This window comes from Notamacropus eugenii, chromosome 3 (assembly GCF_028372415.1).
Source record: "Notamacropus eugenii isolate mMacEug1 chromosome 3, mMacEug1.pri_v2, whole genome shotgun sequence".
Classification (NCBI taxonomy): Eukaryota; Metazoa; Chordata; class Mammalia; order Diprotodontia; family Macropodidae; genus Notamacropus; species Notamacropus eugenii.
Window position 1 is genome coordinate 385,966,251 of NC_092874.1, and position 72,089 is coordinate 386,038,339.

The window sequence follows — 72,089 nt, forward strand, 5'->3', positions numbered from 1 at the left end:
CTCTCTTCTCTATCTCTCTGTGTCTCTCTCTGTCTTTGCTTCTATCTGTCTTAATCTGTCTTCCTAATTGTGTCTCTATCTCTCAGCCCTTCTCTCTGTCTCTGTGTGTCTTTCTCTGTCTCTGTTTCTGTCTGTCTGTGTGTCCCTCTCTCTCTCGGTCTCTCTTTGTTTCAATTTGTCTCAGTTTCTCTCTGTGTCTCTTGTCTATATTTCTCTCTGTGTGTCTCTATCTCTGTCCATCTCTGTCTCAATCTGTCTCTCCATCTCTGTCTCTGTATATCTCTGTCTCTTTGCCTCACTCTGTCTCTATCAGTCTATTTTTTTCTCTCTTTTTCCCTTCTTCCAGCCCACTCTGTTTGACTTTTCATGGGAATTTGAGTGTGTGGGTGTGTTTGCTGCAGGGAGATGTTTGATTCTCTCTGTGGCTCAAACATGGGGTGGGGGTGGCCTTCTCCACAAGTAATAGGAAGTGGGAAAAACTCAGAGGTCAAAGGAAGGGAACAGGGTCAGTCGGAAGGGAACAGGGTTAGTGGAAAGTTTTAATTACGACATCTTCTAGAAGCAATTTAGAGTTTTTGTCCTTTTGTCTGACAGAGTTTTTATTCTGAGTGTTCTGAGTGAGATGATGATGACATGTGATTTTTATTTATATGAATGCTTCCTTTCCATCTTGATCTGAATGATGAAGTGTCAGAGAAGGAAGGGACCTTAGAGATCTCCTAGAGACCATCCCTTTTATTTGACAGGAGAGGAAACTGAGGTCTGGAATGGGGAGATCACTCACCAAGTCACAGAGCTAGTAAGTGGCACAGGAAAGACTTGAACCCAGCCCTCTGGACCCAAAGCTCTTTCAACTGTTCTTGCCCCTCCAGGGTCTCTGTCAAGCCCTAGAAGGAAATGCACCAGTTTCCCAGTAGCATCAACTCAGTGAAACCCCCTTTTTTTCAAATTGAACACTTAACCAAAATCAGAGGCGAACTGTCTTATTTTTAAAACAGATATCTTCCTGAAGCAGGCCTCTTAAATCCAACTATTCAAACTGCGTATCTGTGGTATTGAGATTTACCCAAATGTAGAGAAAGAAGCCCTCAGGGCCTGGGCAGGGCATTTGTGTGGAAGGTTTGAAAATTGTTCTCTCTTATTCATCTTTTTCTTTTCTTTGCAAAAGTGGCCAACTAGAGTTGTTGAAGTTTGCATATACTGTCTGACTTTGTTGACCTGTTGGTCTTCTTTGACTCTTTCCCTTCTCTTTTTCTCCCCACTTTCTGTCTCTCCCTCCCTCTCTCTGCCTCTCCCTCTCTGTCTCTCTGTCTCTCTGTGTCTCTGTCTCTCTGTGTCTCTGTCTGTCTGTCTCTGTCTGTCTCTCTGTCTCTGTCTGTCTGTCTCTGTCTGTCTCTCTGTCTCTGTCTGTCTGTCTCTGTCTGTCTGTCTGTCTCTGTCTCTCTCTCTGTCTCTGTCTCTCTCTGTGTCTCTGTCTCTCTCTCTGTGTCTCTGTCTCTCTCTGTCTGTCTCTGTCTCTCTCCTTCTCTCCTTCCCCACTCCCCTTGTCTGCCTCTGATATAAAGAATGGCCCTCTGGGTAGGAAAGCGGAGGGATATCCCTTCATTAGGAAACAAAAATAACATAAAACCAAAAGATAGCAATAGTTTTTTAAAAGAAAAAAAAAGAAAAGTGTGGTCTCTTATGTGTTTATATCAGAAAGAAGTTTGGAGCCCTCATTAGGGTTAATCCTTTAAATTTTCAGAGCCTCAGTTTCCTTACCTGTAAGGTGGGGTTTGTAATATTCTCACTGCTTGTTAGACACTTTCTAAAACCCCAAAGGGTTTTAAATAGAAGCGGAAATGTTTGTGCTTGATTCTAGAAGCAATAGGGAGACACAGGAGATGATGGAATAGGGAATGACATGATCAGAATTGTGCTTTAGAAAGAATCATTTTGGCAGCTGAGTGGAAGATGGATTGGAGAGGGGAAAGATTTTTGACAGAGAGAACAATGAAGAGGCTATTTTAACAGTCCAGTCAAGAAGTGACAATGGCCCAGTAACCGAAGATTGCTGTGGCATCGATAAGAAGAGGAAGGAGAAAGGCGGGAGGTAAAATCACCAAGACTTAGCAAGTGAGGGAGAGAAGAGTGAAGAAAGAATCAAAGAGGACTGTGAGATCTCAAAACCTGGTGACTAGAAAAATGGTCATGCTCTCTACAAAAATGGGGAAGTTCAAAAGGAGGATGGGGAGGGGCAAGGAGGAGAAGGGGGAGAAGAGAATGAGTTCTGTATTGGTCAAGTTGAGTTTGAGATGCTTACTTTTCCAGAAAGGACATCCAGTTTAAAATATCCAATATACAACCCAACAGAACCAGAATTCAAGAGATGGTGGATACATAGATCTGGGAGTCATCTGTTTAGAGATCAGTCCAAAGTAGGTATTAAATACTTACATGTGCCAGGCACTGTGCTGAGCAACAGAATGATAAGGGATCTGGTGAGGTGACCATTAACCTTTACCATACAGTTCTCTCATCAAGGTAGGCAGACAGAAAGAATGGCTGAGTGTGCGTGTGAACATTCAGAAATGGTTTCTACAGAGGTTCCTAGAGATCTACCTTGATAAAGAAGGAAATATCATGGAATCCCCAAATTTCACACCTGGAAGCCTTAGGTTATTTAGTCCAGACCTTTATTTTCTAAAAAAAAGAAACTGAGGCCAAACAGGTAAAATTGCTTGCCCCAGATGACATAGTTCCTTACTGGCAGTGATAGGGTATGAGATCTGGACCCCCCGCCCCTTGAACTTTCCCAAGAATTCCAGGAACCCAGCCTTTGAATTCAGAACCCTGGAATTCTCCTGAGGCATCAGGCTCATGCCAGTATGATCCTTTCAACTGTCCTTTCATTATGGCCCCTGGCCCAGGTCAACCCTACATTCTCTGTTACCTCCAGATCATCTCAGGCTATCTGCCACTCCTACATCCCATCCAAATTTTCCCACAATCTTTTACCCTATAAAAGTACCAGTCTTGTCCTTATCAAATGCCCAGACTCACTAGAAGTCCGTTCGCTTGCATTGGCTTTACAAATAGACTTGCTCTTTAGATTGGAAAGCTTGAGTGGTCAAATTCTTTCAAGGCAGACCCATGCTCTACACCATTGCATTTTGGGGTTCCCAGAATCCCTAGACTACAATAGCAGAACCAGGCCTAGAATTCAGGGTTTCTGATTCCTCAGGGAGACAGTCTTTCCAGGACTTAGCCTGATGTGTAATTACCATATCCATGAATTTTCTGAAAACCAGGCTGCCCCTAGGTCTAAACCAGTGTTTCCTCTTAACTTTTTCTTGATAAGTTTCTCCATATTTCTAATTACTAAAAAGAAAGGTTTGCCTAATCAAAGGTAAACTTCAGTCCAGTAAGTTTTCACAAACCCTAAATTGGTGGTTTTATTTCAATCTCAGGTTTGCCATGTCGATGATCTTTAACCTCCTGGAAATAAAATTAGCTGACAGTCAACCCAATTCCTCTGGGGTCAGAGGGGAGGATGGAATGGATGGATAGATTTATCGGTCTTTGGTGGTGATAACTGAGGATTTCTCAGGACCTCTAAAGAGAAACAACCCCTTTCCTACTCAACTAGCTGGTGTGAGACCAGTCTTAGCTCACAGTCTTCCCTTATATCTTCCCAGGTGACTCTAGATTATAGGTTTTCCTTCATCTTCACTTCTCTTAAAATTCTAGCTTCCTTCAAAATTAAGCTCAGTTGCTGCCTTATATGCAAGATCTTTCCTAATTCCCTCTCCCATTCTCCATTATTACTCTACATCTCAAGAATCTGCTTATCTTTCTATTGCCTGGCACAGTACCTGGCACATGTAAATACTTAATACATCCAGTATATTTTCTATTACCTCATCTCTGTACATGCTACCATGCCTTCTCTTCCAGCTTCCCACCTAGCTTTTTACCTCCTTTTTATAAGTTATTTTAGCCCCTTAAGAAAGTGAGAGCAGTAGCTCTTTGTTTGTTTTTGTATTTGTAGCCTCAGGCTCTTAGTAAACTAAATGCTTTCTGCCTCTTGTCTGGAGCCTGTAGACGAAGGTCTCTTCATTGTCACTTTTTTTCCCCTAGGGAAATTGTAAACCTCTTGCAGGCAGGGAAAATTATTTGCTTATGTATGTTATCTCCCTGTGGCACTCAGTTCAGAGCTCTTTGAAAGGTACTTACTGCTTTGAACCTGGAAGGGAAAGAACCTTTTTAATCTAGCTAAAGAGAGGTTCCTTATTAGAAAGGTAGCCTTTAGCTGGTGAATTTGTAGCAACTCACAATTGTGAAGAGGGTTCATTGATCTTCTTGGCTGGGAGGAAAATCAATACAATACCAAAGTGAGCATTTTCAAACACTTTCAACTCAGCTATCAAGGATGTGTGACCTTGGGCAAATTGAACATCATCCTTTTGGGGTTACAGTTCTCTGCTCTGTAAAATGAGTGGATTGGAACAGTGCAGGGGTTTTTAACCACATCAGTGCGAGTGTGTGTGTGTGTGTGTGTGTGTGTGTGTGTGTGATTACTCCTTTGCCAGTCTGAGGAAGCTCCATTCTCAGAGGAATGTTTTTATATGCATAAAATAAAATATACAGTATTACCAAAGATGCCAATCATATTGAAATACATTTATCAAAATATTTTTTTAAAAAAGACTTTTTAAAAAAGTTCACAGATCCCAGGTTCAAATGCCCTGGAACGACATTTTAAAACAACCATTTCATCCCCTAACTGTAATAGTCCTACTCTGCACACAGATGTGCCAAGTATATGATGATTCTTATCTATTTATTATAACAGATCCCCGAGGATTCTTCCTTGGCAAGTGTTCAACTAGTTTTATTAAATGTTTATACTTGAAAGTAAAATGATCTTACTTTTAAAACTACTGTAATCTAGCTTTTTTTTTTTTTAAGCGTAGAGAACAGAAGGCAGGATAGAAGAAATCACAGACCATCAGGATAGCTTTGAAAGTTGCAGCTTTAAAAGTTGATATACTTAAAAAAATAAACCCTACACAATAGATTTCATTGTTTCATGGGTCCATGTGCAATCCTCTTTTTCTGTTCTACTGTGCAAATGGAAACGGTCATTTTATTTGCTATTAAGTTCAGAATAAAAATTATTAAATTTTTTAAAAGAAAAAAATTCTAGCTTATAGTTATACTTCTGACTTTTCACCCATCTAGCCTGATCTTCCCTTCCAATGAATCCAGACCAATGAAGTTTGACTGCACTGAAATTTCCCAGGACATTTTCTTATAGTTTCACCTCATTATATTTTGATATTAATTTTGAGTTCATTGAAAAGAGTGGACACACCTATAGGGTAGTTGTATTAAAAGATATTCAATAATCAGGGTTGTTGCTTCTCATAACATTGAGTTGGCTTCCAACCTTCCCAAGTGAGGATGATACAGCCCACAGTTTAGAAAAATTAGCTCTAAAGAATGCTGTCTCTCATATTTTTTCTTGATCTGTTCTTTTCATGTCTCTGTACAAGGATGGTTCCTCAACGTATCTTTTCCCTGGAGGATCATGATAAAATTGTTTTCTTCATCCTCCTTCTTATGAAAATGGCACTTGGTGGAAATCATCCTTGTTTTAAGCCTCGAAAAGAGAAGAAGTTAGGAACCATGGAAAAAGGGCTGTATTTGAAGTCAGAGGATGTGGATTTAAATAGACCCTCTGTGGTCTTGTGCAAGCCACTTAACATCTCTGGGCCTGTTTCCCCAACTGGTTGTACTAGATGTCCATAAGGTTCTTTTTTTTACCTCTAGATCTATGATCTCAAATTGCATTTTGTATTTAAAGGGGTCACTCCATCAGGGGCCTCTTCCAATTTCTTTTCTCAGTGTTTTCTTAGATAACAACTCAGCTTATAGAACCTTCATAATGAGAGACCTTAGAAGCAGCCAAAGGAGAAGAGGTGGGGTGCATAAGAAATGCAGAGAAGTCAGAGATCTGCGTGTCAGCAGACAGGTGATTTGCCCTTTCTGTGGTCCTACGGAGCTGAGGGAAACAAGTTCTCCCCAGGTTCCAGGAATGTGGTAAGAATCCCTCAGCTAAGTTAAATCAGGGCTAGTCAGGCTCTGAGGTAGAAATAAAAAAAAGAGAGAGAGAGAAATGCTCAGTTATGTTTTTATGGTTTCTTTTTTTGTAATTAAAATTTTTTTTTGGTGTTACTGTAAATTTGACAAAGAAATGGACATTTCCACGTGCCCAGAACAGAAAAAGATTGCAAATGAAACCAGTAAATGAAACCACAAATCCATTATGTACAGTTTGCAGTTTTAAAAATTTGCTGGTTTTAAATCTGTCCTACTTGTCTGTGTCTCCTATTTTGTACATTTAAAAAAGTGCTATGATGACCCTCTTTTTCTTTTTTCTTTTGAGCATCACCGTCAATAGCTCTCTTCCTCCAGACACCTTTCCCCCCACCCCAATTAAAACAGAGAAAACATACCCCACTCACATTTTTAAACCACTCTTCCAGATCAACAACAAAGCAAAGGGAAACAGTTGAGGCATCCAGGCATCTGGAGTTCCCTCATATGAGGACGGGGGTGGACGACATTATCTCCAAGGCCCATTCTGGAAAGTCTTTTTCAATTGTAGCTGCAAGCTAACTCAACTCAAGTATCTCCAGTTTTGCAGGTTGTCTACCCCTTAGTGTATGACTGCTATTAGTAGTCGGGGGGGGGGGGGGGGGGGGGGAAGGCGGGGCGGGGAAAAGTAGCGGCTGAGTGTGTTGTCTCAGAAGATAGAACAGGGGAGTTTTGGAGTTTAGGGCTCAGAGCAGAACCAGGGAATTCTAGCATCTAGGGACACATTTGGTTAAGTGGTGGTGGAGTGTTAGAGGAGACAGAGAACCTGAGACATGGATCACCCTGAAGTTGGTAGCTCCTGCCATAACCATTGATCCCTGGGGTGGAACACAGGTACCCAGACCCCTCTGCCAGGGAATATGTGGAGACAGGGGGAGGGGTAAAAGTAGCATCTACCTCCTCCTTCCCTATCCTGTGCCTCTGGAGCCTCAACTATGGGGTTTGGGGGTAGAGCCTAAGATTGCTTTCAAGAATTTTCTTTGTATAGCACCCAAGTCTTGTCTTCCAAATTGATGATAAGCACTCCCCTAGGGCAAGAATTTGCATTTCCATTGATTTCTATACCCGCTACCTCTTCTCGCTCCAATCCCTTACTCAACTGAGACATGTTCTACTTTCTCCAATGTTGTTCTCAGAAAAGAATGAAAACATTTAAGAAATCTTCAAATCACACACCCAGCCCCACCCACCTCCACCATGCTGCCTGATTAGAGTGCCTCTCCCTTTTTCAAACTTCAGTTCTTTCCCTGTTCTTCTCTCCCTTCCTTTATCCTCTGCAGATGCAAGTCCGTAACTCCTATGTCACAATGCCTCAGCATCGAAACAGACAAGGTAACAAATGGTTAGTTGCATGATGACGCCATGTTTTTCTCATCCCTGTTGTGTGCAATGAGAAGTCAAGCTCACATGTGCATTAATGTAATCCAGTTCAGCACTCCGCTTTCCATGGGATTCTCCTGAACCAAGAGATGCTTAATTTATCCCAATGACAGAATTTAGCATTGCAGGATTTCTCCATGCAATCATCCTTTACTGTGATCAGGTCACAGGCAAGATTTGCTACTTCCCAGCTCAGAGATGAAGTGGCTTGCTTATACGGTAAGTACATGCAATCTAAACAGTGGGTGCTCAGTTTTAAGGATAATCCCCTATATATCATATGGAGATCATTGAAGGTAAAAGGTATGCTTAGCTTAAAGCGAAGACTCAAAGTGGACGTAGTATCTACGTTCAAGTATTTGGAAGGTTGTCAACATATAAGGGGCGTTAGACTTGTTCGGTTTGGTTTCAGAAGGTGGAACTTTATGGTGTGTTTGGATGTATGTTTGGACCCCCATTCCAAGATCACATTTCTTCCAAGCTTCAGAACACTATCCCTGACAGTTTTCTCCCCAATCCAAGGACACTATATCTAGCAAAAACTCATGAGTAGGGCCCAGTAAAACAAGCTGTCTCTCCCCATCACAAGAACAAGCTGAAGAAATTCTCTTGCAAAAAACAGGACTATTGTAACCACAGAATTATCATGTATTGATTCCCAAAGTTATTGTATACAATCCAGAGGTCAAGCTATAGTCATCAACTCTCAAAGCTACAGAAGTTAACAGACCAAAAATACACCTCTCAGCAAAATGCCTTCCACATCCACAGAAAGAACTATGGAATTGGACTGCAGAATGAAACAGAATATTTTCTCTTGTGTCATGTTTTTTTCTCATGGTTTCTCTCATTCATTTTAATTCTTCTGTGCAACATGACTAAGGTGAAAATGTATTTAATAAGAATGTATGTGTAGAACCCATGTAAGATTACACACTGTCTCGGGGAGGGAGGGAGAAAAAATTTGAGACTTATGTTAATGATTGTAGAAAATTGAAAACAAATAATAATTAAAAATACACTCCTGAGAAACCCCTTCCCCTGGTTTCTAGTAGTGAACAATGCCTGTAACCAAGGTTGTAAGTTATCACCTAATTACTATATCTCAGATAATCCATTACTTTTCCTATATAAGCTTTAGCATCATTCCTGTTAAGTTGCAAGTTCCCTAAGAAGCACTGCCAGTCATATTGGCATTAAAATAAACCTTTGCCACCTTGACTTAAAGAATGCTTGAGTCTATGAATTCATTCCAGTACTCTGTTCATAGGCAGGGGGAGGGTCCCTGAACCCCTTAAACTGCATCAGAACCAAGAGCAATGGGTAAAAATTGCAAACAAGGCCAGTTTTGGCTTGGGGGTGGGGAGAGACTTTCCTGTCAACCAAAGGTATTCAAAAGCACAATGTCCGACTGGGTTCTCCATCCTTGAAGGTCTTCCAGTAGAGCCCAGATGACCACCTGTCAGGTTTTCTTATAGAAGAGCTTTTCCTTCTGGATGATAGTTAGACTTATATGGCTACTGAGGTCCCTTCAACTCAGATTTTATTGTTGTGTCAAAACTAAGATGAGAACTCTGAATAGTACAAAGCCTCAGCTGCATATGTAGATGAAGGACCAGTCTAGTGTGTATATGATACATCAGCAGATTGGGGTCCAAGCCTCAGGTGTACCATTTATTAGCTAAAGGACCTGCAACAAATCACAGTGTTCATGAGCCTCAAATATTCTAATCTGTATAAAGGGAATGACAGTACCTGCACAAACTTCTTCAAAGATTGATTGTGAAGAAAGCTTTAGAAATATGAATAAGTGAGTAAACGTCAGCATGTAAGACAATATCACATATCTGTTATCAGCAAATAAAGCTGCTTTATTGAAAGCAAAGAATTCTGGGTACCACAGGGTGACCATGGTAGTAACAATAAGGTTTAATTCCCTGAGAACTTTTTTTTCCCTTTTTTTCCTATGTTTTTGTAAAAAAAAATAAACAACAACAATGATAATCCAACAAAACCAATACATACGTACAAACAGAAAAGGGACTAAGTAGGAAAAAGAACAGATAGATTCCAGATACTGGAACATATAAATAAGTAGAGAGTTATATGATATTCCAATTTCATTTTAAAAACAAGATTATCAGAAGTTTGGTTTTTGTTTTTTTCCGATCCACAGAAAAGGTAAAATACACACAACAACAACAAAACCTACTTTTCTTTTTTTTTTCTCTATTAAAAGATAACAGTAAAAAAAATACTGTTCAAGTACAATATTTACAGACGCACCCAGTATGGGCCAATTCAGTCAACCTCAGATAGGGAATGTTCAGCTCTGACTCTGCCCAGTTATTGGCAGGAGGCAAAGCAAAGATTCTGGGCTTGGCCAACCCAGGAACACTCAGACATTAACCTGAGGACCCCAAATGCAGGGTCAAAAATGGCAGTCCCCATCCTAGGAGTTACATTGGAAGTAGCAAGATCCAGCTTACTCCCAAGCCCCAGGATGTGGTCAAGTGTCCTGGAAGAGTGGAGGGCCCCAGTGGTTCCTCACAGCTTGGGATGGTGGCAAGGACTGAATCCACAGCCAAGAGGGCTCTCATTCTGGACAGCTGATATCATCCTTTCCCTGGACCTAAGCACTGCTCAGCTCACTTTGAAATGTGAATTCAAAGGCCATTTGCTGTTTGATAGAAGCGACAGGGAAGTCACAGGGCATTTCTAGCCCTTTCCCATTAAGAAAAGTTTCCCAAAGGTATAATTGGGCAGATGCCTGGTCCTGAAGGGAGACACTTAACCCCAAGACAGAATGACATGCATCCTGGCATATGCCCATCTGTCTCTCCACCCTGATCCTAACATCCCTTCGAACAATAACAAAATACCATTATACATTTCTCTATTTCTCTTCAATTAACCGCTGATGGTTAATTGCATATAAATACTGCATAGCTATCTGGGACTGAAAATAGTTCAGTCAATAATAGTAAGCCCCAATGGATGGAGCAAATGATTCTGGGCCGCCTTCTTCCTCCGCCCCTCTGCTCCACGTCTTGTCTCCCTTCAGCGAACTGGGGGTCCTGAGAAGAGGACATGGTTCTCACATGCATGCACACACACACAAACACAACACACACACACACACACACACACACACGCTCAATCACACTCTTTCTCTCTCTTCTATTCCAGAATATGCCACTTCCCAGGAGATTGAGGGTCTCAGGTAAAAGGGATCTGCTTCTCCTCTCACTTTCAGCAGCACCTAGCAACGTACCCCATCCTCCCAAATCAGAACAGACATTCAGAAATCTTTTCAATCTCCCTTGCCCACCCCTCTTCCTCCCTCATCTTCTAGCACCCTCATCTCCCTCCCACCCCAATTGACCTCTTACAAATAAGAACCTTCATCTGGATAGGATCCGGAGCCTGGAATATAACATGACAAGAAGAGATGATTCAGATGGTTGCGGGAATGGTGGTCAAGGGTTAGGAAAGTCACCAAGAGTGACTTAAAGACAGCAACACCAGAGAAAACTTGGTCCCATTGGAGAGAAAGCAGCTGACACAGGAGACAGACAATACAGCTCCAGGACCATCTTGGGACAACCTTCAGTACTGCCACTGGGAAGCATGTCAGGTTCATGGATGGCAATACTGCCTCTGCCTGACTCTTCTTTGTTTTCTTCCAGGCTTTAGAGTCTCCTCTTCCTCCAGGAGGAGAAGACAGTGGTGGAGGCAGGGTCCAGAGAAACAATCCTTGTTTTTCCCTGCCTCCTTCCCCACCCTAGCTCAGTAACCATGGGCCACACAGCAGCCTATTACACAAACACACACACCCACATACTGTGCATGACGGGCACAGCAAGGACAAGAAGACGACGCAGGTCCCATGAGCCCTTTGGATACCAGGGGAACTCAGGGACGAGGGTTAAAGGACAGACGTGAAGTCTCCTAGTAGACCACATTACGAGGACACCACGGAGTGTCCGGGTACAGCAAGCAGTGGATAGAGCGGAACCTGTGGAATGAGAGGAGAGGGCAAAGCAAGGGTCACTTTTGAGAATATGGATCTTGAGCATAATGTAGCCACCAAGAAGGGGCTGCTGAGATACCATTTTCTGTTTCTCCACCATCAAAAAGAACATAAGAACATAGGCCTGGGATTTGGAAGCCGAGTGGCAAGGCTGTATGGCTTCATGGATGACAGCAGGTCTCTTAAGTCAGAAAAGGCTGAGTTCTAGGCCACCTCTGACATGATACTAGCAACATGGTCTTCCTCTCCACCAGTGCCTTTCTTATGGGATTACTCTGTACCTATTTTGTCTACGTAGCTGTTGACGTGTTGTCTCCTCCATTCCAATGGGAGCTCTTTGAAGGTAGAGATTTATGTTTTTGTCCTTCTTTGAAAATCTCTATGACTTAATCCAGTGCCTGATACCGAGTAAGTGCTTAATATGTGCTTGTTGACTGACAAGCTCTCAGCGCCCCAGGCAACTCTCTCCGACTTGGCATAAACATTTTTAAAAATTTAATTAAAATGTATTTTTCCAGTTAACAAGAACAACCACAAAAACCACCCCCTGGACTTATCTTGAAGAAACTGGAGGTCGCATAATGAAAAATTTGTGCTTGGAAGTCTTTGGGGGCAGAAGCTTTGGAGATGCTTCAGCGGCCCCTATCCTTTCTGTATGTAACCTAAAAGCATGGGCTCATCATGAAATCATTTCTAGATTAAGAAACATCTCTTCTCCCAGTGCCCTCTCTCTCCCTGGAGCAGAAGCAGGTGCTTTCAAAACCAGCAGCAAACAATATCAATATATATATTTTAAACCAAAAAGGGAGGTGCTGAGATTCTGGAAGTTGAATGGGGCCTCAGAGGCCATTTGGTGGCAACCTCTAAGCAAGAATTCCCTTTCCAGTCCTCTCTGTTCTCTAAAAGTAGCCATCCACCCAACCTTCACTTAAAAGACTTCCAGTGACAAGGAACTCGCCACTACATTTCTCCCTAGTCAGGTCATGATACTTTGGGGCAACAATAACTCTTGGGAAACTTTCCCTTATTTAGCCCAAAAAGTATGGTAAAGACTTGACCCATGTGGGTGTCTGGCAGGTGTGATGGCTGTCAAATGGAAGTCTGTATGACTTTGGGAGGACTGTACATTGTGTGTGGTCTCACAATCTGTGTTTCAGCACCTCAGAAGACCCTTCCTGGGCCTCCAGTGAGCGGTCAGGGGGAGGGCCCAGGTTGGGGACCTGAGTCTCACCTGGATGGATCAGCCTCCACGGAGAATGCCCCTTTCATATGGATGGAATTCCTCTTGTTTTCAAACATTCCATAACTCAGTGTCACCTAATTACCAGAATAAGAGGAACAATCAATAATTGAATCAGTGGTTTTAGGGCTAAGGATGATGCCCACAGGATGGAAGTAAGCTCCCTGAGGGTAGTGACTGTCTAGACAGTTTTGGTATTTGGATCCTTAGTGCCTAGCACATAACTGATTGTTCTGTAAAAAGGGCCTGGACTAGAATTTTATTCTTTTTGTGTGTGTGCCCTTTGCTTCTTTGGAGTCTGTGAATCCCTTCTCAGAATAGCATTTTAAGATACATAAAATGAAATCCACAGGACAACAAAGGATGCTCATTATATTGAAATATAGTCATCAAAAGATTTTTAAAAACCCAAGTTCATGGATTCAAGGACTAGATAATTTTTTTTTGGTGAGAACTGTTTCAGTTTATTTTTATTTATGTATTTAAAACAATTATTTCTTTTCAGTTTTCTATAATCACTTCCATATATCTTAGACTTTTTCTCCTCCTTCCTCCTCTTTCCCCCTCCTTCCCCCCTCCCTCCCCAAGATGGCTTGCAATCTTATATAGGTTCTACATATACATTCCTATTAAACACAATTTCACCATAGTCATGTTGAATAGAAGAATTAAAATGAATGGGAGAAACCATAAAACAAAACAAAACATAACACAAGGGAAAATGGTCTGCTTCATTCTGCGATCCAGTTCCATAATTCTTTCTCTGGATGTGGAAGGCATTTTGCCTCAAAAGCCCACTGGGAATTTTTTAGGTCCTTGCATTGCTATGAAGGAAGACTAGATAATTTTTAAGGTCCTTTCCACCTCTAAAAGTTCTGTTCTTTATGATAGCATTCATAATCGTGACTGTGACAGTCTGGCATAGTTGATATCAGGGGGATCTTGGGTTCAAGTCCTGCATGGGACACATACATACTGACTTTGTGGCCCTGGGTAAGTCACTTAATTTCTCAGCAATCCAGGTAACTCTCTAAGATTATAAAATGCAGAGGGCAAAGGCAGCTTTCTAATCTTGGGAGTTCCCTATACCAATGAAATCACGGGTCCAGCTCTTATGCCCTATTAATCATTAAATAGTCACTCACATTTAGGTTATGATCTCCTTAGTTTACAAAGCAAACAAGTAAGTATGTATTATGTGCCGAGCCTTATGACAGATGCCACGAGGGATTCAGGAGGAATATGGGAGAAATGTAGACTTTGTATTCATGGCTTTGCCTATCTGGGGCTACCATGCACTTCCTGTGTGAGTGCCTCTACCTCTCCCAGCCCCCATTTTTCTATTCTTTTTTTTATATTGCCTTCTCTAATTAGAATATAAGCTTCTTGAGGTCAAAGACTGATGTTGTTCTTTGCTTGTATTTGTATCCCAAAGCTTAGCATAGTGCCTGCCACAGGCTAAGCCCTTTGCCTGGGGCTGGTATAAGCTGTTGGGCCCTTGGGGTACCTGATGGTTCTACTTTCTACCTTTGTGATTTCAGACCCTTCTAGATCCCTCTACATTCTTCATGTGTAAAATGGAGGGGAAAGGGAGGCTCGGTTGGATTAGCTGTCCTAAAGCACCTTCCAGACATAAATCTATTAGCCTATGATCGGTGGGTTGATTTCTGATCCTCTCATGGCCATTAGGAATTAGTGGGTTAATTAAGAATGATGGCCCAAATACCTGTTTATGGAGCTCTGACTTGGGCACCTGTTGAAGATTCTCCAGGTGGGAATGGAAGAGGTTGCTTCGAATGAGCCTCACACCCAACACAGATTCAATGATGTAGCCAATGGTACAATCATCAGGCAGTCGGATCTTTTCCGCTGTATTCATGAAGTGGCCACCACTGAGGGAAGAAAAGATGAGATGAATGTGGAGGGTCATCTCCCTTGTTTCTCCCCTAGTCTGAATTCCCAGACAGTGAGGGAGCCTCAAAACAAGACAGAGAAAGAGGAATGTAACCATCCTACGTTGGCCTAATGAAACTGACAGTTCTTAGAAAGATGGAAAGAATATAATTGGCTGTTAAGTAAAACAAAAATCCAGATGCAGATGGGTCAGACTATCCATGGTAACCCACACTCTCCTTTGATGCACTAGTGACCAATAGCAAAGACTGGCTTTTTAGGATTTTGATCTGTGGCCAATCAATAATTTCTACAAAGCTAACTAGATCACAGGAGATAACTTCAGTTTACATAGTGTTTTAAAGATCTGAAAAATGTTCTACACATGTTATCTTATTTGATCCTCTTAGGAACCCTGTGAAGTAGGTAGTGTGATCATTATTATTACCATTTTATAGATAAGAAAACTGAGGTAGAGAGACTAAGTGCCTCATCCAGGGTCACACAGTGAGTAAGGGTGAAAGCTAGGATTTGAACCCAAGTTTTTCTTGGTTCCAGCTCTAAGGCTTTCTCCCCTATACCAAATAGCTTCTGAAAAAAATATTAAGATGCACTGGAAATTTATAAAAAATAAATTTACACTTTATGTGTTCATTAAAATGATTAATACTACCACCACCAAAACAGAGCTTCATGAGGATGCCTTCAGTTTCATCAGCATCTCTCAAATACACTGAAGTATACAAAATAAAGGCAAATAGAATTTTCCCAGCTTTGTTTTTGAGCCTCTTTCTACGATGAACTGCTCAGAAATATGTAACAAGAGTTTAAGACAGAAAGAGGGAGAAATGGAATCCACAGATGCTACATGAAGAAGGGCAAGACCCTCTCCCAAGTGTGCTAGAGAAAAATGAAATTTGCAGACATTGAATGAAACCCTCTTACCTTGCCCAGGGACTCATCTTCAAGGCCAGTCCACGGCTGATGCAGAAACCAGCCCCACCAGTTGCGAACCAGAAGTGAACAGGGCGCTTTAAGGAAGAAATACCAATGTCACTTCTGTGTGAGATACCTGAGAGTTGTCCTTCTAAGTTAGGGACAATGAAGACCCTTTCTCCTCCTACTATATCCTAGAAAGGGATGTACCAGACCTAGCATGATTTAAAAGAACAAACAAAAATTGGGCTCTAACCTATGGTTTGGCTATGTGACCTTGAGTAAGTCACCATATTTTTCACTTATCACATAACTTTTGGGCCTGGCCCTTCACCAACTGCACAAGGGGGTCAGACTAGATGATGGAATGGTCTAAGGTTTTCTATGATTCTGAACCTATGATCCCAGTTTCACCCCTAAGTCTCCATCTTGATGCTGGGCTTTCCTGGTCCCAAGTGCTTACCATCTTGTTCTCACTGATTCTCTCTGTGGCCTGGATGGGCCGGTCCAAACTGGGCTTGCCAATGTAGACATCTTGAGTATGAGGGTAGCTGGACAGCAGTTTGACAAGGGTTGGGACATTAACATAATTGTCATCATCTACATGGCAGAACCACCTTAAGGAAATACAGAAGGAGAAATATTTACAGAGATTCTGTTGCGTAGGTTGGGGGCCAAGGAAAGGGTCAATAAGGGAACCAAATATCCTTAGATCTGTCATCTCAGCCTTTAGGGCAACCTCAGAATCTCCTTTTTCTCTGCTATATAATATATGGGAAGACATCCTTCACCTCTCAGACATAGGAAGGGGATATTCCTAGGAATGTACTGTAGTGGTGGGGATGAATTGAACTAGGTCATCCACAACCTTGTGTTTGATGGCCCTTGTCATAAAGTGTCTACTCTTGAAGTCAGTGGACATGATAGAAGAGACCTAGATGCCAGTACAGATTTTTTTATTGACTAGTTTTATAATACTGAACAAATGGCTTTACTCATTGGGCCTCAATTTTCTCTTCTATAAAATGGGAATAATGATACTTTTGGGGGAGGGAGGAAAGAGAGGATAAGGTAACAAGGAGTTCTCAAATGTCACTTACTTCCTTCCTGACTCAATGAATTTGTCATATTCCACAGCCATCTTGCAGGATAAGGCCTGGCGACTGTGGGCTGCAGAACAGTTGGTATTGATGACATTGCCTGTGGAGAGAGGAGACATCCATGAATCATGATTCCTGATGCCTTTGAGGCACGCTTAATATATTTCAGAGCAATACGTGACTGAGATAGGGTAAGAATATCAATATCTTTGCCAAGAAAATCCCAAGTGGAGTAACAAAGAGCTGGGCATGACTGAAATGACTCAGCAACAACAAAAACAGCCAGTAGAATGGAGTGAACATTTTTAAAGTACCTACTATGGGCTAAGCATTATTTTAAGTGTTTTTTACAACTATAACCTCATTTGATCCTCCCAGCCACCCTAGGGGGTAGGTGCTATTCTGATTCCCATTTTACAATGAGAAAACAGGCCAATGGAGATTGTGAGTAGGCCAGGACTGCAAAGGTAGTTAAGTATCAGAGGCTGGATTTGAACTGTTAGCTAAGTGGTTCTGAGTGGTGGCAGGAAGGGACAGTCATAGCCTGAACAAAGTCATAGGTAGAAGACTGTACCTAGATCCCCTTTCTCATATGCCCTGTTCAAGTAGGTGTCCTTTGACTCAAAAGACAGATTGGATATTAAAAGGGAAAGGAGAGTCAGGGGACCCCAGCCCCAGGAAAGAGGGCGCTATGGAGGACTGTTCCCAGGCAAAGGGGAGAGTAAAGGGCCGGCAGGCTCCAGGAGGGCTGTGGGAGTTAGAGCCCAGCCCTCCCCTATTCAGTCTGCATTTTCCCAGCACTAGCCACCTGTTACTTGCTGGGCCCTCTCAAAGGGAATTAATTCAAGGCCTGAAAGGGAATCATTTACATGAGAAGAATGGGGAGACCTGACCCAGACTGGAGGGGCGGGGCTGCTGCATAAACACTCAATGAGTAAACCTCTTCCCATCAACCCAGTCACCCCCACCCCCTCTGGGAGAGAATCTATCTTCTTTGGGGGGAGGAAACCAGAAAGAACTTTAGACGGACCAGGGCAGGTTCTCGCAACAGGGAGACTAAGTAAAGGTGTAGGCTCCCCCCGGGACCAGTGGGTTACTTCCTCCTCTACGTAATGGGGACAGAATCTTCCCTCCTTCCCCAAACACCCCCACTCCTATCCTGGTTTCCTCTTTTGCTGGACTCCCAATCTGCAGAAATTCCTTTTCCCTACTCTTCCTTCTGAGGATGAGAAAAGATGGTTCCTTCCTCAAAGAAGGGCATTTGAAGTGAAAGGGCCAAGATTATCTTCCCCCAAAAGGGAAATAAATGCTCAGTGGCTGGGAGAGTTACCTGTGTGCTGCTTCAGTGCGTCATCCTCCCCATCTGTGAAAATGAAAGTCTGAAAGAGAGAAGGAAACATCTCCATGAGTCACATTCCTAGTCCCCAAAGCTCTGTTCTGGGAGCGACAGGTAGAGTTTTCAGCTACTGTGTGTTACTCTGAGCCCTGGATACGCCCCACTCGGACCTTCAGGTCTTCCTCTTAAGAGCTCTGAGGCATGAATGTGCTCAAAAGGAGAGGAACAGCTAGTTCTTTACCATCTTGGCAAAGTTAGGGGAAGCCCTGTTATGAGGGGCTCACAAAAACTCCTGCAGGGAAACAAGAATTAAAGCCTCTCACCTGTCGAAATCCTCGTTATCGTTCAGTTGCCTAGGACTCTATGTGACCTCATCAAAGTCCATAGGGTTTTCTTGGCAAAGATACTGGAGTGGTTTGACATTTCCTTCTCCAGCTTGCCTCCCTTCTGTAGATGGGGAACTGAGGCTAATAGGGGATAAGTGACTTGTCCAGAATCACAAAGCTACTAAGTGTCTGAGGCTGGATTTGCTTTCAGAGCTTCCTGACCTTTTAGGTTCAACCTCATCCAGGAGGGGGTCTTTCAGGGTCCAACATTGTATCCTGTGCCATCTCCAGTCGTCCTGATGAATATCAGGCCACTGGACCCAGATGGCTCAGGAGAAGAAAGTGAGGTTGGTGGCCTTGCTCAGCCCTCCCTCAAATCAAAATCAGCTGCAAGTCATGCCATCATCTTGATGTCATGGTCCTCTTGGAGAAGGAAGGACAAACACAACAGCTGGCATTAGTCTCCCCCTTCTCTGAAGGCTAGAATATTGACACTATAACCCATTTCGGGCTTATATATGTCTCACTTGGTTTTTGAACTGTTTCTTATCTCTCTAACTAGACTAGAAGCTTCTCTTCTGGGGGGCAGAAACTGGATCTCCATTATCTGGATGGGCACATTCAATTCAATTCAATAACCTACGATTGTATACCATAACAAAAGCTCACATTCAGCTTTAGATTTGAATAGAGGCCACTTGACTTAATGGATAGAGAGAAGACCTTAGAGCCTTAAAGATCTGGATTCAGATCCTATCTCTGACACACACACGGGCTGTGTAACCCCCCAGGCAAGCCAGTTAATAGGTCAATTCCCAAAAATCTTAAGTAGTAGCAAGGAAGTGAAATCACAGGTCCCTGTTCCCCTCCCTATCCTTATCCCACTCAAATTTGCAAAACACTTTACATAATTATCTCCCTAGATCCTAACCTCAATCCAGAGATAGGCAACCAAGTTTTAAAGAGGAGAAAACTCAGGTCTGAGTGGGGATTAGATCCCAAATCTTCTATCCATTACGATATCCTTTCTGCCTCCACTTAGTATATTGAGAGTACTAAATAAATATCTGTTGAAATAGGGGAAGCAAGGTAATTGAAAGAATCCTGAGGTTAAGTGTCAGAGGCTATTGGAGATCTAGCCTTGACTCAGTTTCTTGTGCCATAAAAACTGGGGAGGTGTTGTCTATGTTTGGACTAGAAGAGTTAAAGTATTTTCTGGTTGTCATGAGGGGCACGAGGGCCTGAAAGTGTTCAGAGAAACTGAATATTGGTTACTTCTACTAACTACCTTGAAAAAATGGATTTGGGCTCTCAACTTTTTGTCTGTATAAAAGATGCCACCTTTGTGCCCTCTCCTCCCTCAGAGATGAGGGGGATGCCTGACTCTTTCCTAGCGGGCAGCAACCAGGTCCAGCGCTCACCTGCTTCCCTCCCCAGGCAGAGAGGGCCTCAAAGCCACCTCCCCACACCCATCCAGGCCTCGCCCATCTGCTGAACAACCGAAGGTCATGCCTGGCAGCTGCTTCATCTCCGGCACGAGCCCAACCTGGCCGGCCCGCCTGCACCTGTGCACACACGCACAGACACACGGCCAGGTAACTCGCTGAGGCAGCTTGGAGCCCAGCCAAAGGCTCCTGCCTGCCCCCATTGGCTACCTGCGCCACCTGCCCTGCCAACACTCCCTTATTTACATAGCTAATTCCCAGCATCTGGTGCTTGTCCTGGGTGGGGCTCCCCTCCTCGATGGAGGAGAGGGGGACATGCTTTGAGGAGAGTTGGGGGGAGGAAGGGAGGCTTTGGTTGTGAGAAGAAAAAAAATCTCAATCAGAAACTGGACAAAGGCCCCGTGGAGAAGGAGAAAAGCGTCCCTGGTCAGCTGCCAAGCCCCAGCAAAAACCCCAACTTGGGACAATGGGGGCAGACAAAAAACCCAGACAAAGGAGAACGGGCAGCGCAGGATCCTTAGAGCCATGAATTACAAGGGAACTAACTGGAAGCGGGCTATTGTCCAGGGCTCTGCTTTGTCCGGAGGGGGAGGGGAGAGGGGCTGTAACAATGTACCAGGGTCCATCACACCCTCACCCCAACTTTAACTCAGTCCAGGAGAGTTAAGTAGCAATGGTTTGCTCCACCATTAGCATACAGCTGGGTTGGTTAACTGGAAGAAAGGGGGCCGAGAGAAAGGCTAAAATTGTTTGCTTAGGTCCCTGGGGAGGCCGCAAGAGGCTTTTCTGGGAGACAAATAGCCATCCTGGAGGGAGGAAGGGGAAGCCCGGCAGGCTGGAGGGGAGGGAGATGTGTGTTCAGCCACACCAAGGCTGGGGGCCTCCATGGTTTGGAAGGAAAACCGTGGGGGGGGGGGGGGGGGGGGGTAGGGGCGGGCAACCTGAGGGCTGGGAAGGAAAGAGGAGAGGAGCCATCTTCCAGGAGGGCAGAGGAGGGATGAAGAGGCCCCAGGGGCCCTGAAGCGCAGGGCACCCAGGAAGGGGCAGAGCCAAGATTAGGGGCAAGCAAGGCAGGCACATGCCTGTGCTGAAGCAGCACAAAGAAGAGAGCTTTTCAACAGAAATAAGTGTACACATTCTTAACGCCAGAAAATGACAATCACCAACGTGCCCACCTTGTTAACAACAGAACGACAGTTGGTGTCTATATGGCTTTAAGACTTACAAAGCACCCAGCTTAGTACGTGCCTGGCACGTTGCTGACAATGCTTAATAAATGTTTGTTGACTGATTACTTCAGTTGGAGTATTAGTGCGATGACAGCCAGCATCCCTGAGTGCTAGACATTGGGGAGGGGAGGGGGAAAGGGAGACCCAGAGATGATGTGGTGCGGACAATTTGCACATGGGCATTGGGGGGACATCCTAACAACTTTCAAACCATCTTCAGGCCACACAAATGCCATGTTTGACTTCCTCCCCAGAATGCAGTGGAAAGCCCTGGGTCCTTGGAGTCAGAAGTCCTGGGTTTGAATCCTGAAATTATTGGTTAATGTTGCTGTTCAGTCTTTTTTAAGTAGTGGCAGACTCTCTGTGACCCCATTTGGGTTTGTTTTTTTTTTAAATTTTTGTTCATTCCCTTCTCCAGTTCATTTTACGGATAAGGAAACTGAGGCTCAGCGTCACACACCTAGTAAGTGTCCAAATTTGTATTTTAACTCAGATCTTTCCAGATTGGAGAACAGGTGCTCTATCCCCGTTACTACCTTACATTTATTGCCTTACTACACTAATATTTACTAGGAAACACTTACTATAGTGCTTAGCACAGAGTAGGGGCTTAAATCAATGTTTATTGGCTGATGTTTATTTACCTGAATAATCTTGGGCAAGTCAATGCCTTATTCCCTGCCCCAGTTTTTTCATCTGCTAAAGGAGGAGATGACTAATAATAATAAGTGTTTTTAAAGCCCTTTAAGGTTTACTTATGTTGCCTCGTTGGATCTTCACAACAACCTTGGAAGATGGGTTCTATTATTTTACAGATGAGGAAACTGAGGCAGGCAGAAGTTAAGGGGCCTCTTAAGGGTGATACAGCTAGTGTCCAAGGCAGGATTTAAACTCAAATCCTCCTGATTCCCAGTCCAACACTATCCACAGCTACTAACTGTCTCAAAATTATTTAAGGTTTAAAAAATCCTAAAATCGAAGGCCCAAGGTAAAAGAATCAAGGCCCAGCTACTGATGATGTTCCTTCTCCCGGGGCTCCTCCCCAACACAGACAGGGTGGCAAGAAGGAACTTCACTGCAGGATCATTTTGTGTCAACAAAAACTGGGCTTCTGATGGAACCCCATTCTAGTCATGTAGAGATTAGGAGAAGCAAGTCTCCTGTAGGGTATGTATGGCTCATCAGAATGGAATGCTCCTTCTGCTTCTATGCAGTTCTTGTGCCCTTCAGAGGCCAAGAACTGGACTGGGGCATGTAAGTAAAACAGCAGCTGTCTACTCTTCTCTGCTCCCCATCCTTTCCCCCCAAATAGGTTAAGACCCGAGGGCTCCAGAAGTCAGCTTTCGAAAAATGCTTATTCTGTTGTTACCTGGAACTCTCCTGGAGCTCACTGCCCTCTCTCCATCATCAGACTCAGGCCAAAGTGGAGTGGGCTGTTGGGGCAGATGGGGTATTTGAGTCAAAAAATCTAGGTTGCTTCCTAGGAGTCTGGGAAATCCCCCCCCCCTCAACCCCCCTCTTTAAGAACAGGTAAGATGCAATCTTCTCCCCTCAAACTCCACCTCCTCAGTAGCCTGCCTTTCCCCAAGCATGAATGCACACTATCAAATCAGCTCTTACACACTGAGGAATTTGAGTGGGAGGGCAACCAAAGGGGATGAGTCCCATCCAGACACCCACTGGGGCTATAATGATAATAATAAAGGAAAATACTTTCTAATTATCTCAAGAGGTTCAGAGTGCTACTAAAGTCATTCCCCTAAAAAACTGATCCAGCTGGACAGGAGATTAAAATCACCTTTATTTTAACACACACACACACACACACACACACACACACACACACACACACACACACACACCCCACAATCACTCAGTCCAGTCACTGTGCCACTCACCAGCCACTCTGGGCCCCCACCACCACTCCCCCCTCCCCACCCCAACCTCCCAACAGGAAAGGGCCACACGACTGGCCTGAAAAGAAACTCCGGAAAGTTGTAGCCTGCCCGCCTGTCTCCTACAACTCGGGCAGGAAGGGTACCGTCGGTCCAGAGCCCTGGGTGTCACCTTTCTGGGCCTATCTTGGGCCTGCAGGTTCCTCATCAACCCCACTCACTCCCCTCCTCTCCACCCCCAGTTCTTTCCGGGCTCTGGGCAGTAGGAAGTCAGCCAAGAGAAGCAATTCAAATTCAAACCATTTAGGTCCTTCTCCTCTACTTTTGCTTCATTTTTTTTTTTTTAATGATTGGCTCACATTGTATAGCATCATAGGATTTAGAACTGAGGTGACCTAGTCCAGCTCAGGGTAATTAAATGCCTTTTAATTATGGGATGATGGGATCACATCAATAGGAGGGAAGGAAGGACTCAAACTCAGGTCTTTTGACTACTACGATAGGCGGCAGTGCTTCTGCTGGATGAATTCTTCTCAGCCTTCCCTAAACTTACCCTTTCAGTTTACGTACAGAGGGGAAGATGGGAAAGAACGGTAATGAGAGTCAGGATAATCCTGGCCACTATTTGAGACACTAGAATAAATATCCCTATGGGGTAGGAGGTAGGGGTAGCTAATTATGTTGTTTCAGTGGTGACTGAGTCTTCAGTAACCCCACTTGGGGTTTTCTTGGCAAAGAGAGTGGAATGGTTGGCCATTTCCTTCTCTAGTTCATTTGACAGATGAGGAAACTGAGGCAAAAAGGGTTAAGTGACTTGCCCAGAGTCACACAACTAGTAACTGTCTGAGACCAGATTTGAGCTCAGGAACCCCAAGCCCAGAATTCCATCCATTTCACCCCAAGCAGTCCAATCTGGGGTATAGGCTCCACCATTCACTAGTTGCATAACACTGGGCAAATCCCTTGATCTCTTCTTCCCCTTAAGTTTCCTTGTCTGCAAAATGGAGACAATACCTCTTCCACCCATCTCCTCCACCAGATATAACAGTGAGAACTGAATGAGATCATGGATACGGAAGAGTTTTGAAAACTGCAAAGCCCTCTAAAAATGTCTTTATTTTTAAATCAAATTTTAATTTTTTCAATGAATGAAAATCAGCTTTCTCCTCCTCCTACCTACTCTCACCTTCCCTTGTACCCACTGAGAAGGAAAGAACACTACAAAAATGCCTCAGCGCCTTGATGCGTCTCTCTGAACCTCAAGTTTTCTTCATCAGTAAAATGGGGGTGCAGGGGCAGAGATATTCCTTCAGCTCTAAAGTATATAATTTAGAAGGTTTCTCTTATCATTTCCATAAAGGTACACTATCGTGAGATATGTGAAGTACCCCACAGAGAACTTCTGGAAATCTTAAGGCCCTTACCTCTCAGCTCCCCTGAGCCCCAAAACCTATCAACACTCCCCTCTGCTTTCTCTAAGGAGGCTAATTTGGTCAGTATCAGCCACACCTTCCTCCATGATTCCATTCCAGAGATGCATCTTTCATCCACAGGAAAACTAGGCTTTATCTGACTTTGCTCCTTCACCTCCCTCCTCCTCACTCATAGAAAGCTATGACTCCTGCATTGGCAAGATTGGCATAGGGCCCCCTTGAGTTTACCTGTTACACTTCCTTCCCAGTCCACCTCTTTCATTCCACGCTTTTTGAATGGGCCACTGAGAAACCCGTCCCTGAAAAGAGACCCCAAGGGACTTCTGGCTGCCTTGCCTGGCTTGTATTGTCTGTTGGAGGGTGGGGGTGGGGGAGACACACAGGAAGCAGCATTGTTCGACAAACTGCAATTGAAAGAAACACAGGATGCCAAATTCTGGCTTGGAACAATTGTAGCCGCAGTGAAGGAGGCCCCCATGGTGGCAGGCTCCTTCTAGGTTTGGGGTTGCCAAAATGAGTTAGAGGAATGGGGAGGTGCGGGGCGGGGGAACACCAGCCAATGCTGTGGCCCTTGCATACGCTGGTTCAGGAAACAGAAACAGAGTTTTCTCCCCCAAATCCTGTGGCTAAGCCCTGGCCCCCTCTTATATTAACTTAGGAAGAATTGCCTTTATCATTGAAGGCTTGGGGGTGGGGAGGCAGGAGGAAAGGAAGGTGTTTGATACTTGATGGCTATAACTAATAGCACTTAACCTAAGCCTTTCTCAGGCTAAGGACAATCAAGTTATCTTGCCCTTTGGTACAAATAGGATTCTGTTGGAGAGCTAGAAGGGACATTCTTTGGATCAATTTAAAAAAATCTCCATTACCTAGCACACATATATATTAGGTATACTATGGTATATAGTAGGTGCTTAATAAATCCATGATGATTATCTAATCCCGCTTCTAACTCTTAAATTCTCATTCTGTGGGGCGGCTAGGTAGACGGAGTTCTGGCCTTGGAGTCAGGAAGACTTGAGATCAAAATTGTCTTAAGATACTAGCTGTGTGACCCTGGGCAAGTCATTTAACCACTCTGCCTCAGTTTCTTTATCTGTAAAATTCAGATAATAACAGTACCTACTTCCTAAGGATGAAATGAGATAACTGTAAAATGACAGCATAAGTGCTACATAAATGTTGTTATTATCCTATGACTTGCCATCAGCAGAATCAGGATTCGAACCCAGAAGTTCTGAAGTCAAATCCAACTTTGATTGTCTTCTTTGATATCAGTCTTAAAGTTGAGGGAATGTCCTCCTTGATCTTCCTCTCACTCCAGAGAGCAGCCCTAACAGGATACTCCCAAAACATCCATTCCAAGTAGATTTCCCCCACAAAGATATGGAATTTCAAAGACAGAAAGGATTATCTAAGGATTCATCTGGTTCAATGAGTCCCATTTAGTGGTTCTTGAACCCCGTGGACATTCTGATGGTGGTCCAAGGGATTTGTGCTAAAAATGAAGTAACATATAATTGTAAAGAATATTATGATCATTATATTAAATTACCTAAGGGGTTCACATCACATTTTTTCATTAAGGGAGTTGGAAGAAGAAAAAAACCTTGGGAACCACTGATCTAATTCAACCCCCTCATTTTACAAATGAGTTAACTGAGGCTAGAGCCATGTGGATCTGTTATGCAGAAATGTATCAAAATCTTCCCCCTCCTCCCCTCCAAACCCAATCTATGTCTATTCTGGGACTACTGAAGAGATCAGAATTTAAGGGACCTTAAAGAATGATTAGCCCAAACCCTTTTTTTTTTCACAAGACAGCCAAAGCAAAGAGAGAGAGAGAGAGAGACAGACAGACAGACAGACAGAGAGACAGAGAGATAGACAGACAGAGAGAGAGAGACAGATAGACAGAGAGAGAGATAGACAGACAGAGAGACAGACAGAGAGACAGAGAGAGAGAGAGACAGAGAGACAGAGAGATAGACAGACAGAGAGAGAGAGACAGATAGACAGAGAGAGAGAGAGAGAGAGAGACAGACAGAGAGAGAGACAGAAAGAGAGAGAAATGACTTGGTCAAGGTAACAGACAAATGCTAACTAGCTAACTAGCGAGTTAGGTCTCCCGATACCTTTTTACTGCCCACGCTGCTGTAAGAGTCTCTGCTGAATATTTGGTCCTTGAAGCTTCCAGGGGATAATTCAGATCAACCGAAATTTATTAATGGAGTCTATGCTCACCTAAGGGATTTGATGCTGTCTGTTCTCTCCCTATCAAAGTCTAATCTTTTCAGCCCATCTTTATGGCTCCACATCCAAAGAGATCACCCTTTGTCCCTAGATGCTGTTACATCCCACTTAAAGGAGGAACATTCAGTCTCCATCCAATCCTCACTCCCAAGCTAGTCTAAGGTGGAGACCACATGCTCTGTGGGACCCTAGCTGTCCCCCTTGGCCTCTGAGAATACAGCCAGTCTCAAAGGCTGCTAAATCTTTAGATTCTAACTTAGCTGGGTGGTTCTGAACACAGGAAAGGGAAGTCTGTCACTCGTTGTGGGTAGACAGGGGCTTACCCAGCTCTCTCTTCCCTGTCAAGATATCTTTAGCGCCTCTGTTTCAAGTACTAGTGAGGTCCAAGGGCAGGCGATATTGATGAATTAGCATGGCCTAACAGGAAGTTAGCTCCTTTCTCCTGCCCTCATTGATTTAATGTATATATGGGGAGGGAGTCTCTCTCCCATCATGCTCCTCAACTGCATTCCTGATGGGAAAAGTTGTAAAATGGAAAGAACAAGAGATTTTGTAGTCAGGACACCTGGGTTCAAAGCTCAGCTCTCCCATTTACTACCTGTGGGGCCATGAGTGAGTCATTTAACCTGCACAGGTCTCTGTGTCCTCATCTATAAAGGGAAAGGGTTGGTCTTGGCAAGCTCTGAGGTCTCATCTAATGATCAGTGAACAATGTATCCGGGGCCAAAAGACAGTTTGGGATTCTGACTGCTATCTGCTACTGTGACTTTGGACAAAGTACTTAACCTCTCTGCAGAGTGAGAGTGTGATGGCCTCCTTGATTTTCTCGATACAACATACTGCTTCCAAGCTGGCAAGAAGAGGTATGGGGACAAAGAACTAAAGTTAGGTTCTGTACTTGTCCTGAAGTGTGGGCATGTAACAACTCATATTTCTCTAACACTGTAAGGGTAAAGCAGTTTCCTTACAGCTATGAAGGAGATGCTACAAGTATTTTGGAAGGAAGGCTGGGGAAGAGAGTCTGGATCTGTGATTTCATTTGTGTGATGAGCTCCCAGTGTGGAAATTCCCTCCATGGATCCTTTGACTTGTCTGCAATTTATAATCTTACAGAATTGCTTGAGGGCACTGAGGAAGAAAATAACACAGAACCAATGCGTCTGAAGGAAAGTCAGTTCTTTCTAACTTCAAGGTCCTCATTATGAACATATTTCCCATTTTACAGGTGAAGTAACTGAGACGCAATACCTGTCAATGGTTATAAAAGTAGTTAAGTGGCAAGTGCCAGGGTTCAAAAGCCATATTTCCCCCCCAAGTCCAGATGGTGCTTTCCCTCTCCCCACCCAACCATGGAAAGGCTTTGGTCCTCCTGGCAGGACCATAGCATTGGACAAACCAGATATGTTTATTGTTCCTTTACTTTCTGAAACCCGAAGTTCTTCCCGACAACGCGCATAAATAGGTCTTACAAGCTTATTTTTTTTCTAGCTTTGCCCTCAGGAGAACAAACTTTCTGAATTCCTCTAGGTTTGAAGACCTACTCGTTCTTCCTTCAACTTTGTCTTAGCCCCTAGCTTCTCTGCACAGGGCACTTTTCCTTCAGTCCTTAACTTTGCTGTGTTACCTGTCTCTCACTTATACTACCCCCTACCATTCTTTTTGAGGGAAAAGTCTAACCAAATGTCAAATAGATTTCTCATCAGGAAACGATAGTATTCCCACCCACCCCCATCCCCCTCCAGCTTGGTCCCTGTAAAAGCCACTTATCAACATGTGGCTTCAGAGGGGGAGAGGAAACCTTTCTTCTCAGTTGCCAAGCACCTTTTTTCACTATATAGCATTCTGCCTGCCAGAGGCCAAGGTCAATGATCACCTCCCCCCACCCCCCAGATGGGTCCAACTATCTCCAGCTATGATATCTCCACCTGACCATCAGTCAGAAAAGCTAAGGTCCTTGGTAATTTTCTAACCCAATTATCTCTCTAGGGAGACTACCAGCAATTTTCTGAGCCCAAGAAGTATCTTTACTTCCTGTTGGCTGTATGCTAACTCTTATCACCATTTCTGCTGAGTTAGCCAATAACAACATCCCTGGGCTTCTGACTAAAGGTCCCATCAGCTGATATCCCCTAGGAGCAGTAAGGTGCTGGATTGTATAGAATATGTTAGATTTGGAGTTATACCTGGATTTGAATCTTGCCTTATTTAGTTCAGGGGTGGGGAACCTGCAGCCTCGAGGCCACATGTGGTTCTCCACCCCTGGTAGACACTGACTTAGGCAGCCCCTGGTGCTGGGTCTAAGCCCCCAACTTAGGAAGATCCAGAGCTTACAGGCCTTCCTCCAGTTTGCTGTGTACATAGCAGCTTAGTCTTACCGAGGAAGAGGCAGAGTCACTGCCAAGTGGGCACTGGGGGATTCTGACTAAACTAAGCTAAGTCATGCCAAGTTGTTAGCCCTCAGGATGAGGCCAAAGCACCAGGACAAACTCAAAGAGCTGCCAGGCTGGCTAGGGAAGTGAAGCGTGTGCTCCGGAAGGAAGGCCAGCCAGCCAGCAATGGTCCTTCCCCTCTAACCAGCAGGGAAAGTCATCTTCTCTTTCTATTCTGTGGAAGCCAATAAGGCTTTCATCTGATGATCTTCAAAGGCCAAAATCCTGACCTTCCCTGCAGGGAGATTTGGGGTGGGGTGGGGTAGGGAATAGGGTGTGACACAGAGAGGGTGATTGACTTCCCCATGCTAAATCAGTCAATTATTGGCCTCAGACAATTCTGGGATGCTGGCATCTTGCCTCTGGGTTCTCATCAGTAACCATAGAACACATTCTTTTTCTTACACATCTTTGTTCCCCCCTACCCTTGACCGTGTTCTTTCCCAAAGCAAGGATACAGCTGCTCTCAGTGTAGCTCTCCTCCCCAAGAAGTATCCACTGTTGATCCTGTAGTAACCTAAGCACTTAGGAGCTATTTTTTAAAAAAAATGTAGTTCATATACCTGGGCCAGCTAAAAATTCACCCTTTCTTCCTAGGGTTTATATTTCTCCTTGTTCTGCCACCAAAAATTCTTATGATATCCTTCCTTTTGTTTAAGCACCAAACCCAGAATATAGGAACTCTCTCTCCAAAGAGGAGATATAAGGAGATCTTATGCATTGTCCCCCTCCACTCCCTGTCTGTCTGAATGCTACATGAGGATCGGAGGCCACCTCCTTCAAGTAGGTCAGACAAACCCCACGGATATCAGGCCATTTGGTAGATTTCTCTGTGGGTGTGGGGTTTTGGGTGAGGTGAAGAAAGGGGAAGGTCACCACATCTCCCTAAAAATAATTCAGCTTACACACACACACACACACACACACACACACACACACACACACATGCACACACACGCACACACACAGATCATCAGGTCCCTTTGCCATCATGTATATGAGAGCCTGTTACCTTCAGCAGGGCCAAAGCTCTATGAGCAGAACAGGAAGAGGACAGATGGTGAGGGGGCTAACCTATGTTTCCGTGATAGAATCGTGCAGAAAGCAAAACTGATGATGCTTGCTTGGGTCTGCCCACTTCCTCTCCAGCTTGGATGCTTCGGTCCCTCTCAGAGCTACCCACATCACCCCTGTGAAAAGTCCTTTCCTCAAAATAATACTAGGATTGTTCCATCCTTCAGGTACTGGAGATGTGGCAAATAAGCTCTTGCGTGACTTTGGGCCAATATTCTTGGGTCTCAGTTTTCTCATCCAATGGGACGCTATCCATTAGTAAGCATTTAGGAAGTGCCTACCATGTACCAACAGACTGCAGTCACTATGTGGCAAGACACTGAGCTAGTCCATGGATTGTAAAGTTGGGTAAAATATAGACCTACTTTCAAAGAACTTACAGTAAAGGGACAGAAGGGAATCCAACATACATACAAAAAACTCTGCTATAAGGGAGACCTAGAAATACAAAGGAAAGACACTGGCAAAGTGCTAGAGAAATTTGGGGTAGGAGAGATCACTTTAGCTGGAACTAGGGTGGGAGGATAGGGATGGAAGCGACCATTAGGGAAAGCTTGACGAAGGAGGCTGAACCCCCAGTGTAGATGCGGTGTTTGTGCAAAGGAAGAATCCATTTTAGGCATGGAGTGAGACCAGGCACAGACAAAAGCAGGCAAGGCAAGAAGAAGGAACAGGTTAAGAGTAATGTCTCAAGTTTATATGGTGTTTTAAGCACTTACATCAGAAGTTTGTATTTTATTTAGCAGGCAATGGAGAACCATGGAAGATTCTAGAGTGAAGGGGTGATTTGATTAGAATATGTAACATTTGCCCAATTCACTGGATAGGGTAGGACTAAGTAAATACCTCCATATGCAGATCTGAAAAGGAGAGGCTATTGGGGACCTGTGTGAGGGCAGTGTGCACACATCTACAACCCAGCCCCTAGCCCTTTCCTTTGAGCTTGAGGGATCCCCATTTCCCAGGCTGAGAGAGGACGCCTGCTGTCCCTTCTTTCAGAAGCTAGGGGAACAAAGCAGCCTGTCAGCCTTTTCCTGGAACCCCTCCTTCCTCCCTAATCACCCCCCACTGCCATCATCCCCCCCCTCCCCAGGTCACTGTTCTTGGCTTGGAGGCCAGGTCAGTGTGGAGAGCCAGGATGATTCCCACCCTCTGGCCCACGCTCTCCTCTCAGGCCAGCCTGGGGGATTCTGACAGCTTCAACTCTCCCCCAAACGCCTGTCCCTCAAGTTCAAGTGGTCTCACAAGGGTTGTCACTCAGTGGGGCCCAGCGGGGATGCTGGGAACGCCAACAGCCCCCCTCCCAGGCCTGCCAGGCCCCCTTATCTCTAGGCAACCTGACCGGGACACTGGGGCTCGGAGCTCCCGGGTTCCCATGGCAAGCGGCACACAAGAAGGCAGGACGCCTTTTCTCTGCGCGCAGAGAAAGAGGCTTTGTTAACTTGCCCAGGGGGGACAGCGTGAGAGCTGAGCCTGGGGACTCTGGGAATCCAAACAGCCAGGACAGAGGAAACAAAAAAACTGCATTCTCTTGCCCCCCCACCCCATACCCACCCCTCAAGAAAACTTCAGCCCTTGAGAAAAGGGACCAAGGCATTCTGAGGATGACCAAAGACTAGGCACTAAGTGCCCACAGGCTTGAAGGCTGTGTTCATAAACCCTTCCCTCCTCCCCATCCTAAGGCCCATTTCAGAGGATGAAGCTATATGGGCTGAGGGATGGCTCAGAAATAAAATGCATGTTTAAAAATACACACACATACACACGCAAGCCAGGTTTAGAGTTAAGCCTTTCTCACCTCCTTCCACCTTCCTAGTATATGCTAGTTGACTCAGACTGTACTTTCTGAAAAGCCCTGTTCTGATGCCACTTTACCCATCTGTCAATTTATTTTAGTTTAGGAGAAGGGGGAAGGGAAGAGGTCGTAGTTTGTCTTCTCATGCGGAGAGCTGAGGGACTCCTGTCTCTGGACTAATCTACGTCATAAGAAAAGTTCTGTTGGGAAAATGACAGCCATAGGGCTGTGAGAAAGGATAACCATTCAAGATCTAGACCATTCAGGATCTGCCATCCCTGAAGTAGGGGGAAGGAGCGAATTCTCTCTTTTTGAGGTTCTCCAAGCAAGGGCTGGAAGACTACTTGGTTGTGTTTTAGGAGGTAAGACTAGATGAAATTCTGTGACTCTTTCCATTCATTACTCTCCTACTTCTTTAACTGATTTCTAAGATATATGTGGAATCAGAGGGCCTGGGTTCAAATGTTGGCACTGCAACCTACTCAAGTCACTTCCATTCTCTGGTCCTGATTTGCTCGTATAAAAATGAGTACCAAACTCTAACAAGATCACTGAATGCCCCCATTCCAACCCATGGTATGTCCAGAGTTTAGGAATTTCAACTTTGGAAGGGACTTGATTTTACTTAAAAATGACAAGGGTCACACACCTTAATTAATGGTCCTGTGGCTGCAGCAGTTAGGTGAATGTTATTTTGCCACCAGGGCCTGGTTCTACTTCCCACCCTGGTGAGCTGTCACAGGGGGCAAGGAGTCTGTCCTGCAGTCACCAGAAGCCTTAGATAGAGATGTTAGCCTTGTCCTCATCTACCAAGGAGAGATAGAGTCCCCTGGGGCCTTTTAGGACCTAATTCAAAATTCTCAAAAGCCAAGAAAGAGTACCAAGAGAAGCATAAACAATAGCTAACATTTACATAACACTAACATTTCGAAAGCCTTCACCAGCATCGCAGTATGTTCGTGAAAACACGCCAGTGCAGTAGAAATGCCAGGTATGAGTACCACCATTTATGGATGAGGAAACTGAGGCTTGGAGAAAGGTCAAGCGACTTAAACCTTGGTTACAAGCCAGGTAACCCAGCTCTTCCAGACTCCGGTCCTGTACTCCAACCTTGGCTTTTACTATGCTGCTCTCCTCCAGCCCCACCCCCCCAAACTCTGAAGTCAATCATGACCAACGCTGCCTGATTTCCAACCCTCTCCACAATTTACAAGCTTAGCCATGGGTTTGGGGCTTTACTTAAAGAGTAGGAAAAAAAGAGGGGGGGGGGTAGATCTTTAAGCTCAGGCAACACCCATTTCCCCAAAAAACAAAAAGAAAAACGTTAGGGAACACAAGCGCACTCCTAGGGGTGCGGAAGTCGAAGAAGAATCGAAGTCCGGCCTATAATCAGTTTGCCCAATCCAGACTCCTCACCCACCGCCGCTGAGGTGCCCCTAGGCAATCAAAGGGAAAGGGTTCGCTGGGGCGTTTTTTGTCTTGTCCTCCCTTACGCTTCCTCTGGGGGGGGGAGGGAGGGGGGAGGGTACTGAAGCCAGCTCCAAGGTGGCTGAGGTCTTCGGCTCTTCATTCATTCCGTTGCCTTGGCAGCCTGCCCGCAGTCTCCAAGTCTGGGGACTTAAGCTGACCTTCCTCAGGGAACTTGGGCCACCCTGAGGGTGAGGCAGAGTAGCGGGAAGGCTAAATAGGTGGGGTGGAGGAGGATCAGATTTTCCTCCAAGCCTATTAACGGGGTTCCTGGGAGAAGGACCCCTGCTTTTCCATCAGCGTTGGGGGGGGGGGGGTGGATTAGAAAGGGCATCTACAAAATCACCCGCGATAAAAGGTGAGATCCACCCCTCTGGGCCAACATCCCCCTCCACCAAGTGAAAAGCTGCTCCCTAGATTGTATTTCATTCAAATCCCTCAGCAGCATTAACTCCAAGACTCCCTCTCCACCCCCAGAGGCATTAGGGAGACACTAGACTGGTGCAGCCGCGGCGGGGGCGGGCGGGAGAGGCTTGAAGTGTGTCTGGCTGGAAGGGGGGGGCAGTGTCCGGGGGTGGAGAGGGGAAGGAGACGGGCCCGCGGGCGGGCGGGCCGCCACTCGCCGACAGGTCCCAGCACTTGACTCGGCGCATCCCTGGCATAGTTTGGCACGGAGGCCCGCTTACCTTTGCCAGGCGGAAGGCCGGGCCTTCTGCCTCTGGGGCCCCAGGTTGTCCCTCATGCCTAAGATAGGGGATGCTGAAGGGAGATTTGAGACATCAACCCCGGGCTACAAATTTTAAGAAGAAGGGAGAAAAACATCCCCTTCTAGGTTTGTTTTTGTTTTTGTTTTTGTTTTTTTGTGGGGGAAGGAGAGGGGAGAAAAGAAAAATAAGACTCTCGTAAGAAGAAAAATGGAAGCCAATAGCTTCCCTTGGATGTTTGGGTGTTTGGAAGAGGCAAGATTTCCTTTGCTTTGAACAAGGTGTTTCCCCGTTTCCTGTACTTTGATCAGTGAGAGCATGGTGCTCGTCTACCAGATGTTTCTTTTGGGGGGAGGGTGGTGATTGGAGGGTATGGTGCCCTCATTCAAACGTTTTGGGGTCCAAGGAAAAAGCCGGAATCTCTCCTGTCCAACTCACCATCTCTTTATTCCTGGAGATCCAGGTGTCCATCAGCAGGTCCAGTCGGGATCTGTGGAACTTCTTGGTGGTCTTGACTGCGATGAAGACGTCTCGAGGGAAGAGCTGCTCCATCTGGGGCCTGGGGACGCTCTCGCGCGCCGGGGCCGCGCCGGGCAGGGGTCCCACGTCTCTCCTGGCTCGGCTCAGCTGGCCAAAATACTCAGAGAAGCTGTGGACCTCCCCGGAGGGGCCAGACGCCCCGGCCAGAGAGGCGGCGGGCTCCTCCTGGGGCTGCGGCGGGGGCGGGGGTCCCTGCCCCTTGGGTTCGCCTGGACCAGCCAGGCTCTGCAGGGCTCGACGTCCTATTTCGCCCCCTGGGAGCTCCTCGTCCGCCGGCGGTGGTAACCGCTGCCGCAGCTGCTGCCTCTGATCCACCGTCAGCACCAGGAGGCAGGCGAGCAGGGCTCCGACCAAGGACAGGAGCAGGCGGCGGCCGCAGCCCTTGAGCATCTTCCAGCCGCCTCGGCTCAATGCGCAGCCGGCTCGATGTGCGCACACCACTGGAGGGGCGCCCCGAGGGCGATCCAGGTCCGGTCACCCCTGTAGCTTGGCAGAGTCAGCAGAAGGAGAGGATGGGGCGACGGCCACGCAGGACACCTCTCAAGAACTGCGGGAACGCCTGTCCTCCGGCTCAAGGATCCCTACCTTAGCTTCCCTGGCCCGCCCCTAGCCCTAGCTGCCTCTCCCCCTCTAGCTCCGTCTGCAGCAGCTCACTTAGCCGCCAGCCGCAGGCTGAACCCCCTTATTTAATACTTCCTTTCTTCTGACTCCGCCTCTGGGGGGAGAGGCTTATGGCTTGGGGCCCGCCTCTTTCCCAGTAAAGCCGGTTCTGCGTCTGCAGGAGCATTGCTGGGGCTCCGCCCCCAGGTTCGGCCCCTCCCTTGTCCCCCACCCCCCCAGTCCCACGTGGGTCCTCAGCAGGGGTCTGGGAGAAGTGGCTGGAGCAGCTGTGTGGCCTCCTGTGCCTCCCGCCCTCTTTGCACACCATATACACACGCACGCTTTTGCACACACACGCACACACACACACACACACACACGCACACTCTTTTTTTCTCCCCTTTTCTTCCCCTCCCACTGTTCCTCCTTCCCCTTTTCCTTCCCCCCGCCCCCCTTCCTACCTCTGTCTGTCTTCTGTCTCGGAATCTAAGAGCCTCCTTCTCTACTTGTTGCGGGAGACAGAATTGGGAAGTGGACAGAGTTGGTTTTTCTGCGCCATCGCCCTTTCCCCAGCTGGAACACACACAGCTTCTCCTTTCTGCCCCCTTTTACGTCCCTACTGGTGTAGAGGAGATTCCGGCTCAAGGTGGGCAAAACGTCCCAGCTTCGAGTTCCTTCCAACCTTGAGATTCTCAGATCCAATAGGAAAATGAGGACAAAGATCCACATTCACAGAGCGCTGGCTGTCCACATGGGATCTTATTTGATTCTCGGTTCACCCCATGTGAGGGTGACACGATATCAGAACTATTAATGTCACCATCTCACAGATGAGGAAATTGTGGCTCAGAAAGGTAACATAGTTGGAAAGGAGAGGCAGGACGTGGAACCCAGGGCTTCTGACTTCAGCTGTGGTACTCGTTCACATCGCAGCTGCCCCGAGCCGTTAGACACCTGGGTCTCAGACTAGAATAGGACTAGGAGGTGACCTTTGTACTCGGAGGCGAAACACCTTAGGTTGATAGACTTCCTGGGCTCTAAGAGACACTTTTATAAATTAACCAACGAGCCTTTCCATGTGCTTACTAAGTGCATGCAATAGCCTTGAACGGGCGTTGGCATACAACGACAACTAAAATGGAAATAATCCTTGCTTTCCGGGAGGTTGGATTCTATGGGGAAAACAGCATATACACATATAAGTAGATAGAAAATACAGAGACACGAGGAAGAGGAGACTCCCATGGGGGAAGTGATTGAGAACAAGCAGCGGCACAGGGAATAAAACCTCTGGTCTTCCATTCCAGATGAATTTTGCAGCTCTTTTCCCACTCCTTTCTTCTTAAAGTTGAACCCTCTCTCCTCCCTCAGCAGGAACTAGCCAACTATCCTTTAGATCCCCTCTTTTCACCCCTGCCTGGAACTCTGGACTCACAATTCCATGCCTGCTTAGCTGAATCTAGAGTCTTGAGAAATTGGAAGGCCCTATCCTAAAGAAAATAAAGTATACTTTTAATAGGGCTTTGCAACAGGAATATGTATTTGCCTTTTTTTTTTGTCAGACCATGTGGCCTGGCTTGCAAAATATGATTGCCTTAGACCTAGAGTGCTGAATGGCTAGAAAGAATCCAACCCTGGCGTCAGCCTTTGCTCATTTCCTAACCCTTTCCACCTGACTAAAAACATCAGTGATAATCACAACTTACATTTACATGACTCTTTCCTCACAGCTATCCTTTGAAGTTGGCAAGAAAAGGATTATTACCCCCATTTTACAGAAGAAGAAACTGAGGCACAGAGATATAAAATACCTCTTTCCCTTTTCGGTTTCTCTTCTCTCCAATCTATTCTCTACACAACTGTGCAAGTGAAATGCCTAAAGCATATCTCTGCCTATGTCACTCCTACTTCTAACTAGTTCTTCCATTTGATCTTAAGCAAGTCAATTTACTTCCTTGGGCCTCAGTTTCCTCATATGTAAAATGAAGGAGTTCTGAGGTCCTCTAGAGCTGTGGCATCAAATACATATACCCACCACATATTGACTTAGAAAACCACATATTGATTTTATCTGTGTTTTATTGTATTTTTATTTTGTCACATATCTCCCAATCACATTTTTACCTGGTTTGAGTTGTATTCAGGAGCGTTGCTATTGCCAGAGCTTTGATCCTATGGTTTCATGCTCAGAACTTGTCTCATTATTGCCTTTAGGATCAAATACAAACTTTTCTACTTGGCATTTAAGCCATTCACAACCTGGCTCCAGTCTACTTGCCCAGACTTATTGTACATTACTACCTTCATGAACTCTATAGTCCATTCAAACTGGACCATCTTCTATTTCCATGTCTGCACAGATTGTCTTCTATTCCTGCAACGTAATCTCCTTTCCCTTCTGCTTCTTAGACTCTTTAGCCTTCTTCATCTTTTTTCTTCCCTCCTTCTTTCTCCTTCTCCTTCTTCTTCTTCTCCTCTTCCTCCTCCTCCTCTTTCTCTTTCTCCATCAGCATCTTCTTCTCCACCATCATCTTCTTCTTCTCCTTCTCTTCCTTCTCTTTCTCCTCCTCCTCCTCCTCCTCCTTCTCCTCCTTTTTCTTCTTCTCTTTCTCCATCATCATCTTCTTCTCCTCCTCCTCTTTCTTCTGCTCCATCATCTTCTCCTCCTCCTCCTCTTTCTTTTCCTTCTCTTTCTCCTCCTCCTCCTCCTCCTTCCCCTTGCACCTGACTCAGTAAATTCTTGTTGAGCGATTGGTTGCCTTTTGTCTTAAAATTACACAATTACTAATTGGCAGCACCAGGACTGGAGCCCCGATTTGTACCCTTTCCACCAAATAATGAAACGCTGAGAATACAACTTTCTGTTCTCCCTTTTAGTTCCTGAAATTCTTGGGACCCACTTATTCTATCAGACAGAAGGCATTTGTATGCTATCATATCATTAACTGTTATTACAATAATCAATAATATCAATACTGACGATATAGTAATGTTAGTGGCTCTCAAGTTAAATGACCCTTCTCTCCTCCCCCCATTAGCTTCCCTCTTTTTCTTCCTGATGTGTGGCAGCTGTGGGGCCAGATGCTGAGGAACAGTAATCCTCAACCCCTCCTCTCAACTGGGTGTCAGAGCACAGAATGAGTTCCCCTGCTGTGAAGTGTGCCCCACCTCCCATCTTCCCTGTCCCACTTCTGGGTGTGGGGGACATTTGTCCTAGAGGGGGGCAGGGCAGGCAAAATGAAGCTTTGAAATAGGGCCTGAAAGACACTGGGGCTGAGGAGGGGGCTGGCCAGGGGTGGCTTAGGTGAGAAGTCTGACAGGCCAGCTCTCAGAGTGTGCCTCTGATAGGAATGTGTGGAAAACAGCTGGATGGGGGAGAAAGAGGGCAGGCATTTAGGGTTTGCCGTCTGCTCAGAGGGTGGGAAACAAAAGGGACCTTATTGAAACCAAACTTAGTAAAGCTCTTCAGGCTGCCCCCATACGGCCCAAGGATACGTGGGACCTTTGCCTCTTGGGGTTTCTCCCCTCTCTTGCCAGAGCCCATGAGCAGTGTCTTTTTCTCTTTTTTCTTCTTTTTTCTCTCAGCTCCACCTCTCAACGTGGGGAGGAAGAGAGATCCCCTTTTCAAGAAGAGCTCACAAGGTTTTGCTCATGGCTAGTCTGGTCCTCCACTGCTTATATGCTCCCTAAGTCTTGGAAATCACTGAGAGGTAGGTGGATGGAGAGAAGTAGCCAGCTGTGCAGAGAGGGCCAGTGTTAATCCAGATGTTGCCCACCTGGCATTCTCTTCCCTATACCAGGTCCTGCAGTGAATGTGGAATTCACAATGAATATCAAGGGGTGAGCAGATTTCTGGCCCCAGGACTCACCAGCCCAAGAAACCAGGGCTAGAATCCTAGGTTCTGTTACTGGAAGTCTTGGGACATGAGGTATGGGTGAACACCAAGAACAAGAATATAGCTGTGTGAGACAGAACTTCCCAGACCCAGGTCACTTAGCTAGTGCCAATGCAGCCTTAGCAGCATATACTTTGAAAAGTGTCCCCACCCTTCCAAGCCCAGCTGAAGTCCCTCCTCTTTCATAAAACCTTTTTGGACGACTCATGGCAGTGCACCCAGCTCTATAATAGACATCATAGGTGGAACAAGGCAAACATAAGACAGCCACTGCCCTTCAACATTTTATAGTCTATTTGGAGAGGCAAGAATAATGCAGAGGCAATAATTAGAGAAGAACAGAAGGCATAGCACAGGAACAAGAGTTAGATTGTATAGCGTAGACTTTATGGCAAGAATTTATGGGAAAGAGTGTGCTGGATATAGTGGACACAGCACTGGGCTGCGGAAGCAGAAGCGCCTCTAATTGTGGAAAGGGGCTGGCCTCAAATCCCAGTCCTGCTTCTTACCATTCACTTAAGTCTCTTAGAGAGAGTTTCCTCATCTATAAAATGAAGTGGTTTGAAGCTCTGAGGTCCCTTTCCAGTTGGAAATCTTTGATTCTAAAATTTGAATGAATGAATGAATGAAAAAAAAAAAACAAGCATTTATTGAGTGCTCTGCCTGGACAGAATACTGTGGGTACAAGCTCTCAAGGGGACTCATGTTCTAAGGAGGTGATAACATGTATGTATATTTCACCTGCAAGTCTGATGGAAAGATCTCACGGTCCTTAGGGTATAGCTGCAAAGCAGATGGTAACGTGTCTTTTTAAATGAAATTTCCGTTGACAAAACCATATCTGTTTCTGATGAAGACCCACTTGAGGGTGCCAAATATTTGATTAGCTAGAGGTTTATTTTCCATGTCTTCAGTAGCTGTGGCTGCTGAAAAGATGGGGGTGGGGGTGGGCTGCCACTGCAGCATCTAGAGAGGAAGTTGCTAGGTTACAGCTCTACAAAAATTGCTCCTTTGATTCGTGACTGTGGGGGAACGGACTGCTGTTCCTGGGGCTCTTGAGCTCAAGGTCCTAGGCTACTAGTTAGGTAGTCTTGGTGGTGGGAATAGTTTGACTTACCTTGCAAGTGCTGATTCCTGTTGCCTCCTTGGGGAGACTTGCTGTTTCAGCTAGGCTAGCTTGTCTGCTCAGTCAGTAACCCTTGGGACTCAGTTTTCTTACCTTTAAAACGAGGGGGTTGAAATAGATTGCCTTTAATATCCCTTGCAGTTCTGAATCCATGACCATGATATTTTTGTAGCATTTTCTCTACAGTAACAATGTGAATTAAGTCCTCCAAATATGACTTCCATTTTACGGTGAGGGAACAGACTCACAAAGGTGAAGCTGTTCATGACCACAAAGTTGGTTAAGCATCACACCCAGGATTTGAACTCAGTTGTTGTAACTCCAAGTTCAGGCCTCTCTATATTATATAATGGAGCCTCTTAGGTCACTTCCCCCATTTAGGCTTCAGTTTCCTCACCTGTAAAATGAGGGGGGTGGATGAGATGATTTCTTAGGGACTTTCCAGCTCAGTGATTCTATGATTCAGTGCAGAATCATACGGAACCCAGGGAATTCAGGGAGGCAGCAAAGCATGAAATCACTCATAGAGATTAAGTGGCCACGAAGGTCGAACTAGGTGGGAGGAGGCCCTTCTTATCAACTGTACTGATTTTGATTCCCTCCTTTTGGTCACCAGTCCAGGGCTCTCCCCACCTAGAATAGTAACTCCTCCCCTTTATGTGGTAGCACTTGAATGTTCTAAATCACTTTCTTCTCAATAATCCTGAGAGACAGGGATTCTCAGCTTCATTACCCCCTATTTTATAGGCAAGGAAACTGAGAAATTTGAAATTTGTCTGATCTCAGAATTCTTGATCAGAGCCAAGATTCAAAATCAGGTCCCCTAACTTGAGTTTAGCATTTTTCTGACATATCACACGGCCACTTGCCTTTACTATATAAAACCTGGCCCTGAACTCTAGGAAGTTTTCCTAGAGATCTACCCCTACCTGACTCTGATTGCCCAGTAACTCATACTCATGGATGTGGTTGGCTTTATACTTAATTGCATTGAACGAGCTGTACATTTCTGGACACAGCAAATATGGAAATTGGCTTTGCTTGACTACAAATATTTGTTAGGATAGTTTTATATTTCTTTCACCTCCTTCTAAAAAATTTCTGCTTTAGCCATCCTGCCCCAGCAGCTTTCTCAGCCTGGAAGATCCCTCCTCTTCTTTGGGACCTTTCCTCTGATTGCTCAGTTCCTCATGAAACCTCCACTTTATGGAATAAGCCCAAGCCCACATTCGCTCTTTTACTCCTCTCTGGGCTTAGCCTGACTCTCTGGACTTCTTTTTTCATCATGATAGTATGCTTCTCCTTACCTCTCCTTACTTTCCTTTTTTCACATGTATCTTCCTCCATTGTAATATAAGTATGTTGGGTGCAGGGACTGTCTTTGTTTCTATTTGCATTCCTAGTGCTTGGCATAATGCCTGATATCAAATAAGCATCTAATAAATGTTTGCTGAACTTGATTTGCTTCTCTCTCTCTCTCTCTCTCTCTCTCTCTCTCTCTCTCTCTCTCTCTTTCTCTCTCTCTCTCTCCAACTGGGAGTAAGGGAAAGGTGGGAGAAAAATATGCTTGTTCATTGAAAAAATAAATTAAATTATATTCAATTGCATTTGCTGAAATAATGTTTTCTAAGCATTTTTTATGTTTCCATGTATGCTCAGTCCATCTTCCTCTTTTGATCAGAAGCTTTCTGAAGGAGAGGACCATGTATTCTTTAATTTTCTATAATACCAGTTCACCAGTTCCAGGTCACCCTGCCTGCCCGCCTGGTGCTCAGCACGATATGGTACAGAAAATGAATGAAGTGATTCTCATACTTTCTCTTGTCTCTGTAGGATTCTGACCAAAGGAGGAAAGTGAGAATTTATGGGCAGGAGGGAGATACCAGTAGAGGGTGCATCTGAGACCTGTTTCCTCCTTGGTCACAGGAGGAACTAGTGGGGAAAAAAGACTGTCCAGCATCCCATCACCCTGCTTCAGAGGAAACAGGTGAAGGGTCTACTTGGCAACACCCAGAGACTTGTGAGCAGATGAGGGGTCAAGGCCCCAGGGCTGGCTGCTGACCCTTCCCACAGGTGTATGTGTGTGAATTAGAGGTTTCACTTCTAAAAGTTCTTATCTTTTTACTCAGAGCATTGTGGAGGGAAAAAAAAAGTACTTTCAGCCCCAGGTGGTTTCTCCAGGGAGAAGAATTAGAAATAATGAGTAGGTATTTGGGGGTTTCCCAGGACAGCAGAGTGGGCTAGGTTGGTCTGGTTTGGGGAAAGAATTCACTTAGGTGTATCTTAATGCTTGCCCACAGCTCTGAAGAGGGGAAGAGAGTGCTGCTCAATGGTGGAAGCCAGTCTAAAGGAAGGAAGTCAATCCCTTTTGCCTAAATAGTCAAGGGTCATTTGGGTAGTGGTAGAGTGGAAAGAATATAGAAGTTGGAGTCAAAAGGATCAGAGTTCTAATCCTGCCTCAGTGACTTACTAGGTGTGAGACCCTGGGCAAGTTACTTAAGGTCTTTCAGCCTCAGTTTCCTCATCTGTAAAATGGAGATGGCAACAGCATCGATGTCACTGGGCTGTTCTGAGGAACAAATGAGATAACATGCAAAATGCTTGAAAACCTTAAAGTCCTATAAGAAGTTAACGATTATTCAAATCAGGTTTTGGACCTTGGATCAGCTAGACAGTCAATGCATCCTCTGGGACAGGAGGACGAAGTAAGGGATCATGCGCTTTTTTTTTTTTTTTAATTTAAAAGAAGTCCATTTCTTGGCTCTCTTTCTTCAGGGGAGAATTGTGTGTGGATAACTGAGAGTTAATTGTAGGCGGGGGTCCCCCCTCCACCAGGCAGGCGGATCACAGAGCAGATGGCCCCTATCCTCAGACCCAAAGTGAGAAACCTCTCATGACCTCACCTCCTGCAATAAATCCGCCTCCACTTCTCTCCTCTGGCTTTTTTCAGTATCATCCCCATGGTAAGCAGACTTGGAGGAGTCTGAGTAACTCAAAACCATAGCTAATCTCCCAGCCACACTGGAACCAAATATACCAACCACCCCCAAATCTCATCGAAAGACTGCTAATAAAAGGGACAAGACCTTACGGATGCTCTGTTTCCATTTCTTTCTGAGCCCAACTCTGGGCAAACTGCAGGGGCAGGAGGGGGATTCAGAGGAAGGAGAGGAGGGAGGAAGGAGGAGACAGGACAGAAGGAGCCATCCTGGGAACCAGCTAGGTGTTGATTTTTGCGGTATCACCCCGCCTCCCTACACCTCTACCATCATTCTCACCCTAGGACCTACAGACCGATCTACGTCTGGTAGATTTCAAAGTCAGAGCCACCAATAATGCTCCCCAAGTCATAGAATCCCAAAGTCATAGACTCTAGAGCTGAAAAGTTTCTCAGAGGCCATCTAATCCAACCCTGTCATTTTACAGATGGAAACCTAGGAAACCAAGGTCCAGGGACTTAAAATGATTTGTCCAATGTTATACAATGTCCCATTGAAACCCTAATGATACTAACATTAACAACCCCTCACAAATGCCACTGACACCATTGTAATAAGAGGCCTAATTAGGATTTAATAATAATTAGGCAGTTCAGTGGATAAAATGCTGGGCCTAGAGACAGGAAGACAAGTTCAAATCTAGCCTCAGATACTTAGCTGAGTGAATTTGGGCATGCCACTTAACCTCAGCTTCCTTTTCTGTAAAGCAGGGATAATAACAGCATCTTCCTCTCTCGTTGCTGATTGTCAACAAGATGATATTTGTAAAGTACTCAGCACAGTGCCTGGTACATAGCAAACACCACATAAATGCTAGCTATTATTATGAATTATTACAATAGCTTCCTAATAAGTCTTCCAGTGTTCACGTTCTCTCCCCTTGAAATCATCTTTCAAGTTGTCACTTAAAATATTCTTTCCTATTCTTAGTCTGGTTACGATGCTCCTCTGCTCAAAAGTATTCAGTGGGTTCTTACTGCCTCCTGAGTATAAAGTCTAGCTGGTACATTCAAAGTCCTCCACATGGTCCTTCCCTATCTTTCCAGACTTAAAGGCTTTGTTCATAGTGCTGTCTTCTATGTACTCCAGACAAGATGGTTTACTTTTTTATCCCTCAAATATGAGCCTTCCCACCTCCATGCCTTTGTTTATAGCATTCCCTATGTCAAGAATGTCATCCCTCTCTCCCCCTTCACCTGCTGAATACCTATTTGTCCTTTGAAGCCCAGCTCACAATGCCATCTCCTTCATGAAGCCTTCTCTGATCTCCCCAGTCAGGAATGCCCTTCACCTTTGGATTTCACATAATCCTTTGTTTATACCTATCTAATGCACTTAAGAGGTAGATAGCACACAGTAGAGAGAGTGCTGGGCTTGCAGTCTATATATAGTTAGATATACACACACATACTTCTATATTCTATGCAGCTCATGAAGGAAGTTGAATATCAAAAAGTGAGATGGGGAGAATGTACCTTTGTGGGCCAGGTGGAGAGAATGCTAGAGAGTTAGGTGCAGAGCTCAGAGACCAGATATGAATGGTCTGATCACTTTCCTTAAAATGAAGGAAATAGCTCATCAGAGGAGGGGTCCGTGATGCAGAAGATTGGACTATATGACCCTTAAAATTCCTTCCAACTCAACAGTGCCATGATCTGATGTTGCTGAACTTCTCTCTTCAGTTCTTTATCTATAAAATGGGGAAAATCAATGTACCACCTTGGGATTGTTTGAAGGTGCTTTGTAGATCTTCAATTTCTCTGTAAATGTGAGCTATCATAACATTCTGTCAAGATTATCCTCCAGAAACAACACTTTGTGACTGTTTGGAGGGCGTGTGACTACTTCCATTTCATAGATGGAGCAGCTGAGGTTCAGAGAGGTCAAGAGATTTGCCCAAGGTTCTGCAGAGGTATCATCATAAAAACCTGAATCTCTTCTCTCCCACGGTCTTTTCAAACTCAGCTGCCTCTGGAGAAGTAGTGGAGATGTGAGTGTTAGGAAAAGCCATGGCCAAGAAGGCTTGGAAGCAAAGATGAGGGGAGTGGCAGGAACAGGGTCTGGGCATATGGTGGGAAGGGTAGGGTCCTGACAATAAGCAAGTTAAACCCGTTAATGGATCAGCCCAGCCCCTTCTGCAATGACAAAGGCCAACCAAACATTCTTGTGGGGAAACTGGGTTCTGGCGAGAACGATTTGATTTCTTTGCTGTCAGGAGAATGGAATTCCGTGGTGACTCCTTGAGGTCTAAGAATTTAAAGGGGGCGGGGTGGGGGGAGGCTGAGTAGGAGGTGGAGAATATGGGCTGGTCATATCCCCTGGCCCCTCCACTTAGATGCCACACTGCCCCCTCCACCCCACAAAGAGCTCGGTTCCAGCCAGAGACAGTGATACTTGATACCATCGGGAGATACAATGGAATCAGTCCTGGATCTGGAGTTAGAAACCTGCACCCTGCTGCTTGCTATCTGTGTGACCTGGGGCAAGTCATTTCTCCTTTGAGCCTCAGTTTTATCGGCTCTAAAATGGGGTGGAGGAGAATCTAGGTGAGCTCTTCCAGTTCTGAAATTCCACTGTAGAGAGGTGAGGATTAGCCTGGGGGGAAGAGGAAGAGGAGAATGAGAAATGAGGGCATCCAGAGACCCAGTGCAGGTGCCTGGCTGCAGACAGAGGACTAGAGCAGGAGACTGCTGTTTAAAGATATGGAGGAAATAAAGGAAACAGAAGAATGAGAAGCAAAGCCCAGAGGTTAGTGAGTTTTGGCAGTTCTGTTGTCCTGTGACTTCCAGAGCTCCCCACGTCTGAGGCTGTTTTGCTTGAGTTGTTCAGCATCCATTAGAGATGGAGGGGACCTTAGGGAGCTCACAGACTAGGGCAGGGATGGGGAACCTTTGGCTTGGGGACTATATGTGACTTTCTAGGTCCTTAGTGTGGCCTTTTGACTGAGAGTGAGTTTTACAGATCAAATCTTTTTATTAAGGGGATTTGCTCGGTGACATTCAGTTGAAGGGCCATGCTTGAGGACCTAGAGGGCCAATGTGGCCTTGAGGCTGCAGGTTCCTCACTGCTGGACTAGGGATTCTTAACTTGGGCACATGTATGTAACCTGTGCACATATGTGGGGAAAAAACATCTTTATTTTTACTGACCTTCGGTTTCCTTTGTAATCATCTGTATTTTATTTTGTACATTCAAAAACATATTTCTAATAAGGCATCCCTGACACAGAAAAAGTTAGGAACCCTGGATTTAATCTAACTCCTTTTTATGGATGAGGAAAAGTGGGGCCTGGAGAAAAGCAGTGAATTTCAAGATTAGGGCTAAGAGGAGGAAGAATATGGTACAGTGGGAAAAATTCTTTGTCCTTAAGTTGGAGTAACTGGCTTCCAGGATCAGTATACAATTATTAGTTATTTAATATTAAAAACTGTAAAATATTAATTTTCATTACCTACCTCACAGGTCTGCTGGGAAGTGACCACTTTGCAAACCTTCAGTCACTGTAGAAATGTACTAAAACTGAAACCATCTAGCTCAACCCCTTTTTTTAATAGAAAAGGAAATTGAAACCCAGAGAAGAAAATTGACTTGCCTAAGGTCACATAGATAGCAAGCAGCAGAATGGGGAAAATTCAGGATTGATTCCACTATGTCCCAGATGGTGTCTCTGTATCTGTGCGCAGATGACATCAATGCCGCTTAATAAGGTTGGAGAGATAGGTTATAGTTTGATGACGTAATAAAACCATGCCCTGCTCTAATCCCCCTCCAAGAACTCCTATGCCTTGAATATAAATAGCCTTGGAATGCCCAGCTGGATGCCAAAGTCTTGTCAGAAAGGAAATAATCCTGGATTCAAGGTCAAGGAATCAGGAACAAGTTCCACCTGGGAAGGCTGAGATCAGAAGATAGAAGACAAAATATATCCCCCTGTGTAGTACTTCAGTCCTGAGAGGCCTTAGCAGGTCTGGGATGAGAGGTCATCTCTATGTCTCTGTCTCCTACCCTGAGTGCTGGTGAGTTGCTTCTCCACAAGAGACAGCAGGAAATGCCGAGCTGATAGTCAGATAGCAGTTTCCCCTCTTCTCTTCCCGGTCGGCCCCCCTTCCCCATTCCCAAGGGCTGTGGTGTAGGATCACCATTGGGATTAGGCCACTGATTCAGCCCGGAAGAGAGGCTTACAGATCTTTGTGGGTGGGTGTAAAAGAGAGGGGGAAACCTTTCTGTTATTCCGAAGGGCAAAAGGAGCACCAGACTGAGAGTCGAGCCACCAAACCTATGCCTCTCACTTTGTTCATTATTTGTTTTTGACCCTGGGCAAACAATTTAACTTCTCTGGTTCAGTTAGCCGTTGTCTGGAATCTCTCCTCCCCAACCTTCCTGCTAATTCCCTCTTCCATTTCCTCAGCTAGATGCCAACCCTTTCCCCATCCCTATCCCCTGAAGGAGGGAAGTACCGGCTCCCCACTTCCCATGGATAATGACCCTAAGCCTCACCTGTCCTTGACTCGGGCAGACATGGCTGCTCACCCTGTGTCAATGGCAGAGGAGGTCACTGTCTAACAATCTTTTTGTAAACACAGAAGATCACCAGGCCTTACCATCTACCCTATCACTGAACCTTGAGAATGCTTGGACCTTGCCACCCTACCCTCCCACCCCCAAGTTAAGTCAAGTCAACAAGCATTTGTGAATCCTCTACAATTTGCCAGGCACTGGGCTAAGCATTAGGCATACAAATAAAGGCAAAAAATGGTTCCTGCCTTCAAAGAGCTTCCATTCTAAGGTGGAGGGGGAAGGAAACTTGCAAATAACTGTGTACAATTGGAGGTCACCTCAGAGGAAAGGCACCACCATCACAGAGATTGGGCAGGGCTTTTGGCAGATGGGGCTGGAAGGAAGCCAGGAGGCAGAGATGAGGAGGGCAAGCATTACAAGCAGGAGGGACAGCCATGCCTTACCCTCTGCTCTTCTGTTGTGTCCTGAAGATGCCCAGGTCTCTCCTCCTGCCCTTGATCTGCTCCTTCTCGTATGTGTTGTCTCCCTCAATTAGAACCCTTGAGAACAGGGACTATGTTTTCTATTTGTAGCCTCAAGGCTCAGCATAGTGCTTGACACATACTAAATGCTTAATAAATAGTTTTTCATTCATTCACCTTCTGGGCCTCAGTTTCCTCATCTGTCAAATGGCAGTTTCCTCACTTGTCAAATGAGAATAACCATTCCTATTCTTTAAAGCACTGCACATGTTTCAGGGATTACTTATGCAGTGGAATGATCAGCTCCTGTTAACATGGTCCCCTTCAAAGGTTGCATGGGGGATGGCTACTGTGGTCAAGAAGAATCTACAAAGGGAGAAGAATCTTAGGGTTGGTCAAGGGATGAGGCTGGGAAATTTGTTGGAAAACTTCCTTGAAAAGGGCATCTATACAGTAGAAGTTGGGAGGGAAGTTACTTGGGAAAAACTGAATCCACATGGGTCCACCCTACATACCTGATATCTCTAATGTCAGAAAGGCAACTGTAGTGTAATGCTATGAGCCCTGTATTTGTTCAGAGGCCTGGGTTCAAATATCAGCACTGAAAGCTGTGTGACCCTCGGTGAGTTCCTTACTTCTCTGATCTCTAAATTTCTTCATCTATAAAATGGGTTGCTAATGATACTTGTACCTTACAGAGTTGTGAGGAAAGTACTTTGTAAAACCTTAAGACGATATATATATAAACACTAGTTAATATTATGATCTGCTCCCAAGGATGCTGGTTTAATTCTTACTCTTCTCCTTCTATGGCATATGTGTATCTGTGTGGGGTGGGTGGGTGGAGAGGGTGTCCTCTCTCTCTCTGTGTCTTTCTCTTTCTGTATTTTTGTTTTGTGTTTGTAAATGTAAATTCCCATAACTATGTCTCTGTGTCTTTATATATCTGTATGTATATATGTACTATATGCGTTTGTATCTTTTAGTGTATGTGTACATATAAATCTTTATGTGTATCTCTGTGTTTTTATTTTTGTTTTCTGTTTGTATTTTGCTGGTGGGGAAGAATGTGTGAGATAGGGCTAGGAAAGTTTCTTGCATGGAGAGACAGAGATACAGAAAGAGACAGAGACAGAGAGACAGAGAGAGACAGTGAGAGAGACAGAGAGAAAGAGAAAGAGAGAGAGAAAAAGAGGAGAGAGAGAGAGAGAGAGAGAGAGAGAGAGAGAGAGAGAGAGAGAGAGAGAGAGAGAGAGAAAGAGAGGGATGGGAGTTTCAGAACCAAAACTTTTGGCAGGACTGGTTTTGGGGCTGCTCCAGTTTATTGTTCTGAGGCCTAAATTCAATGTGCCCAGAGGAAAGGAAAGGAGGAGAGGGAAGTGATAGGGAGGAGTCTGGGGATGGCTCCTGCTAAATAAAGAATCACCCCATTGGGTGTGCAAGCTTCCAGAAGGAACCTCAGGATCACCTTCACTTCACAGATGAGGAAACTGAGGACAAAAGACCAGAAGCAACTTACCCAAATTGTTCACAGAATTAATGGTGGGGTCATGACGATAAACCTTATCTTTTGGTCACTGGGCCAGCATTTTTCCTCTGAAATAGCTGTTTTACTATTGACTGACCAGTTAATCCTCTTCATGCACCTGCACAAACAGATAATTTTTTATATAGTTATATTTTTCTATAGTTACCTGTAAAAACAAAAATAGGTAACTATGGTTAAGTGGGACAGAGGTTGACAAAATGATCTTTCCCATCTTCAAATACCCCTTGTTGCCATGGTAACCTCCTCCTAACTCCACTTCTCCCCCCATAACAACCTCCTCAGTAGTGCTCAATGATCTGGATCTTTCTCTTCCTGTGGTATTTTTAGAGGTTGCAGAGTCATTTATAATAATACGTAGAACATTTTTTGAGAGTTGTATTCGTTATACTCTGCTGGATCTGTGATCTCACTAAGTTGTGCATTCCTTCCAATGATGCTTATAACCCATCCTGTAGGACTTTTGTCCACGTCCTCCCATAAGTTTGCCTCAAGGGGTCCACTCAACATGCTGGGGGCTTTCTACTACTTCTCTCGGTATGTAGAGGTAGCAGGAGTAAGAGAACATCCCATGGAACGAGTTTAGAGCTGAAACTGCAGCAGTCATCCAATAGAGTTCTGCAAAGCTCCGGTGGCATTTTATGGAGATACCTTTGGCTCAATGTTGAAGTAATTGGTGGTTTGGAATGAAGTGGCACACTCTAGGTGGTCCTTTGGGAGCACTACATCAACTGAAGAAGAAAGACAGACTTTCCTCCTCCTTACTCATCCAGCAAGTTAGGATGCCTTGAGCCTGTTCTTGGAGGAGTGGGCAACAGAATGGTCATTATTCCTAAGAGCAAGGCCTTTGCATGCCAAGCATCTGGCTGCTTCTCCTGTTTAGTGTTTCTTTCCCTAATCACAGGTGATAGAACAGAGATCCTGAGATGGGTATTTCAAGAGTAGTTACCATTAAAAAAAAAAAGAGAGAGAGAAACTAGCTTGACATTTATTGGGTTTTTCAGCGTTGCTGGTTATACTTCATTTGGAGCCCCCAACGATTCCCACATTGCTTTATACAGAAGAGGACCACTGCTAAGAATTGGAAATTGAGGGGATGCCCATCAATTGGTGAATGATTGAACAAGTTATGGTACATGAATATGATGGAATACGATTGTGCTGTAATATTACAGAAAAACCTCGAAAGACTTACATAAATTGATGCAAAGTGAAGTGATCAGAACCAGGAGTACTTTGTGCATAGCAACAGCATCGTTGTACAATGATCAACTATAAATGATTTCGCTCTTCTCAGCAATACACAATTCAAGACAATTCCAAAAGATTTGGGATGGAAAATGCTATCCATATCCAGAGAAAGAAGTCATAGAGTCTGAGTGCAGATTGAAGCATACAACTTTCATTTTTCTGAGTAGTTTTTTTCCCATTTATTCTATTTCTTCTTATGCTACATGACTAATATGGAAATACATTTTGCATGATTGCATGTATATAACCTGAATCAAATTGCTTATGCTCTCAGGGCAGAGGGAGAGGAGGGAAGGAGAAAGAAAATATAGCATTCAAAATTTTATTTAAAAAAGAATGTTAAAATTGTCTTTAGATGTAATTGGAAAAAATAAAATACTATTTAAAAGAAAAAAAGAAGAAGATGACCACTCTTAGGAAGATGAGCTCAAACCCTGGCATAGCTTGATAGAAGATGTAAACTTAGAGAGAGATAGGGCAAAGTCATAGGTGAAATGCCTATTCAAAAGTCCTGCAAACTATACTGTGTTCTGATGTTTCAAGTCTTGCACTTCCAGGAGAAAATATCAGGAGTCATAAGTTCCTGCTCCTTATTTAAGTCTTTGTTAATGTGTGTAGGTGAGTCTCAGGAAACCATTTCTTTTGTGTGGAGGAAATAAATAGTTGACCTATACCTGATTTATATTTTATATGAGGTTCCTTTCTATTCTCTCAGTTTGGAGAGATTCTAAGCTTTAAGAGATTCTTCTTGGGGACTTGGGATAGCAATGTAAATAGACAAAAAAGGATTTAAGAAAAAGTGTGATCCTTTTTTCTTTGGAGCCAGCTTCCCCTAAGAGTGAACCCAATCTACCATGCATGGATTCAGAGTCGAGAGGGGTCTGATAGTGGAAAGGAAGAAGGTGATTGCTCCAGCCCTCTGGGTCTAATTGTTATTGTTACAAAGGAATATCAATAGAACATGCAGCTGTCCATTGGTTATCCCTGCCTCTTACAGCCCATCTCCTTTACTTTTCTTTTTTTACTATGATAACTATAGAGGACTTTAATGTTCCTATTTCAGAACTCAATAAATCCAAATGAAGAAAGGAAAAAATATAGATGAATAGATGAGAAAATTTAATGTCTACTTTTTTTTATCTGGATTATCATTGCTTTTTTCTAGATAATTCCTTGTCTTTAATGTGTTGCTGTCAACTGTACCCACTGTATGCCTCTCCTTTACTCTTAAGTAATCCTCAACTTCAGAGATAGCATGTATCTTATGTGAGCTCCATTGCTTTTTGGTTGTGTGACCTTGAGCAAGTGACTTACCCTAGTCCTTAGTTTTCTTATCTATATAATAACAGGGTTGGAACAGACAACTTTTCTTTTTCTTCAGACTCTAATGATAGACTTGATACATTGAAATCTTTATTGTAGACCTTATGTCGATCTGATTTGTATAAGTTTATACATTTTTTTATCATTTTACTTATCTCAGAGTTTCCTTATTTGGGAGTTCCTATGTCAGTGAAATCACAGATCCATTCCCTCTCCTAGCCTTATTTAATTTATACAAGTTAATAGCACAAAAAACAAAATGAAAAATGAAACCCACCACCAAGTTAACAGTACATTTTCTCTATTGATTATCACCAGTTCATCCTATCTATATATTTGTACTGTATCTATATATGTATATATGTACATACATACTATATGTACAGCATCTATATAGTTGTTTGCATGTTGTCTCTCCATTAGACTGTGAGTAAGCAGCATCTTTTGCCCTTTTTGTTTTGCCAGCACTTAGCACAGTGCCTGGCATATAGTAGGTGCTTAATAAATGTTTATTAACTGACTGACCAATAATACAGATGGATACCCTGAGTGCTTCATTGGCCTATAATGTGGAATGAAATAGAAGATCTCCAGGATATTGGCTAGGAAAAGCATGATCAGGAATCTTATAAGATGAGGAGAAGATGGGTTGGTCTTTGCACTAGTTATTTACCTGTTTCAGTCATGTCTGACTCTTCATGACCCCAGTTGAGCTTTTCTTGGCAAAGATACTAGAGTGGCTTGCCATTTCCTTCTCCAGCTTATTTTACAGATGAGGAAACTTGAGCAAAGAGGGTTGAATGACTTGCCCAGGGTCACACAGCTAGTAAATGTCTGAGGCTGGATTTGAATTCATGAAGAGGAATCTTTCTGATTCCAAGTCCAGAGCTCTGCTCACTGTCCCATCTAGCTACTACCTTCCCACCCTCTGCACTAGTAGAGGAAGACAGATCACATAGATCTCAGATCATCTAAACATCAAATGAAAACTATTAAAAACACAGTAGAATAATTAGACAATACTGTCTCTTGAAAGCCCTTATGATAATGCTCAAGGGAAACCTAGGACCAAAAAGGAAGATACTAAGAAACGTTTGTTGCCTTCAGCTATTATACTGTGAGCATAATAAATCCATCAGATTATCTAATTGTCTCCTTGGGAGATGGAGCCTGGATCTCAGGGAGTGAGATCTGGGACAGGGAAAAGGAAATATAGAGTACAGAATAAAGCAAGACCCGTAATTATGGTTTCCCTGCCTTTATCTACCTTTAGGATAGGAGGGAAACTCATATATTCTTTAGAACTATTACTCATTGTAGAATGTAAGCTCCTTGGGTTATAAAGATAACAGAGGTTATGTTTTAATTTTATTTATATTCCCTAGAAAAATACCTTATACATAGTAAATATTGAATCAATTGTATGTGGAAATAAATTGCTACCTTCCTGCCCCCAGAGTTCAGTTGCCCAGACTTCACCTCTCACCCTTCGCTCCCTCCCCCCACCCCAGTCTAATGATTCATTATATGTAGAATAAAAGCTATTAATGGAATGAGTCAACCCACAGGTACAAACTCATTCAAATGTTTTGGTTAAAAGAAGAGTATACATGCACACTTCACCTTGATTCTGCCACAAATCTGCAGTGTACCTTTGGGCCAGTCACTTCTTTGGAACTCTGCTTTCTGGTTAGGGTGGCTAGCCATGCGAGTGGCTCATTGTAACCTTCCCTCACTACTGGAAAAACAACTCAAAAACATTTGTCCTCCCAATCCTGGGTCCCTGAGTGTCTTGGTAAACAGAGGCTGGGTTGTTAGCCTTGAAGTTGCTTTTATAGATGGACTTTGCAATCCCTTCAAGGCCTTTAAGCAACTTTCTTTTGGTTTAAAGGTGTTTCCTGGTTGATTCTCAGGTGTAGTTTGCACCCTAGTAGCCCTGTCTCCCAGATTACACCAGACTCATCTATCCTGCATACTTTATTCCAAATAGACTGGTAAGAACATTCTCCTCTAGGGACTTGCAGGGCAGAGGCAAAGAAGGTCATCTTATACAATCATATGATCTATCCCCAAACTCTTCCACCAGCCTGTCTGATGTGCCCTTCCATGGGATTTGCAACGTCCTCCAAGGTACCTGTTAAAATACAAGTTAAAATACAAAAACTGGAAAGAGGTGTCCCATGAACACTTCAGGAGGAAATTAGCCAGATCATTAGCCAATAACTGTACTTTGAGCACACTGGTGTTCAAGACCAGTTCAAGATCTTAGAGGTACACTGGTTGGGGATTTTTTTCTTTTAAATATCAGGGAGGATATCAGGCAGAAATTGGTAGTTAAAGGTCTCTTCTTAGCAATACGATGATTCAAGACAATTCCAAAAGACTCATGATTGAAAATACTATCTACATCCAGAGAAAGAATGCAGATCAAAGCGTTACTATTTTCACTTTTTTTATGGCTTTTCCCTTTTGTTCTGTTTCTTCTTTTACAAAATGGCTAAAATGGAACTGTTTACATGATTGCACATGTATAACATATCAGATTGCTTGCTATCTTGGGGAGGGGGGATTGGAGGGAGGGAAGGAAGGAGAAAAAATTTGGAACTCAAAATTTTATTTAAAAAATGAATGTTAAACTATCTTTACATATAATTGGAAAAAATAAAATACTATTCCTCCTCCAAAAAATAAATATTTGATATTTGCTGAGTACTCATGGTGCTAATTAGCTGTGAGCTTGGTGCTCTGACATATAAAGTCCTGAGGATTTTAGTCTAGTTGGAGAAACCTAAAATAAGTAATCCAAGTAGAATACAATTGAGTGCTAAATTGTGGATTCATAAAATCATAGAGTTATAGTTGGAAGGGATGCCAGATTAATCTAGGCTGATCCTCTCCTTTTGCAGGTGAGGAAATTGAGACAGAGTGAAGTCAAGCAGGTAAGAGGGATCAGTAAGGACACTTTCCACTGATGCTCTTTCTGAGAGGGTTTGGGTGCTCAGCTATTTTAGAGGGACTGCAGAGCCACTGACAAGGATTGCGCTGTAATAGATGACCCATCCTAGAGTTAGTGACGTTAGACAAAACAATTGTCCTAAGGGTGTTAATTGGATGCAACCTCTTCTGTCCTGAGGTCAGTCACTCAGGTGATGGTTCAACATTTAGGAAACACACAGTGTGTATGAACTGCAGTAAAAGCCAAGTGAATACATAGTACCTGATTTTGAGGAACGTTTAATTTATTCATAGAGACAAGACAGCTATGCATGAAAGATACCTAAGAACAAATATAACGCACACATCAGATAAATAGCATATGTAGCTAATAACTGTTGTAAGTATGTATATATGTATTACCAATACATCTTTGAGGGTGCTATCTTCCATCTAATCTGTAAATATTTATTTACACGTGGTCTCCCCCCACTAGCAGGTAGCCTCCTTAATGACAAAGGATACTTGTGTCAGTTTTCAGTGCTTAGTACAATGGCTGGCAAACAGCAAGTGCATAATAAATGCTCTTTGACTGAGTCTTTGATATAGGACACAGAAAGAGCTAAAGCGACCATTTCTATACTCAAGATTTGCCACTCTTAATTTGAGAAACAGTACATACACCTAAGATGATGATTAATAAATAGGAGCAGGCATAGTCTAAGTATCAGAGAAGCAGTAATTAGTAGAGAGTCAGAGGATTGCTACTATAGAAGTTACTGTGTGTTGGGGCATTGCTGAGAATGGGGGCTCTAGCTGGGCAACGAAGGAAAGAGAGGAAAACATCCCAGCCCTCACTGGTAACACGTTTTGGGGATGATTGGTATCTCTCAGGGCACAGGGGATGTTCCACATGACAGTCCTTTAAATACTTGAAAATAACTGCCCCTCCCCCAAGACATTCCTCACCCAGACTAAACATACCCTCTTTCCTCAAATAGTTCTCTAATTAAAATGCTTCCAAAACCCTTTTCCATCCTGGGATGTCTTCTTGTCTATCAATGTCCTTTCTCCAGGCAAGCTAAGTGTGATCTGCATTTAATAAATGGCTCTCACCAGAAGAAAATGAATACATTGGACACACTTTGAAGTCTAATCTGCTTGAACATTCTCTCCATCACTTGTGTAAGTCAACAAAACCAACAAAACAGTAAATCTAGCTGATTTGTATCATTTGCTGATTCAGAAGATATAAATGCGCACATTATAAACATAACAATTTGCTCCAGTTCAATCTGGCTCTAGCACAGCCTTGTATCCAGTTCTGGTCAAAATAATCACTTCCTTTCTTCATTCTGAATGCCATATTCCTACCTAAGGTCACGTTTTTGGTTTGTCATTACACTGCAAACTTGAAGTCCACTAAAATCCTCAGATTTTTTTCAGATGAATTGCTGTCTAACTATAGCTCAACTAGTTTGTATTTTTAGAATTGATTTAAAAAAACCCAAAGGTAAGACTACATCTATCTTATTAAATTTCAGCTTGGATTTGGTCCAGCTTTCTAGTTGAAATCTTTTTGGGTTCTGATTCTCATCATCCAACATGTTAGCTATCCCTCTCAACTTCATGCCACTTATAAATTGGAAAAGTATGCCATCAATGCCTTTGTTCCAACCACTGATAAAAGTGTAAAACACTGATAAAAGTGTTAAGCACAGATTCCTGTTGTATCCTACTAGAGAGCTCCTTCCAACTTGACATTGAACCATGAACTGGCTCTTTGCATCCAGCCATTCATTCAAAGAGCTCTGAACACATTTAATGGCATACTTCTCCAGTTTCTCTCTCTTGTTATCTTTTCACAAGGACACTTTCAAGGTTTCTCTGAAGAACTTGGGGATCCATGACATGGGAGACATTGGCACAGGAATGCCCAGCATGATGGGCCTGCATCAAAGAAGGCACTGTGCTCTATGAGCAAAGCAGAATTGTGGTAGCTCAAAAGAAATGTGAGATGCACACATTTTATTGCAGATGTTTATATAAACTATTTGTGCCTGACCTGTGGTAGAGCCTTCTGAGCTCGTATTGGTCTGATCAGCCACAGTCGGTAGGACATACTATACCTTAACCCTGATTTAGTGATGTCATTTTGGTCCTCTTTGAGAATGAAGGACAACAGCCAACCAACCAATCTTTTCCACACAAATAACATGAGAGATAAAACATCCTCTTTCCTCAGTTATTAAAGCTCTCACCTAATTCCTTGAAGGTGGACAATGAGTGTGGGGGGTGGGGTGGGGAAGTTGGATCAATGGAAATAGAGTTCTTTCTTTGGAGACAATCATAGTTAAGTGACTTGCCCAAGGTCACACAGCTAGTATGTGTCTGAGGCTGGATTTGAACTCAAGTCCTCCTGATTCCAAGATTGGTGCTGTATCCACTGTGCCACCTATCTGCCTCTGAAAATAGATTTCTAAAAATCTTTGAGTGTGTTAGAAAGGAAAGGCAGACGGATTGGTGTAGAGGGGGTGATTCCAGAACTTGGATGAAGGACAAATGAAGACAATTGGCCTTCCCTTCCCTTTATACCTTTGGGCATCCAGATTCCTAGAGCTATATTGGGGAAGGGTAGAACTTCTTGTCATGGGGAATCCTGAGTTTAGGACAGGACAGGACCCGTGTGTATTCAGGCAGTCACAAGAATGAGAAGAAAAGTGGGAGAACATGTTAATGGAATTATGTTACTCCTTTATGTTAATGAAGTAAATGACCAGTATCTGGGAGGTGTTCATCAAAGGTAGCTTCTTGGAGAAAGTGGGAGGGGAGTGTGGAAAGAAGGGAATGACTGGAGGGGAAGGTGGAAGGCATTCTAGAATGCTGGCTTCGGGATTCAATGTAAACTTCTTGAGGGCAGTCCTATTTTGTCTTTGTATCCCCAGGGCCCGGCACATAGAAGGCAATTAATAGATATTTGTCACTTGATTTCTTGGTTGTAATATTATAGAATATTAGAATTGGAAGGGACTTCTGAGGTCATCTAATCTAATTCCTTCCTTTTTCAGGGAAGGAAACAGAGGTCCACATAGTAAAGTAGTAGATCTGGCTTCAAATTCAGGTTCTCTGACGATGTTCTCTTTCTACTACACCACAGTGCCCCAGGAGGAATCTTGAGTAGTATTTTACACCTGGGTATAGATGTATGGACTTCCAGTAGTAAGCTGTTTTCTCAATCTACAGTAGAGAATTTGAGCCAGGGTAAAGAAGGAAAAGGAAGGAAATAAGTATTTATTAAGCACCTACTGTTTGCCAGACACTGTGCTAAGTGTTATTTCATTTGGTCCTTACAACAACCCTAGGAGGTAGGCACTTTTACTATCCCCATTTTACAGATGAGGAAACTGAGGCAGACAGAGGTTAAGTGACTTGTCCAGGGTCATGTATAGTAAAGGTCCAAAGCTGATTTTGGCCACAGGTCTTCCTGATTCCAGACCCAGAGCTCTATACGCTGCATCACCTTGCTGTCTGTAGGTTGCAAGAATTCTAGTTCTGTTTGTCCTTTGATTTGAAGAGGACCAGTGATAACATGGTGTGATGCCTTGTTAAGGGAGACAGAGTTGCACAAACACACTCAAGGATTTTTAGAAATCTATTTCCAGCAGCAGCTGGGTGGTGCAGTGGCTCGAGCACTGGGCCTGGAGGCAAGAGGACCTGAATCCAAATCCAGCCTCAGACACTTACTAGCTGGATGACCTTGGGCAAATCACTTAACTCCAATGGCCTCCAAGGGAAAAAAAAGAAATCTATTTCCACTGATCCAACTCCCCTGTCTTCTCCCCATCTCTACCATCGCTAACCTTCAAGAAATTAAGTGAGAGCTTTAATAGGTGAGGAAAGAGAATGATTTATGTTACTTGTGTGGAAAAGGTTGGTTGGTTGGCTATGGTCCTTCATTCTCAGAGGACCAAAATGACATCACTCACTCTCTTCCTGAGTCATCTAAGTCCAGGGGCCAGATAAAAGTCAAGACAACTGGTGAGGGCCCAGGATGCAGTGGATGACCTTGGCTTTTTCAATGTTTCAGCTGTCTTCTCATTGGAACAAATTGTTCTCATCTTCCCATCCCACTGGGGAAGTTTTGATATGCTTGGGATTGACATCTCCCTAACTCATCAATGAGTTTGAGGACTGGCTGTTACCCTCAACCCGGTTTAGCCTGTCTGCAAAGATGGTTTATGGAGGTGTGGCCACTGCCTGAGCCACAGGTGAGCATTGGGTGACAGGTGAACACCAAAGGTGGATGAGCAGCCTTGAACAAGGCTCAGCCAGCCCCCACACCAGAAGTGCTAGTACTCTCTGAACACCTCATCGTGCTCATAAGGGCCAAATGAAAGAAAGAATGAAAAAGCATCTATTATATACTGAGCGCCAAGCACTGTGTTGAGCACTGGGGATACAAACATAAAAGCAAAGACCATTCCTGCTCTCAGGGAACTTATATTCAAATAGGAAAAATAACAGATATAGGGTAGAGATGGTACTTTGGTTTGGAAAGTTATGGGGACAGTGAGTGGGGCCATAGTTAAATAGTTGGAGAGACTGACACATCCCTTCTAAGAAAACCCAGCAGAATTTGTTTGATCATGGATGGGTCGATTATCCTTGTTCTATAAGACTGATAAGCTCCATCTCCCATCTATTGATCTAAGTATTGAAACCTGCACCTCTTTTCTTCCCTTATGACAGGCATTCTCTCCCTTCTCACTTCTGTTACCTAGTTTCTCTGACTTCCTTCAACACTTAGTTCAAATCCTACCTTCTGTAGGAAGCCTTCCCTGGTTCCCCCTCCAAAACCACCAACCTCACAGTATCTTTCTTCCCATTTTCATTGTTCATAATCCTGTATATATCCTGTATAGCTATTCTGTCTTCCCTATTGTAATATGAGGTCCTTGAGGACAAAGATTGTGGTTTTTGCCCTTCTTTGTATCCCAGTTTGCATCCTCTAGGCCATCTGATCTAACCCTTTTACTTTACAGAGGAGGAAACTGGGGCATAGGCTCACCCTCTGGTGAGGAAGCTTCTGAGGCAGGATGTGCACTCTTTCTGATATTTCAAGCCCAGCACTCCAGGGCTGTCTCCAGTTGTCCTATCTGGCCACTGGACCCAGAGAGCTCCAGAGGAGAAACTGAAACTGGTGACTTTGCACAGCCCTGCCTCACTTAAATCCAATTCACTGGCAAGTCATGGCATCACCTTCCTGATGTTGTGATTCTCTTCAAGAATGAAGGACAAACAACAATTCCTAGAATTTAGCAGTAATGTGTGTTGCTAGGAGTTCTCGTGGTGGAAGGGATGGGGGCAGGTATTGTAGAAAGTAAGGTATCCAGGTTTTGACATAAGAGGACCTAAGTTCAAATCCTCCTTCAGTCATTTAGTCTTTTTGACCTTGGGCAAATAGTCTCTATCAGCCTCAATTTCCTTGTATGTAAAATGAAGATGTTGAAATAACACAGAAATTCTTGTTCACCAAGAAAGTAACCTTCTATAGTCTTATTTCTTTTCCCTTTTCTGGGCATTTTTCCAGCCAGTGACTTGACCTCCAAATATTCTCCTCACACCCACCTCGCCTCCTGATCCTCCCAGCCAACACTTGGGGTCTGAGATTCAAATGCTGCTTCCCAGCCTCAGGGCTTCTGCGGGGGTGGGGCTGCTATTCAGTGTGAGATTAAGTTCAGGTGCTCAGGTGGGGGCAGGGCCGCCTCACGGGCTCAGTTCCCTCAGGGGGTTTATGCAGAGACCTTCAACAATGGATCCAGGCTCCTGCCTGCTTGGGGAGCCCTGGTCTGCCACTGCCTCAGCTGCTGCCTCCCGAGGGGGCCTGAGTTATGGGGGCACCCCACTCCCCTCTCGACCCGCCAAAAAGACCCTCTCACCAACCCCCATCACCTGTGGGTGGAGGGACCCATGCTGCAGCTGGAGATCCCGTCCCTGAAGCCCGCTCGGATCTGTTCCTCTCGGTGCCGAGGCAGCAGCAGGGCTGGGCTGAGCTCCGCGTCCGCAGCGCTACGGACCTTTTGCGAGAGGTTTGCAGGTCCCTCTGGAACAGAAATCTCCTTTGCTCCACTGTTCTGTGGCCTCTACTGCTCCAGAATTCGCTGTGAGTTCCTTTTTACAGATGTTCTATGGGTTGTGGGTTCGGAGGTATATGTATGTGCGTCTTTCTACTCCGCCATCTTGGCTCTGCCCCCAACACAGAAATTCTTAACTGGAGTTATCTGAGCCGCCCAAGAGGTCCATGGATAGATTTTAGAGTGTCTGTGAACTTGGATAGGAAAAAAAAATCTTTATTTTTACTAACTGGAAAGGAAATTTAACATTTCCATTAACAAGGATTTTTTTAAAAACTCACTTAATTTTGAGAAGGGATCCCTAGGCTTCACCAGGCTACCTCAAAAAAGTTAAGAACCTCTAGATTAGAAGACCTCTAGGATCTCTTTCAGCTTCAAATCTATAGAAAGGAGCTCATGAGAGGTGAATAAAAGGACCCTCCTGCAAATAAAGAAATAGGATGCAGTGGAAAGAATACTGCCTTAGGAGATGGAGGAAGGTGGGGGTCAAGATGGCTTACTTCTAGTCTTGGCTTTGCCATTTGTGAACTTTGTGCTCATTATGAGCTTTGTGCCTGAGTTTCCTCTCCTGGAAAATGATCAGGCTGTTCCCTTTTAAACTTTAGCACTCTAGGATTCTCAATCTTAATGGGAATATGGAGGCAAGAGAGAATGGGGGAGGATGATTTTAGCCTAAAGTGGAGGGGCTGTGCTGGAGAATTGTTATCTCTAAACATCCTTTCAGACTCAGAGTATAAAAATGCATGCCTGACCCCCCCGCAAATGCCTGTCCCCCTCTGAGACTGGGCCCCTAGACTCCTTTGCCCCTAGTCTCCCCTCCATGCTCTCTCCTCCCCATCCCTTGAGGCCAAGAAGAAATATACAACCAGAGGAACAATGCCCACATTCCAGAGAGAAGCCCGCATTGTTTTCCATTCAGCCAGGCTAATTGCTCCGTTGAAGTTCTGAGCTTGGGACTGGAGCCCACTCCAGTTTCTAATTTAATTGGGAATTAGAAACAGAGCTGAGCATGAGGGGGAGGCTGGGGACTCTGGGAACAGGGCAAGAGACTGCCACATCTTCTAAGTTCAACCAGAACTTGGATCTAGCCAGTGGGGACAACCATTAGTCAGGATGACAGAGAGTCTACCCCAATGGTTTAGGAACTTTACTGCCATTTGGAAGTTCTCTTCTTGGGGAGGGGAGAGACAGACTTCTCCCCAAAAGAGGGGCACCGCCTAATTTTTAGCCCTCTCCCAGGCTGACCCCTCCCACGCTCCCCTCCTCTTCCCAGCTGTAGCCATATCCCATAACCTCTGGCTGAATCTCAGGGTCTCAAAAGCCCCAGTCCCTGGACAGCAGCTAAATCAAGACAACTTCACTGGACTGAAGTCAGAGCTATCTTCTGAGCAGGAGGAGACTGAGCAGAGATGCTTTGCTAGGACAGACCCCCTCCCTTCCCCATAAAGATTTGTGAAGAATAGATGGGGCTAAAGGTGGGGGAGGGTGCTACAATCTGATGAGTATGGAGACATTAGAAGGGGGTGGGATGCAAGTTCTCTCTCCCATCTCTTTCTTCAGCTCCTTCTCTGCTTCACGGTATTGTTTAAATGGTGTGATGGGGTAAAACTCAATCAGGAGGTAATGAAAACAGTGCTGACCTGGGTCCAAATTCCAGTGTTACACCATACTACCTGCTTACCCTTGGGCTAATTGCTTCATCTGTGGAATGAGAAGGTTGGCCTACACTAACTCTAAATTCCCTTTTAATAGTAGATCTATGACTTGTGATTAGACTATTTTAATCTAAGCTCTGTGTCACCTCAGACATCATTTCCTTCCTCTGCAGCCTCAGTTTCCTCTTCTGTAAAATGGGAGTGATAATTCCTGCCTCACTTACTCAAAGGAAGGATTTAAGGGTCAAATGAAACTAATCATGAGCAAGAAGGTGATGATAATAAGTGAAATACAAGGGATCAATAATATTATTATCTACCACCTCCTAGGACTTTGGAATAGGAAGAAGCAACCAGAAGGCTAAGATCTGCCTATAAAACTGGGAATAAACTACTTGGCTTCTCAGAGCCTCAGCTTCATCATCTGTATATTTCTTGTTTGCAAATAGATATTTACATGTTGTCTCCTCCATAAAATGGTGAGCTCCCCGAAAACTAATTGTTGTTTTCCTTTCTTTCCATTTTTCCAGTGCCTTGCACAGAGTCTAGCAAATAGCTGCTGTTGTCATTTTCCCAGTCATATCTGACTCTCTGTGACCCTAGTTGGGGTTTTCCTTGGCAGAGATACTAGACTGATTTGCCATTTCTTTCTCCAGCTCATCTTACAGAAGGAGGGTTAATTAATGAAGGGTTAATTGACTAGTCCAGAGTCACATACCTAGTAAGTGTATGTGTGTTCATCTTTCGTTGCTGAAGAAGACCATGCCATCAGAGAAATGATGACATGACTTGCACTTGACTTTCTTTTGAGTGAGGGAGGGTTGTGCAGGTCACTAGCCTCACTTCTCCTCCAGAGTCATCTGAATCCAGTGACCAGATATTCATCAAGATGACTGCAGATGACCCAGGATGAGGCAGTTGGGGTTAAGTGACTTACCCAAGGCCACACAGCTAGTGAGTGTCAAGTGTCTGAGGTGAGATTTGAACTCAGGTCCTCCTGAGTCCTGCACTGATGCTTTATCTGCTGCACCACCTAGCTGCCCCAAGTATGACCTAGTAACTGCGTAAGACTGAATTTGAACTCATGAAGAGGAGTCTTTCTGGTTCCAAGCCCAGTGTTCTATCCACTGTACCACTAGTGCTTAATAAATAACACTTGTTGACTTGTAGGATTAGATTATAAGCTCCTTGAGAGTAGGGACTGTCGTTTATATCTCTAATACATACCTCACATTGCCTGGTACTTAAGAGATGTTTGTTAATTGATTGATGTATCATTGAATCAGAGCCAGACGTAGCCTCAGAGGCAATCAATACCAGGGGAAGAGTAACTCTGGCATTATTATTTTAATTTTTTTGACATTTATTTATTCACCCTTTTTTAAATTTAAATTTAAATATTCATTTAAAAAATGTTCATTTCCATATTCTCTCCCTTCCTCCAACCTGTCCCCCACCTGTGAGAAGGAAAGCCTTATCTGTATTATTTTAATGGCTGATATTCTTTTTCATTGTATCTCATTTTTAAATCACCTTCCTTCCCAAATATCTCTTTTCTTCTTTCCTACCCAGATTACTACCCTTTGTAACAAAGGATAAAAAGAAAGAAAGAGAAAAAATGAACTTCAACAACATTAACTAACTCATCAGTGGGATCTGACTGTGCATTCAGTGTTCCAAAACCACTGTCCCCCACTTCTGCAAAAAAGAGAAACAAGGTACGTTTTCTCACCCTTCTTTGGGGACCAAGTTTGGTCATTATACAGACTTTGTTTCAATTTTGGTGTTGTTATTCTTTATATATATATATATATATTTAAATATATATTTGTGTTTTATATTTTTGCAGTCATCATGAATATAGTTTTCCTAAACACTTTCATTTTATCAATGAAGCAACGGTGTTCCAGAAAAATTAGGCTACCTACTCAAGGTCACATGGGCACTAAGAGATTTGAACCCAAGGCCTCTTCTTCAAAGGGATTACTTCTTGCCATGGAGTATTTGGTCCTTTCCAGCTCAAACCCTCTCTATTCTAAAGTTCCTTCAAGCATTGAGTTTCTATAGTTCTATGACTAAGACAAAGAGTGCAGGTCTGAGGAGCAGGAGTATAACTAGGGTGGTACAGATGTAGAAGTGTCCTAGGCAACTGATAGTTGGGGATGGGTGTCTCCTGAACTATTTTCATGGGAAATTCTGAAGCTCTGATATGATGTGCCAGTATTTGTCTGTGAGAAGTTGTCAGTCTCCTTTCCCTTTTCCCCAACAGCTTGCTCCACCTCTGCTGGGTATATTCAAGGCTCCCCAGGATATCCACAGTGGAGGAGGCACTCTGATTTTAAGTTCTATGAGGGTGTTTGGAGAAGGCTCTGTCTCACTTAAATCCAATTCGAACATGACACCCTCATGATGTCATTGATCCTCTTTGAGAATGAAGGATGAAGAAGAAGGAGGAGGAGGAGGAGGAGGAGGAGTAGAAGAAGAAGGAGGAGACAAAGAAGTAGAAGAAGATGAAGACAAAGGAGAAGGAGAAGAAGAAGGAGGAGGAGAAAGAGAAGAAGGAGGAGGAGGAGGAGGAGAAGAAAAAGAAGGAGAAGGAAGAGGAGAAGTAGAAGAAGATGAAGGCAGAGGAGAAGGAGGAGAAGAAGAAGGAGGAGGAGAAGAGTAATAGTAGTAATAAAGGTGTAGCTCATCTAGGGCCTATCATAAAGCTCTGCATTTGTAGCAAGTATTTAATAAATTAATAAATGAATGTTTCTTGAATGAATGTTTATTGGAAAATCCAAGAGTTCTTTACAGACTAAGGGATAGAGATGGAAAATGGACCTATGATTTTAGTAATATAGGGAACTCCCAAGTGCGGAAATTCCTTCTACCAACGTAGGCTGGCCACGTCTCTACAATTGACAATCTCAGAGAGTTGCCTACAGTCCCATAGAGAGGTTCAATCAATGCCCAGGGTAACATAACCAGCATGTGTTAGAAGTAGGACTTGAATCCAGGTCTTCCGGGAGTTTATGCCTCCTGAACAACATTCCCATTCATAATGAAGATGAGTAGCTTGGCACGGTTGTTATCTGCTAGACTATCAGTGGTGAGCAGAATCTCTGAGGTCATTGAATTCAATCCCTTGATTTTACAGAGGAGGTCACTGAAGCCAAGAGAAGTGTCAAGGTAAAGAACTTAACGAAAAGCACAGTGAGTGAACTGCACAGTTGGGATGAGACTCGAATATTTTTTCTCAATGTGGTGTTCTTTATGCTCCAATCCCCATATGAAACTGCCTTTGCTCTTGAACTAATTCCTCCCAGTGAATCGACAAATGGAGGCAGCTAGGTGGCTCAGTGGATATAGTGCTGAGCCTAGAGTCAGCAAGACCTGAGTTCTAATTTGACCTCAGACACTTATTAGCTGAGTGACCTTGGGTAAGTTTTCACCCTGTTTGCCTTAATCCATTAGAGAAGGAAATGGCAAACCTCCAGTATCTTTGCCAAGGAAACCCCATGGACAATACTGGCTTGCTATCATCCACTGACTCACAAAGAGCTGAGCACAATTGAATGACTGAACAACAATAACAAAAATCAATAAATCAATAAATGCTTATTAAGCCCATGCTAAATGCTAGTAGTGCAAAGAAATAAGCAAAAACAGTTTACCCTCTGACAGTTAACTAGAATTTATTAATCAGCTCTCATGTGGCAGGCGCTATACTGAGCACTAGGGACACAAAGAAGGGCTGAAAGACATTCCCTGCTCTCAAGGGACTTGACTCCTAACAGCAGAGACAACTGTGTACAAACAAGCTAAATACAGAATAAATCAGAGATAAGCAACAGAGACAAGGCACTAGGAATAAGTGGTTTGTTGTAGGAAGTAGATGTTGAGACTTGCAGGAAATCAGGGAAGCCAAAGGCAGAGATGAGGAGTGAGAGCATTCCAGGCACAGGAGACAGTCGGTGAAAATGCCCTAAGTTGGGAGATGGAGTGTCCTGTGTGAGGGATAGTAAGGAGGCTAGGATCATTGCATCAGAATATTTGGAGGGGTGAGAGGGGTAAGAAGAAGGGAGAGGTAGGAAGGGCCCAGATTATGGAGGGCTTTATCAGCTAAAGAGAAGCTTTTAAATTTGATCCTGGAGATGATAGGAATCCAATGGAGTTAACTGAATTCCTAACATGGTCAGTTCTGGGCTCAAGAAAGATCAATTTGATAGGTGAGTGGAAGGATAGATTGGAATGGCAAGAGACTTGGGTCAAGGAGATCAACTAAAAGGCCATTGTAGGAATCCAGAAGTGAAAGAATGAGGCAAAAATAAATAAGTAAACAAATGAATGAGTGATCAAATAAATAAACAAATAAAAGAATGAGATCCTGTACCAGGTTGATGGCTGGGTCACAGGAGAGAAAGAGGAGCTATGTGGGGAGTTTGTATTGTGATGGGACAGACAACATACAAAAAGAGTTATACACAAGATACACATAAAATAGAATAATTGTTATTATCATTACTAGCACTGATATGGGGCTTTAAGATTTACAAAGTGTTTTACAAACATTAGATCATATTATATCACCACAACAACCCTGGGAAGTAGGCTATGGGAACATTATTACCCCCATTTTACAGGTGAGAAAACTGAGAAAGATAATTGCTAATACATAGCTAATTACTGTCTGAAGCTGGACTTGAACTCCAAAGCTGGACTTTGAATCCAAAACCAGTGATATATATACACTGGCCCACCTAGGACAGGGAAGATACTCTTAGGGAGGAAGGGGTGGTAGAAGACGAGTGGGAAAGGCCTTCTGAAGAAGGTAGCATTTGAGCTGAGTCTTGAAGGAGGCCAGGGATTCCAGAAGGAGGAGGTGAGGGAGGAGAGTGTTCAAACACCCTATTACTCTTCTCTTTTTGACTTCTACAATGAACAGAGAGTCCTGGACATCCCAGCAGCTTTGGCTGTTTCTTCCCACCCTCTGTTCCATGCCTTCAGAATGATTCCATCCCAGAATTATTTTCACTTTTTTTTTGGAGGGGGAGAAGGCAGGGCAATTGGGGTTAAGTGACTTGCCCAAGGTCACACAGCTAGTAAGTGTCAAATGTCTGAGGTCACATTTGAACTCAGGTCCTCCTGACTCCCAAGCTGGTGCTCTACTTACTGTGCCAACTACCTGCCCCTGAACTTTTTTTAAAGAACCCGTGGGAGTCAAACAATGACATGAAAAAGAAAGGGGAGGAGTCATTTCTTCTACCAATCAGTCAATGAACATTTATTAAGCACCTACTGTGTGCCAGACATTCTGCTAAGCATTAGGGATACAAAAGGAGACAAAGATATTCCTTGACCTCAAGGAGTTTACAATCTAATCTAATCTAACAAAAACCAATGAATAGATGGGGAAGATTTCTTTTAGAAAAAATATTTGATAACTTTCTCAATAGAATTGGTTTCCTTTATACTTTAACTTAAAAACGTTCTGAGAAAAGGTCCCTACACTTCACCAAGTTTCCAAAGGGGTACATGACACATACAAAAATTAAGAACCCCTGAGCCAAAAGGATAAGTAGATTTGTACCTAGTATGGGGGAAAACTGCCCTGAGGTGGGTGGGGGGGCTCAGATCTGAGTTTTAGGCTACTCTCAGGCACACTGGGAATTTGCCTGAACAACTTTGGGACATTACTTGGAGCCAGACAAAAACTCCTGGGTCCATGAGTCTGTTCTGTGCCTGTGTTTGTGTGTGTAGGGGGCAGGGATGTGGAGGATTCTGAAGGAGAGGGAACAATATACAATATGACCCCCCTCAGCTCATTTCCTGACCAACAGCAGGAAGGTCCCAAGTTTTCTCAGTCCAGGCCAGTTCCTCAAGGCTCTCCCTAGTGGTGGGCACCATTGTTCAGAGGAGTTAGTGACAATAAGGGCACAGGAAATGTGTTGTCTCCCTCCCCCTCAATCCATACAAATCCATTGAGCCCGGAATAGCTTTCTATTGTCTTTTGCTACTTTTGGGGACCAAAAATGGGAGCTCTGATCCCACCAGACTCTCCTTTTTTCAGACTGGCATTGAGAAACAGGGCATTGACTGAGGAGATGCCTGTTGGGACTAATTTCACAGTGGTCTCCCTCTGGGGCCAGGTCTTAGAGAGTGTAGGTGGGCTTTATGTCCTTCTGTGCCTCTGAAAGAGCCCATCACTATAATTGTTAAAACATTAACCTGTGTCATTCTACTGGACTTGGTACATTCTTCCTATCCTCATGGTCCTGTGGGCCCCCATCAGTGGGGATACTGAGGACACATGTGCAGAGGTAGGGACAGGGATGGAATGTTTACAGGAATAGTCATCGAACCCAAGGCCCATAAGATGGAGCACAGCACTGGGCCACTCCAGTGGTTTCCATTTCCACAGCTGGAGTGGGCTCTGCTACTCCCCAGAAGAACAGGAGGTCTCCAGCTATGTTCGGATGCCCCTTGCCCACCCGTGGGTTGCAAAACAAGAACAGCTGTTTGGGAAGGCACAAAAGCACAGCGCTGGGGGAGGGAGAATACACATGAACTGTTCTACTGTCCCTCAGCTCCCTTCAATTCCCTGCAGAATTATACTTATCCTTCACATTTATAGACTATGTTTAGTCTTGACAAAGCTTTTTCCTTCCATTATTTCATTTAATCCCTGCTAGAGTAAGGTAGATATTATCATTGTCCCCATGTGACAAAATTAAAAACAAAAACCCAGAGAGGAGACTTAATTTGCCTAAGGTCCCACATTGGGTTGGTAGCTGAGGCTAGATTAGAACTGTATTCTCTTGGCCCATTTGAATGTTCCTCCTGCAGTTTATAGATGGCCACTTCTAGTCTGTTTGGAATTCAACCTCCTTGTCCCCTTTCCAATGTTATGACACTGTACACAGCACCCCCATGTTCCATGTACTCTTGGATCCAGTGACACTGGCCTCCTGGCTGTTCCTCCCACAAAGCCCTGCCTTCATCTCCTGACTCTGGGCATTTTCTCTGGCTGTCCTCCATGCCTGGAATGCTCTTCCTCCACATCTCCACCTCCTGGCCTCTCTAGCTTCCTCGAAGTCCCTGCTAAAACTCCACTTTCCACAGGAAGCCTTTCCCGGTCCCCCTCAATTCTCTGTTATCTTTAATTTAAACTTGGTTGTATGTAATTGTCTGCATGTTGTACCTCCTATAGGACCAAGAGCTCCTTAAACACAGGGATTGCCATTTTAACCTTTCTTTGTGACTCCAGCATTTAACATTATGCTTGCTATATAGTAGGCATTTAATAAATGCTTGTTAATTGACTGACTAGTCAAACTGCATTTAGATGTGGGTCTACCCTCTGTGCTAAATAAATGAAAATCTTGACTTATCTCTGGCTAGTTCTTTTGCTTTTTCAAGCTATGTGAAAAAACTGACCCCAGAATGGAAGGAGACCTGTCAAACCCAGTCTCACCTGGCGCTTGCTTCATTGTCTGCTCTCCGCTTCACTTCATGTTGACTTGACTGCCACTCAAAAGTTTCTGAAGTCATGATGCCCTCTGTAGAGTTCTACCATGGGATTTAGAGTAGCTAGATCTTAGAAGTTGCTAAAGTCCAACCTACCCATTTTACAGAAGAGGAGATTACATTGTATTTTACTTGAGGTCAAACAGTTGGTTGGTAGCAAAAGTCATATGTAAACATGGTTTCTCTGACTTCATATCCAGTTGAACTGCCTATTCATATCACCAACAGCCCTTGCTGGGGCTCCTGGGTACACCAGTTCCTGGAAATTCTCCTGCTGTAATAGTGGATACCAGGGGTGTGCTGATAAATATTTAACAACTGGCTTTATCCCCATTCCCCTAGATACATTTCAAAATTTAATTGTCATCATTAACATTTTCTCCATCACTACCTTGAATCTAGACCAGGGGTGGGGAACCTGTGCCGTCAAGGCTACATGTGGCCCTCTAGATCCTCAAGTGTGGCCCTTTGAGTGAGTCCAAACTTCACAGAACAAATCTCCTTAATAAAAGGATTTATTCTGTTAAACTCAGACTCAGTCAAAAGGTCTAACCCAATGACTAGAAGGTCACATGTGACCTCGAGGCCACAGGCTCCCTGTCCCTGGTCTAAACAATCAGCAAAACCAAAAATGAAGCCTGATATGTAGAGTTTAATGATTTCCCAGAAATAATCCTGGAATAATACCATCTCTTTAATTCCCCTTCCTTTACCTGAGATAAAGATTTTTTTTCCAGTGAGATCTTTGTTTAGTGTACTGAATGAATAGAACATTGGAAAAATACATTTTAGAGGATAAAAGTGTGAAAACAAATGAGGGAGGAACTGGAGAAGGTTTCATAGAGGACAGTACATTTGAATTAACAACTCAACAAGTGGATACGGGAGCTGGGGGACATCTAGAAGGTAGGAAACAACAGTAGCAAATTTATAGATATTGACCCTGAACTAAGCTCTCCGTGATTCACAGAAAATAACTGATATGCTATCCCCCCAGCTCTACCTATGTTGGGGGGGTTGGGCTGGGAGACAAAGATTTTACCAAGACTTTGGGAAAAATACAAACCAAATCACTTAATGGCTCCCATTTCTGTAGCATATTAAGCCTCCCAGAATACTTTCCTCAATAGCCAAGCATTTATGACATGCCTTTTCTGTGTCAGGTATGTGCTGGGCCCTGGGGATGTAAGTTAAAAAAAAAAGGAAACCATTCTTTCCTTCAAGGAGTGATGCATCAAGGGGAGTTTAGGGGTCAGTTTCTTCCTGGAGAAAATGGATTGTTCAATTTTAAGGGTAAGCATTTTTTTTTTTTTTATAATGAAAAGTAGTCTTTGTTCTTGAGGAGTTGATATTCTCTTGGGTCAATCCAACATGTAAATAGATGCGTCCACAGAAGGAAGAGAAATAATAACTGAAGGATCTTGTAAAACTTCAGGGTGAGCACTTTTGCCTCAGAAATTGGCAGACTTTAAAAATCAGGGATTA

General features: G+C 44.1%; 1 protein-coding gene across 1 annotated transcript; it reads right to left on the minus strand.

Moving 5' to 3' along the window:
- Positions 1-9,732: 9,732 nt before the first annotated feature.
- On the minus strand, positions 9,733-35,309 carry LFNG (LFNG O-fucosylpeptide 3-beta-N-acetylglucosaminyltransferase). The gene is made up of 8 exons (XM_072597703.1): positions 34,548-35,309; positions 18,054-18,102; positions 16,724-16,823; positions 16,087-16,240; positions 15,633-15,718; positions 14,521-14,686; positions 12,786-12,871; positions 9,733-11,539 (listed from the first exon to the last, which is right to left on the minus strand). Exons 1-8 carry the CDS (start codon positions 35,037-35,039, stop codon positions 11,473-11,475), a joined length of 1,200 nt encoding a protein of 399 aa, XP_072453804.1. The 5' UTR covers positions 35,040-35,309; the 3' UTR covers positions 9,733-11,472.
- Positions 35,310-72,089: the final 36,780 nt, after the last annotated feature.

Excerpts from the sequence above, each read along its gene's own strand:
- LFNG (XM_072597703.1), bottom strand. The coding sequence starts at position 35,039 with ATGCTCAAGGGCTGCGGCCGCCGCCTGCTCCTGTCCTTGGTCGGAGCC. Across the intron at positions 18,103-34,547 it reads TCTCCAGGAATAAAGAGATG|ACTTTCATTTTCACAGATGG; the intron begins GTGAGTTGGACA and ends TCTCTCTTTCAG. Across the intron at positions 14,687-15,632 it reads AAGATGAGTCCCTGGGCAAG|TGGTGGCCACTTCATGAATA; the intron begins GTAAGAGGGTTT and ends TTCTTCCCTCAG.